This window comes from Oncorhynchus mykiss, chromosome 27 (genome assembly GCF_013265735.2).
Source record: "Oncorhynchus mykiss isolate Arlee chromosome 27, USDA_OmykA_1.1, whole genome shotgun sequence".
Classification (NCBI taxonomy): Eukaryota; Metazoa; Chordata; class Actinopteri; order Salmoniformes; family Salmonidae; genus Oncorhynchus; species Oncorhynchus mykiss.
The window spans coordinates 29,974,402-30,046,490 of NC_048591.1; the positions used below are offsets into that span (position 1 = coordinate 29,974,402).

Consider the following 72,089-nt stretch of genomic DNA (forward strand, 5'->3'; position numbering starts at 1 on the left):
ACATGTGTATTTGCATATTGAATGAAGCCCAAATTGAGCAAGTTCCCTTTTATAAGTACTTGGGGATTTGCATTGACAACAAGCCCTCTTTAAGAACACATTGAAAACCTGACAAAATAGCTGAGAATTAAGATCGGTTTCTTTCATAGAAATAAATCCTGCCTCACTTTGTGAAGGAAGATTATTCAAGCAACGCTTCTCCCAGTACTTGATTATGGTGATATAATCTACATGCATGCAGAAGCCTCTGTTTTAAAATCTTGAGATTCACTCAGCACTGGGTTTTATCACTGGGGACCATTTTCGTACACATCACTGCATTTTGTATAGTTCTGTTGGCTGGGAGTCTGACAATCAAAATCTCCCATCATTGTCTACTTTTTCTATATAAAGCAGATCTTCAGACACCCACCACCTCAGCTCACGGAATAATTGGAGATCCAGCACTTTCAGACCCACTCTCTGGACTGGCTGGTTCTGGAGGTTCTGGGGTCTCAACTAACCTGGGGGGGAAATGCTTTTACTTTTTATGCCCCCAACTCATGGAATATCCTTCAGGCCACCTTGAAATTAGACTCAATGGTCTCCATTGGACAGTTTAGATCAAGTTCAAGGGAGGTGATGTGTGAGAGTTGTGTTTGTTTTCATTCATCTTTTTTTGTTTATTGTATTGATATTATTATCTTACACAACTTACTACACAATGTGTGTTCGTGTTCACAGGCTCCCTTGGAAATGAGACCCTGGTCTTAATGGTGACCCACCCTGTATATAAATAGTGAAGAGAACAGGGCCCAAAATCGACCCCTGCGGCTCACCTTTCATAATATTGAGGAAACTAGATTGGTCGATAAGCACACAGTGTCCTGTCCGGTAGATAGTTCTTGAACCAATTGCAAGATACCTGATCTAGGCCTATTTCAGACAACCTTTGGATAAGTCATAAATGGTCAACCATATCAAACGCCTTCGACAGTTTGATAAATAAGGCAGCACAATGACTTTTATGATCTAAACTACATAGCACATCATCTAAGACAAGTGTAGCTGCTGTTACAGGGCTATGTCCAGGTCTCAAACCAGATGGGTGCTCATTAAATGTAGAGTGAGAAGTTTAAAAAGTTTTAAACTGGGAGTTAGCCAGGGATTCTAAAACTTTGGCAAGGCAAGATAGCTTGGAAATTGGACAGTAGTTATCCTGTTGAGAAGGATCTCACCTTTGTGTAAGGGGAGGACCTGTTTCGTTTTCCAGAAACAATTATCAAGTAAATCATGTAGGTTAATGATTCTGCAATAAGTCAGCCCAAGTGGATTTTTTTTTACATTGATCTTCAATAAGGAATTTAGTACATTAGACATCAAATGTTTGAAATGAAAGTGAGGAACGTGTATCAGTGAATATATCATGACTGCAACCTGGCTCAAGGTGAGTAAAGAACTCCCTCTGCTGGAAACAGAGTTTTCAGAAGCTATTTTATCAAATAGGTGGCCAACTGAGGCAAAGTGGTTATTAAAAGCACCACAAATGTCCATCTTATCTGTTATGGGACAAGAGGCTGTCATAACCTGCTGGGGTAATGAGGGGTGGAGTTTTGTTCCAGAGATTTGACTACCTTCCAGAAGGCAGCTGGATTACCACCATTCTCAGATACTCAGTTCAATAAGTATGTCTGTTTCTCTCCTGAAGTTTCTCTTATAGTTCATGTGTGAATCAAATCAAATCAAGTTTTATTGGTCACATGCACATGGTTAGCAGATGTTAATGTGAGTGTAGCGAAATGCTTGTGCTTCTAGTTCCGACAGTGCAGTAATATCTAACAAGTAATCTAACAATTCCCCAACAACTACCCAATACACACAAATCTAAAGGGGTGAATGAGAATATGTACATGTAAGTATATGGATGAGCGATGGCCGAGCGGCATAGGCTTGGTGCAATAGATGGTATAAAATACAGTGTATCCATGTGATATGAGTAATGTAAGATATGTAAACATTATTAAAGTTGCATTATTTATAGTGCATTGTATAAAGTGACTGGTGATCCATTTATTAAAGTGGCCAGCGATTGGGTCTCCATGTAGGCAGCAGCCTCTGAGTTAGTGATTGCTGTTTAGCAGTCTGATGGCCTTGAGATAGAAGCTGTTTTTCAGTCTCTCTGTCCCAGCTTTGATGCACCTGTACTGACTTCGCCTTCTGGATGGTAGCGGTGTGAATAGGCAGTGGCTCGGGTGGTTAATGTCCTTGATGGTTTTTTTTGGCTTTCCTGTGACATTGGGTGTTGTAGGTGTTATGGAGGGAATGTAGTTTGCCCCCAGTGATGGAGAGCCTTGTGGTTGAGGGCGGTGCAGTTGCCGTACCAGGCTGTGATACAGCCCAATAGTATGCTCTCGATTGTGCATTTGTAAAAGTTTGTCAGGGCTTTCGATTGCTCTCGACTGTGCATCTGTAAAAGTTTGTCTGTGTGGGTGGACCATTTCAGTTTGTCTGTGATGTGTACGCTGAGGAACTTAAAACTTTCCACCTTCTTCCTTCCATCTGGATATGGGGGTGCTCCCTCTGCCGTTTGCTGAAGTCCATGATCATCTCCTTTGTTTTGTTGACGTTGAGTGAGAGGTTGTTTTCCTGACACCACACTCCGAGCGCCCTCACCTCGTCCCTGTAGGCTGTCTCGTCGTTGTTGGCAATCAAGCCCACTACTGTTGTGTCGTCTGCAAACTTTATGATTGAGTTGAAGGAGTGCATGGCCACGCAGTCATGGGTGAACAGGGAGTACAGGAGGGGGCTGAGCAAGCACCCTTGTGGGGCCCCAGTGTTGAGGGTCAGTGAAGTGGAGATGTTGTTTCCTATCACCACCTGGGGGTGACCCGTCAAAGTCCTGGATCCAGTTGCACAGAGCCGGGTTGAGACCCAGAGTCTCCAGCTTGATGATGGGCTTGAAGGGTTCTATCGTGTTGAATGTAGAGTTGTAGTCAATGTACAGCATTCTTACATAGGTATTCCTGTTGTCCAGATGGGATAGGACAGTGTGCAGTGTGATGGCAATTGCGTCGTCTGCGGACCTGTTGGGGCAGTATGTAAAATGAAGTGGGTCTAGGGTGGCCGGTAAGGTGGAGGTGATATGATCCTTGACTTGTCTCTCAAAGCACTTCATGATGACAGAAGTGAGTGCTACGGGACAGTAGTTTAGTTCAGTTATCTTTGCCTTCTTGGGTACAGGAACAATGGTAGCCATCTTGAAGTATGTGGGGACAACAGACTGTGTATAGTGAGTGATGGAATATGTCCGTAAACACACTGGCCAGCTGGTCTGCGCATGCGCTGAAGACGCGGCTAGAGATGTTGTCTGGGCCTGCAGCCTTGCGAGGGTTAACACGTTTAAATGTTTTACTCACGTCAGCCATGGAAAAGGAGGGGGGGGGGTGCAGTCCTTGTTAGCGGGCCGCGACAGTGGCACTGTATTATCCTCAAAGCGGGCAAAGAAGGTGTTTAGTTCGTCTAGAAGCGTGACGTCGGTGTCCGTTACATGGCTGGATTTCTTTTTGTGGTCCGTGATTTCCTGTAGACCCTGTCACATACGTCTCATGTCTGAGCCATTGAATTGCGACTCCACCTTATCCCTCTACTGGCATTTTGTTTATTTGATTGCCTTGCGGAGGGAATAACTACACTGTTTATATTCAGACATATTCCCAGACCTCTTTCCATGGTTAAATGCAGTGGATCGCACTTTCAGTTTTGCGAATGCCGCCATCCATCCACGGTTTCCGGTTAGGGTAGGTTTTAATAGTCACAGTGGGTACGATCTCCAATGCACTTCTTTATAAACGCACTCACCGAGTCAGCGTATTGGCTTTGTCGTTGTCATTGTTTTGGGTCGACTACTGGAATTAGATCCATTGTCTTGGGTGGTGGTCCGAATAGAGGATCCGGTGCATGCTTATCGGCAATAGAGTTGAGCAAAGAAGTAAAACAATTTAGGGCCTGATCCGAGTCAGATATCTGACAATCTCCCATTCACACAATCCCAGATCAGACAAACATTGTTGCTCATTTAAATTCTTGTTATTTCTCTTTGTAATAATGCAACGGCGAGATTTAGGTAGCTTTGCATCTCTTATGCAGGCAACGGGACAGTGGTCACTTAACTCATTAGCAAAAATTACATTGGCTGTAAACTTATGATGGGCGTTAAAGAGTATAATTTTGGGGGCCTCCCGGGTGGCGCAGTGGTTAAGGGCGCTGTACTGCAGCGCCAGCTGTGCCATCAGAGTCCCTGGTTTCGCGCCCAGGCGACGCACAATTGGCCTAGCGTCGTCCGGGTTAGGGAGGGATTGGTCGGTAGGGATCTCCGGTAGGGATCGCGCACCAGCGACTCCTGTGGCGGGCTGGGCGCAGTGCGCGCTAGCCAAGGTTGCCAGGTGCACGGTGTTTCCTCCGACACATTGGTGCGGCTGGCTTCCGGGTTGGATGCGCGCTGTGTTAAGAAGCAGTACGGCTGGTTGGGTTGTGTATCGGAGGACGCATGACATTCAACCTTCGTCTCTCCCGAGCGGGAGTTGTAGCAATGAGACAAGATAGTAGCTACTACAACAATTGGATACCACGAAATTGGGGAGAAAAAGGGGTAAAAAATAAATAAAATAAAAAATAGTATAATTTTCAGGGTGTTTAAGGTTTGGGCGGGTCGGTTCAGTTATCAGCTGAGTTAGATTTGTTAAATGTCCATTGGGGTGGGGGCAGGGTAGAACAGATAGCTCACTAGTGGTGGCTATTCAGCAGACTTATTGTCTGGGGGTAGAAGCTATTTGCCAGTCTGTAAGTTTTAGCAATGCACCTGTACTGCCCGCATCTGAATGAAGGAAGAGCGAGAACAGGCCGAGGCTTGGGTGGCTGATGATCTTCTTGGCCTTCCTGCGACACCTGGTTTTTGAAAGTGTGCACCCAATGGTGCGTTCGACCCTCTGTAGTGCCTTGCGGTCAGCGGCGGTGGAGCTGCTGTACCAGGCAGTGATGCAGCCCGAAAGTATGCTCTTGATGGTCCTCCTGTAGAACACTGCGAGGGCCCTCGGGGACAGGCCAAATTTCGCTGTTGCTGTCATGCCATCTTCACCACGTGTCCGTGTGGTTTGACCATTTCAGCTCCTCTGAGATGTGTACGCAGAGGAACTTTATATTTTCAACCGTCTCCATGGTGACCCCGTTGATGAGAATGGGGGCATGCTCAGCCTGGTTCCTCCCGAAGTCCACAATCAGCTGCTTTGTTTTGCAGATGTTGAGGGAGAGGTTGTTTACCTGGTACCACACTGTCAGAGTGCCTACCTCCTCTGTGTAGGCCATCTTGTCATTGTTAGTAGTCAGGCCTAATACTGTTGTGTAGTCAGCGACCTTGATGATGGAGTTGGAACTGTGTGAGGCCACGCAGTCGTGGGTATACAGGGAGTACAGGAGGGGACTGAGGACACACCCTTGTGAGGCCCCCGTGTTGAGGATCAGTGTGGAGCATGTAATGTTGCCTACCTTCACCACCTGGTGGTGGCCCGTCAGGAAGTCCAGAACCCAGTTGCATAGGGAATAGTTCAGTCCCAGGGCTGTGATTTTTATGGTGGCATTTCTCTTGTCCAGGTGGGTAAGGATAGTGTGTAGCTCAATGGCAATTGTGTCCTCTGTGGATCATTTGAGCTGTAGGTGAATTGGAGGGGGTCAAGTGTGTTGGGGAGGGAGGAGGTGATGTGGTCTTTGACTAGCCTCTCGAAGCACTTCATGATGACGGAGGTGAGTGTTAGTAGTCATTCAGTTCAGTTACTTTCCCTTTCTTGGGCAGAGGGATGATAGTGGACATCTTGAAGCAGGTGGGGATAACGGCCTGAGCTAGAGAAAGCTTGAAAATGTCAGAAAACACAACAGCTAGCTGGTCTGCACTCTGAGGGCGTGGCTAGGGATGCCGCCTGGTATGGCAGCCTTGCGAGAGTTAACATGTTTGAATTACTTACATTTGTACTCCATGGACACCGTAAGCACGTAGCCCTCGTCATCAGGGGCTCTCCTCGGCAGCTCAGCGTTTTTTGCTTCAAGTGTGAGAAAAAGGTATGCAGTTCATCCGGTAAGGCGGTGTTGGTGTCCGTGAAGTGATTTGCAATTGTTAATTGTTAAAAGCCCCTGCCAACCCGCTGAATTGCTCCTCCACGTGGTCCCTATACTTGAGTCTTGCCATCTTGATCCATCTGCATAGGTCGTATTTGTACTGTTCGACCATAAAATTGTCCTTGGTCACCTTGCCATGTTTATAAGCAGCATCTCTCTCCTTCAGTTCCTGACAAGGCTCCCATTAATCCAGAGTTTTTGATTCTGATAAATTTTGAAAGACACCACCGGCATCACATCATCCATGCATTTTTTTATGAATTCGATGACTTTGTCGGCGTATTCATTGAAGTTATCCCCAGAGGCGACTCGGAACGTATTCCAGTCCACGTAATCAAAATCTTTGAACATGAATTCTGATTGGTCAGACCAGCTTTGTACAGACCTGACCACCGGAACTTCCGTCTTCAGTCTCAGACGGGTTGAGTCATTGTGGAGTTTTGGTGTCGGCTTGACTCCCAGGCAACTTACTGAAGAAGCAGGCCCATGTTGTTCTGCCATCACCGGGAATTCGGGAAGGTCGGGTGGAAGGTGAGTACCCAGCGATTCATATTCCAATAGTTATACTCGGGTGTATGAAGTGATGCACAAAACAAATAGGGTAAGAACTTTTTCAAAAGTAGAAACCTGCAATGTTTTGTAGGAGTTCGAGGCCATCTTAGCCTTCTAACGTCTCCTACGCGCCTGGTGAGAATTGTAGAGGGAAACAGAAAACACGTAGGCCTAAGTGTTCATGAGAGTCTTACCTTTCAGAAATGGTGTCATGGCTACTACGTGAGTGAAGAGCAAAATAATCTACTAGGCTCTACTGTAGCCTATATATGGTGCTCTGAAGATTTCCGAGTTGCGAGTTTCCAGTTGTTTTGAACCCGGCAATAACATGCTAGCAAAATGCTCTGACAGTCCTGCTAATAGATGAGCAAACTCGACTAATGACCCACTGGGCAAAAACTGGTTGAATCAAAAGCAAATTCCATGTCATTTCAACCAAAATTTCAACCAAAAATGTAAATGTGACTTTGAATCAACGTGAAAAACTTATTTAATTTGCAAATTTGCACCCAATTTATAACCTAAATCCAATGACAGGATGACACTTTTTGTTGATTTCACATTAGTTGACAATTCAACCAAATGTAAATCAAAACTTAACATTGAACTGTGCCCATTGGGGAGCACTCACCTTAACTTAGCTAGCATTTCCCAGCCTAATTGTAACCAAATATCCAAAGGGAGATTCAGTGGGGAAAAAATCGGATATTGATTGATTTACCAAGACATGTCCCCTGCTTGTCACAAAGCAAGTCACTGTCCCAATCAAAAGGGTGCTAAACTGATCACCTAGTTGACAACACGCAACAATTGCTTAACATATTTTTTTTATAACGGTTGGTTGACTTTGGGAGTTTCACATAGCCCTAACCACGTCTCTATGAACTAACTAGCGGTGTGTTCAGTTGAGTATAAATTTTTTTACACCATTGCAGCAGCACAAAAGATTTAGGGCTGACCCAAAATCATTCTGTGCTAAAGCCCCGAAGCATGGTCCTGGTGATGTCCTATCGTCAATGATGTGTTGAATCAAATAATGCATCAAAGAGATGTTAAAGGCCCAATGCAGCCATTTGTATATTAATATCAAATCATTTCTGGATATGAAGTACCTTACTGTAATAAATGTCCATTAAAGTGGGAGAGAATTGCTTTATAGCAAAACTATTTCTTAAGCAAGGATTTTGCTAGGACTGTCTGGGAGTGGTCCAAGTGGAAGGGAAACTGAAAACTTATTGGAGGTTTGGAACTCTTGTTATTGGTCTATTAACCAATTTACTACATGGTGATGTCACCATGGAAAGTCGAAACTCCAGCCTAAGCAAACCTGCTGATTAGAAGGTCCGGTGTAGAGTGTATTTTCAACCAGCAACTATCAGGAAATAACACATATTTTTTTTATCACACTTATACAGTGTTAGTTTAATCAGCTGTTGTACAATATGATACAAAACACAGGAAAAACAGAATTGTGACTGCACTGGGCCTTTAAAAGTGAAAGTAAAGAAAATATGTTATGAATAAATACATTACAAGAGGACAACTCGCAATCAGACAAAAATAGCTATGTATTTACACAAAATAAATAACATTTAGACTTTAAAACACAGTTATGCACATATCAGGCCTATAGCTTACATTCATTTATTCTCACATGTATAAATATATTAGCTTACTCAATCAATTCCCATTTTTGGGGAATTTAGTAATATCTTTGTGAGAGTAACCTATGACGTCTACACTTTCCACAGGAATCTGCATGGCCATGTCATGATCCACTGGGTCAAAGAGTGAAACCCCCTCCATGTTTCTAAATGTTCAATCTCTTACAATGCAATGCAATGCTGATCTGATCCCATTTCCAATCCCTAATTAATGCCATTAAACAAAATCTCACAACACATTGCCTTCGATCTTACAACCTGTATGTAGTATTAGTAGTAGTCTATTTATTATACAGGTTTATGTCAATGGCATAGCAGGGGTTCATTTTAGCAGCATCCTCTCTGTGCAGTAGCTCAGCTGGTGTGGTCTAAATTTAACCCTAATGTCATGTGACATGAATGTCTATTTTAGCATTGCTGCCTGCTACTCACAGGCAGAGAGAAAGAGAGATTGGGAGTAGAGAGAAACCAGACACTCCCCAAGACCACAGAGAGACTAGCACGCAAACATCACCCATGCAGTCCTACAAGTGTTCTCTTGCTGCACCAAACACAACCATTTGTGCCACGAGGTCCCATAAGGTTAGCAGGAGGAAAGAGCTGGTCATGAATAGAGCCTGATATCAAATGATTTTCAACCAACTGTACAATATTTCCCTGCACTATATGCCTATGCCAGAGTATGTGAGCGGAGCGTGCACAATTTGTCTGGAGCTCAGAGCAAGGTTCCGAAAGGCTGGCGCGTTGGCCTTCTCGCCTGCTCCAATAGCACTCCAAAGTAGCGCTCACTTCATGAGCTCAGGGCATGCCTGGCCCAGCATGTATTTGTAGTCTACTTGTGTGCTGCTATAGCCCCTTGCTTTAGCTACTGTCATGGAGGTCGCTAAATGATTTCATAAAGAAACTGATAAAACACACAGGTGCAAAATCATGGTGACTTACAAACAGGGATGGAGCCAGCGGAGTGTGATTGAGATGTCAATCAGCATCAAACTGCCAGTAGTGAATGGAATTTTGGGGTGGCACCCGGGGTGGCCAATCAGATGTCAGGGGTGTTCAGTGCCACCCCAAAATTCCATTCGCTACTGGCAGTTTGATGCTGATTGACATCTCATTTGCATCATCACCGGACCCCAGAGCAGTTCCCTACCTGAGGCTAGTCAGAGTCAGTGTGGTCAGACTTCAGAAAATATAAAAAACTATCGGCCTTTATCGAATCTTCCATTCCTCTCAACATTTTAAGAAAAGGCTGTTGCGCAGCAACTCACTGCCTTCCTGAAGACAAACTATGTATACAAAATGCTTCAGTCTGGTTTTAGACCCCATCATAGCACTGAGACTGCACTTGTGAGTGAAGGTGGTAAATTACCTTTTAATGGCATCAGACCGAGGCTCTGCATCTGTCCTCGTGCTCCTAGACCTTAGTGCTGCTCTTGATACCATCGATCACCACATTCTTTTGGAGAGATTGGAAACCTAAATTGGTCTACACGGACAAGTTCTGGCCTGGTTTAGATCTTATCTGTCGGAAAGATATCAATTTGTCTCTGTGAATGGTTTGTCCTCTGACAAATCAACTGTAAATTTCGGTGTTCCTCAAGGTTCCGTTTTAGGACCACTATTGTTTTCACTATATATTTTACCTCTTGGGGATGTCATTCGAAAACATAATGTTAACTTTCACTGCTATGCAGATCACACACAGCTGTACATTTCAATGAAACATGGTGAAGCCCCAAAATTGCCCTCGCTAGAAGCATGTGTTTCAGACATAAGGAAGTGGATGGCTTTCTACTTTTAAACTCGGACAAAACAGAGATGCTTGTTCTAGGTCCCAAGAAACAAAGAGATCTTCTGTTGAATCTGACAATTAATCTTAATGGTTGTACAGTCGTCTCAAATAAAACTGTGAAGGACCTCGGCCTTACTCTGGACCCTGATCTCTCTTTTGAAGAACATATCAAGACCATTTCAAGGACAGCTTTTTTCCATCTACGTAACTGCAAAAATCAGAAACTTTCTGTCCAAAAATGATGCAGAAAAATTAATCCATGCTTTTGTCACTTCTAGGTTAGACTACTGCAATGCTCTACTTTCCGGCTACCCGGATAAAGCACTAAATAAACTTCAGTTAGTGCTAAATACGGCTGCTAGAATCCTGACTAGAACCAAAAAAATTGATCATATTACTCCAGTGCTAGCCTCCCTACACTGGCTTCCTGTCAAGGCAAGGGCTGATTTCAAGGTTTTACTGCTAACCTACAAAGCATTACATGGGCTTGCTCCTACCTATCTTTCTGATTTGGTCCTGCCGTACATATCTACACGTACACTACGGTCACAAGACGCAGGCCTCCTAATTGTCCCTAGAATTTCTAAGCAAACAGCTGGAGGCAGGGCTTTCTCCTATAGAGCTCAATTTTTATGGAATGGTCTGCCTACCCATGTAAGAGACGCAAACTCGGTCTCAAACTTTAAGTCTTTACTGAAGACTCATCTCTTCAGTGGGTCATATGTTTGAGTGTAGTCTGGCCCAGGAGTGGGAAGGTGAACGGAAAGGCTCTGGAGCAACAAACCGCCCTTGCTGTCTCTGCCTGGCCGGTTCCCCTCTTTCCACTGGGATTCTCTGCCTCTAACCCTATTACAGGGCCTGAGTCACTGGCTTACTGGGGCTCTTTCATACCGTCCCTAGGAGGGGTGCGTCACTTGAGTGGGTTGAGTCACTGATGTGATCTTCCTGTCTGAGTTGGCGCCCCCCCCCCCCCCCCCTTGGGTTGTGCCGTGGCGGAGATCTTTGTGGGCTATACTCGGATCCATTGTGGATCCATTAATTATACATTCCATAGAGATATGACACATTATTTAACGTGTTTTTCAGACATTTCAAGATCCAGAGAAGAGGGTCCTGTACAGCCGTGTTTGAAAACATTTCCCAGAACTCAGCATGGTACTAGGAAAGGGGTTTTCAACAGCTCCTGGTATAAGGACAATTCATGGCTTGAATATTAAGTAAGTCAAGATTTGACTTAGTTTTACCTGTAGGCATTTTTATCTGCCCAATACACCTGAATCTGCCTTCACATCACAGTCAGGTTTTTGTAACTGGAAAAAGGCACCGGCTAAAGATTCTGGGTTTAAGCTCCATTCGAAGGCAGAGCATCATATCAATGCTATGTATGCTTGGAATCAGCATAAAAGGGCTATTGACAGCAAGTCATCAATGTTAGATGTCATAAATGAGGACCGGAAAAAGAAAGTGGAGGAAAACTACTTATATTAAAACAATTGCAGATGTGCTCCTATTAACTATCACTCAAAGTATAGCGCAGACAGGTCATCGAGAGTCTTATGACTCTCACAACAAGGGTCATTTTTTGACAATCTTAGAAGAAATAGCAAAGCATGACCCTCTCATAAAGAAAAGGATGAATGCATGTGGCAATGCTAAGTACACAAGCCACCAAATCCAGAACAAAGTTCTTGAGGGCTTAGCTGAGATGGTACTGTAACGCCTGTCGTCGGAAGTTGTGGACCAAAGCGCAGCGTGAAAAGTGTTCATGATTTTTTTATTATCAAAAAACACTCGAACAAATTAACAAAAAGAAAGCGAACAGTTCTGTCATGTAACAGAGACTAAACAGAAAATAACTACCCACAAACACAGGTGGGAAAAGGGCTGCCTAAGTAAGATTAGAATGCCCACCCCAAATCACACCCTGACCTAACCAAATAGTAATAGTAATAATAATCTTGTGGGGCAAAGCTATGACGGTGCATCTGTCATGAGTGGAAAGCATTCTGGTGTGTCTGCATGGATTAAAAACAGTGCAAGATTTGCATTTTATGTGCACTGGCATGCATTTTGTTTGAATTTGGTTCTAGTCGATGCTGTAAAATCAGTGCCTAAGGAAGTTAACTTTTTTGCTCTCCTGCAGAAGCTTTATAACTTTGTATCTGGCTCGTACGTTCATCTCAAGTGGCTTGCAGTTCAGAAAGAGCTGTACCCACAGCAGCAGTCCAGTGAACTTATGGATGTAAGGTGGGCATGCAGGTACATAGCATGCCATAAGGATTCCAGCAGTTCTGAGAGTGCTTCAGGATATCACACTTGAAAATAGTGGTGATAGATCAGTGGAGGCAAGGGGCCTTCTTTCTCAGATAGATTTACAATTCATAGGGGTTTTGGTTACCTTTTGTAAAGTGCTTGGTGATGCCAAATGTCTTTCTGACATGCTCCAAACAAGCTCTCTTGACCTAGCAAGGGCTGTGGATCTAGTAGGTGCTCTTACAGACACATTACAGGACTACAGAAGTGAGGGTTACATTGGAGAACTATGGAATGGTGAGAGCTTCCAAAGAGCTGTCTTTTATCAGGTGCTTGACAGTCTCACAGCTGAGCCGCAGATGCGTTTTCAAAGAACATTTGCGAGATAATGCAAAGGGGTCCAGTCTCTCAACCCAAGAGAGAAAAGAGGAAGGGACAGACCGTCTACTCTCCTTGACTTGGTTGTGTTTCTAGAACCTTATAAAGAGGTCTTCCATGACCTATTTCCACTTAGTCAGATTTCTGTTGTTACACCAGTCAGCAGTGCTTCTTGCGAGAGAATCTTCTCAGCTTTATAACTGATTAAAACCCACATTAGGACAACAATGGTTGATGACAGGTTAAGTTACTTCAGAATTATCAGTGTTGAGTCAAGGAGGGCACGCACCCTCAACATGGATGAGTTTGTGAAACACTTTGCCAGTTCTCACCAGAACTGCAGAAATATGCTGTTTTAAAATCTATCTAGGATCATTTGGCACTTAGGCGGTCCCTCTGGTCATGATATAAACCTGCACTGTGTACTAGCTAGTACACTGACATTCTAAAATTATAAATCCAAGGTTTCAAGGGTATCATGTCACACATATTTAATTTGGTCTTTATTAGGCCAATTCCAAAACTTTTCTTTGCTATTAGTTAACATAATATATATGAGCATTAATAGTAAGTTTGTAATATTGATGGGCACCAAAATTATTTTTGAAGTCCGTTTCTGCTTGATATCTGGTATGTCAAATTGCAGTGTTTTTTTGTAAATGTACTTTTTTGTAAATAAACTATGCAATTTATGTAACACACAAATGCTATCTTATCTCCTTGGTGCTTGAGCTTTATTTTTGGGAAAATATTTAGGATGTTCAACACTTATAGATCCAGATGATATATTCATGAAAACAGAGTGACCCAAGTCTCTCCAGTATGTGTGTGAGTGTGAGTGAGTGTGTGAGTGAGTGTGTGAGTGAGTGTGTGAGTGAGTGAGTGAGTGAGTGAGTGAGTGAGTGAGTGAGTGAGTGAGTGAGTGAGTGAGTGAGTGAGTGAGTGAGTGAGTGAAATTGAGCTGCAGTTCTGAGGTAGAGACCCTGACTATTCATAGTATTTTAAATAATTCTAGTGAAGTAACCCTTTTGGACCACACTATCTGCCACATTGAAGAACTCTGGGTTAAGTGAATTATCACTTCTACCTCTAATCAGCAATCATATGATTCATTCATGCTCCTTAGATGCCAGGTTAGGGTTACACACTCATTTACTGTCATGGTCTATGGACACCCTGAAGTAGCCTTGGACACCCCCTGGCCACCCTGAAGTAGCCTTGGACACCCCCTGGCCCCCCTGAAGTAGCCTTGGACACCCCCTGGACCCCCTGAAGTAGCCTTGGACACCCCCTGGCCACCCTGAAGTAGCCTTGGACACCCCCTGGCCCCCCTGAAGTAGCCTTGGACACCCCCTGGCTACCCTGAAGTAGCCTTGGACACCCCCTGGCCCCCCTGAAGTAGCCTTGGACACCCCCTGGCCACCCTGAAGTAGCCTTGGACACCCCCTGGGCACCCTGAAGTAGCCTTGGACACCCCCTGGCCACCCTGAAGTAGCCTTGGACACCCCCTGGCCACCCTGAAGTAGCCTTGGACACCCCCTGGCCACCCTGAAGTAGCCTTGGACACCCCCTGGACACCCTGAAGTAGCCTTGGACACCCCCTGGGCACCCTGAAGTAGCCTTGGACACCCCTGAAGTAGCCTTGGACACCCCCTGGCCACCCTGAAGTAGCCTTGGACACCCCCTGGCTACCCTGAAGTAGCCTTGGACACCCCCTGGACACCCTGAAGTAGCCTTGGACACCCCCTGGCTACCCTGAAGTAGCCTTGGACACCCCCTGGCCACCCTGAAGTAGCCTTGGACACCCCCTGGCCACCCTGAAGTAGCCTTGGACACCCCCTGGCCCCCCCATGTAGAAAACTCTAGTTACGCCACTGCTTGCAGAGATGAGGATCCAAGAGCAAGAGAAGGAGTGAGGTGAATCATAGTGGAATCTGAAAAGACACGTATCCCAAAAGCATGATGGTGTACTTATTACTACGTGCACATGCTAAACTAAAATCAATTAATGAGCTGGGTAGCTAATTAAGTGTGTCATTGTAGCAAAGTATTTATAAACTAAAAATCAGATCTCTTAAAAGTTTCTTTCATTTTTGTTATATTATCTATACAATAGGCAATAATTGATCTTGGCCCAATAGGTCTGGCATATTCCAACTTTCAAGGAGCTTTCTGTTTTTTCATTGGGTTATTTTGCCTAAAAACATTTAGGCCTTTCTATATATTTTTTTTAAAAATCTGCCTCCCTGCCAGCCTGGCATAAGTGGCCAAAAGGGTGTTTAGCATTCCCAGTGGCTCTGCAAGCATGGACAGGATATTCTCCGCTGCTGGCCTGCACCATCACATGAGCCTAAAGACATAGACTGGCCAAACTCCTTTCTAAAAATGAATTCAAAGCCACTGAGACTAATAAAGTAAATCAGCCTATATGCCCAATTTATAGACTATAATGATTTAATACAACAAAATGTTTTTTAAATGCTGAGCACTCCCTCCCAGCCTTGTGTGTTGCACTCGCAAATGCTTCACAATGTATTTCTTTGTACCCTATAGCCTTGAAATAATTGAAATAAAATAGCCTAAATAATACATTTTCGTTCCTTCTTAGACTCTTTGTCTGGCTCCTGACCTATTTAGAGTGTTTATATGTTGTTTAACATGACATGTAGCCTATTTGAAATGATTCTTATATTCACCTTTTCATTAAAATACTTTTCATTCAAGTCATGTGGCTTGGTTTCAATACTTCAAAACCAAATGGTAGGTCTAGGTAGTCACAAAAATAGATGGGTGTTGGTTAAATTGTGATTTTAATGAACGTGAAAGGGTTTTTAGAGAGCGGGTGGAAAGGAGATGGAGCACCAGAGCAGTGCGCAATGAGTGGGATTTCCAACGCTCAACTCAGCTGACCTACTCTGGGCCTATGGTGACTGTATAAGAGAGCAAAGGATGAGAGCGATGGCCGTTTGATTGTGTATATGGGTGTTCACTGTACATGTGTGCAAGCATGCACGTGTCCATTTCCCATATGTGCTTTTGTGTATGTTTGCACTATGTTTGTTTGAAAGTCTGTATCAGTGTGTATTGGTCAGGAGCTGGTTGAATGGTCCAATCCTACAGTGTAGTGCTATCTGACTTAATTTGGTCTGGTCAGGTGAAGATGAGGTGCTGGTGCTCTAGGATCCTGTACTCAGCCTTGTGCTGCTCAAACAGCTTAGCCAGCGCCTCCAGGTAACAGCCATGCAGCCTGTCTACCTCAGCTGATGAGGGGCTCACGTTCCTCTCCACCACTATGGGCTCTCCCACTGAGAAAGAGATGGATGGAGGGAGGAAGGGAAGGGAAGGAGGGAAAGATGGGCCAAGGGGAGGGAGGGAGAGAGAGAGAGAGAGAGAGAGAGAGGGAGGCAGTTGAGAAAGAGAGAGTAAAAATACAGATGGGGTTCAGTGAGAGCAGAAAATGAAAGGCAGAGGAATTACAGAATGTTCAAATGTAGTCACTCAGAGGAGGAACAGGAGAGAAAGGGAGGGGAGAGATAAAGGAAGTGGAACAAAGGGCAAGACTGAGGACACATGAGTTTACAGCTCTAAGGTGATTTGATTGGCTGTAGCCCAGTGACCCTTCACTGTGGACGGCTCTGTTCCAGCTGGTCACGATGTCTTGGCTGACCCCAGCTGCGGCCACGGTTACAGTTACCCTTAACACAGTTAGCTATGAACCAGTTTACCAGTTTCCCATATATGTCGGCTGTTCTCCCTCTCCCCCAGTGAGATTTTATTTTGCCATCTGGCTGATGACTAGCTAACTAGAAGATTTCCTTCAATCAGAGCACTGTGACTGCACATTGTTTCTGAATGTTGTTTGTAAATAGTTTAAGGACTATGTTTCCCCATAGACACAAATGGATCATATTTTAGTCTCTTATTCCTCGTCACCTCTCTCTTCCCATGACTTTCCACCCATATTGTCCCCCATCCCCCACTCACCAATGGTGTAGATGGGTTGTCTGAAGGGCATGAAGCCCAAGCTGTACTGGAAGACCCCCCGAGCGTGGAACAGAGGCAGGCTGAAGCCCAGGGTCTTCCTCATGCCCTCCTGGATGGTACGGACCAGGGAGCCCTTCGGGTTCTTCAGCTGATTAAACAGATCATTCTCCCCAAAGGAGAACACTGGCACCAGATGAGCCCTGCACACAGGACAAGGTGAGAGAACAAGTCAGAATTTTTTACCAGCGGCATAATTCCACTCTTGACCGCAACCTCATAATTTGATGTTTGTGGTTGTTTGCAAAATCAATGTGTTTCAATGTGATCTGATCCTTTCGGGGTTTTTTTTGCAAAAGAAATCTATGTTCCTGTCATTATTGCTCTCACAGCAATCTATCTAAAGTGGAATGTAGAGCGGCTACCATAATCCTTCTGACCTGAGTGTATCCTAATTCTGTTTTTAACAACTAAATGCCCAATCAAATTAGTGATTCTTTCAAATCTCTGAGCGGAGGACATAAATCAGTTAATCATGCAGGTGTGTGTGTACTGTAATATTACAGTGATTTTCCTTTCATCTCAACACATGGGTCATTAAAAGCCCTGGGGTTAAGATTCATAGTTCACTTTATGGCCTACAGTACATTCAGTAATGGCCCTTATGGGGAAGATTTCAGTCAACATGAACATTTATAATACTTTATTTAAAACGAGATGGTTATAGATGATGAGTAGATTGACAGGAAATAAGGCAGGAAGGATGCATTTTTAAGTGTACAAGCAGACCCCAACAGAGACTCACCCACACCTGAGAGCAATCTTTACAAAGCCCTTCCTGTTGAGGGCCTCCAGGATGAGGCTCCCAGGCCTGGCCTCCAGGGACTCTGCCGTCCCGCCAATCACTATGATTGACACGTTGCCCCCTCCCTTCTGGCTCAACACATGGGTAAGACTCTTCTTGGAACAAGAAACAACCCCTTAGGGGAGGTACAGCACAGTATACTTAGAACAAATGTGGCCAGGAAAAAACTTTCACAGGGCAGAGTTTATTTGAAAAAACTTACAATATCCACAATATGAAGAAAGAATTGTTGACAAACTAATACTGCACTACAGTGTGTTTGGACCACAATGTTTGGACCTCAAAATGCACTCCAGTATTTACCTAACCTTGAAAGCTCACTGATAGTGTTTAAATGAGAAAAACCAGAAGCATTGTGGTGGAATGCATCTGATGGCTATGGTTCATAAATAATTCACCTGAGGACATAAGGTACTCCCGGAAGAATGGGAAGCCGAACCAGATGCCGAGGGTATGCAGATAAGGAGTCATTCCTGGATAGAGCTCTTGGAAACCTGTGTATTCTGTACAGAAATTGCCAAACGCTCCGGCTACCAGGATTCCGTGAGGATGGAACCCCATCAGGTAGTTCCTTTCTGGGTCTAGGTCACATGTCTTAATCAGCTGACCACAGACACAGACAAGACATGAACAGTGAGAGGACAATGGATAAGACATAGGTTGAGTTCCTGCCTGACTAGATGCGCAGATGTTGCATTGCGTCAATCAATGGTCGTGTGCTACGTCATCGACTGTGCAGTCAGGCATCTGATGGTTATGTCATATGATGTGGTCAGCTGATATGTTAAATACCTATCCAGGCCTTGTAAGATCTGGCATACATCTGCAATGTAGTCGGGCAGGAACTCAACCTCAGAATGGGTGGATGTGACAGGGGCTGGGCCTTTAGCCTTGGGATCACCATGATGTATTGGCCAATGACCACTTTACAATGGCTTTGACCTATTTGAGCTATTAATACACCAAAGGGCAGTGGATAAAGAGTGGGTAGGCAGTCATGAGACTGTCATGTAGGCAGTCATGAGACGTTTGAGACAAACGTCCTCAATTACATTTATCATTCAGTTAATAGGTGTTCGCATACAAATTGTGATATTATTAATTCAACATGGAATTCAATCAGTAATTCTGAGTGTCATTATACACAGGCTGAAGTCTAAATTATGCAAAGAATGGTGCAATTACCTATTACTGTTGATAATAATGAGGCTTGATATTAGTTGGCCTCCATGCATCATTAAATGCATAAGCTACACAACCAGAACACGTCATAAGCCTACTTACGTGGATGGGGAAATAGTCTCCAAAGTGTTTCCACACGGTCCAGTGGCGTACCCAGTCAGACCTGCGGCCCCCAGCCTGAGGTGTGTCCCAGTCCAGGTAGAGCCACAGGGCATACAGAGCAGCCACGTGCCAGTATCCATTGAACACGATCACAACATACACACAAAAACAAAACTGCGCTAGACAGACAGGACAAGATGGAAGTGAAGAAAAATATGGGCATCACATGAGTAAGCACTGATTTTAATTGACCCCAACCCTGGGCCACCATGGTTATGATTTGCTGAAGATGAGGTGTGCAGAAGCCTACCAGTTACCTCCAAAGAGAAAGCAGAAGACCCATTGAAGAACTGCAGCTGTCTGTAAACGTCGGTTGAATGGGATATTCAACGGTGCAAGCTCTATCTTGACCATGTCTGCAGTTCCCACTCCCGGCTTCTAAAAGGTTCCGCAGTCTTGGGCACAGAGCAGGGGAAGGGTCACTATCTTATGCCCCTGTCCTTGTCAAAATCTTTTTATACTCAGCAGCTTTAACAAGGCGGTCATCCAAGTTCGTGGCATTTTGGCAAGACTTCATGCGCAGGACTATTCAATAAAAATACAAATGATAGGCTATACTCATTTTTGTGTGCCTGGTCTCTTACCATACACTTGACTTTATCAACTTCCAAAACACTGCTCTAAATGGGCTGCTATATGATTGCGATATCAGGCTTTCGCCTACTCTTGTTTCTTTGTTCTAGCACCATCTTGTGGAAAACGTAAATTTACAACCAAGGAGTTAAATTGAGTACACCCAAAGAAGAGGAGAAGAGAGATTTTTTACCTTACCCAAACTGTCCACAAAAATAAATCACGAAGTGAGGAATTTTTGTATGGCGGTCAATGAGAGAGTTGAATTTGGTCTACAAAAATGTCATTGCCCATTTGATACATGAGGCATATTTGATCAAATAGAAGTTTTGTAATGGTTAGGTTGTTACGAATGCACTGATATGCATGGCATTTCGGCAACTTACCCAAAATGACTTTACATTGGGGTTGTGCCGGTTGTCATATAGATAGTTGGAGGGCTCATCATGGATATTTTAGCATGGACATTGCCCTTAAGGGCTTCCACCATTTTAAAGTAGTCAATTGGGTGGGGATTCCTATGAGTTGAGCGCCATCAGCCAATGAAGAAGAAGAAAATGGCCTACTTTAAAATGGATATAGCATCAATAGTGCTGCCCATGATGTCACAGATGCTATAATGGCACAGATACAAAGATGAGGGACACATATGGGACATATTTACATTGCCAAAGCAAGTACAAGTACAAAAAGGAAAATAAATAAATATGTGTTGTATTTAAAATTGTGTTAGTACTTCAGTTGTTGCCCTTTTCTTGTGGCAACAGGTCACAAATCTTGCTGCTGTGATGACACACTGTGGTATTTCACCCAATAGATATGGCAGTTCACCAACATTGGATTTGTTTTCTAATTCTTTGTGGGTCTGTGTAATATGAGGGAATTATTTGTCTCTAATATGGTCATACATTTGGCTTGAGGTTAGGAAGTGTCTGAGCCCGGTGCCTCCCACCATTAGCTCTGACAAATTGAAAACCCTAGTCATTGACGACACCATTACCCGCAGTATTATACTTAAAAAGAATCAGCCAGTGATCATATATTGTATGATCCAGAGGGCAGGGCTACCGACATAAAGGTTCATCTGAAGATGGTGCTGGCTGTGGCTTAAACTGGCGAGTGTTGACTGTATCGGGATATTGTTATTCACATCGTCACTAACGATGTTTGGATTAAACCATCAGCAACCTAGCTTCAGCATGTAACTTCGCTAGAAAGATGTGTTGGCATCGAGTAATTGTCTCTGGCCCCCTCCCAGTTAAGGGGAGTGATGAGCTCTACAGCAGACTCAATCGCTGGTTTAAAAATGTTTTCTGAACCTCCCAAAAGATAGTGGAGGACTAAGCCTTGCCTGCTGAGGAGTGATGGATTCCATCCAAGCTTGAGGGGGGTTCTCATCTTATCTATCAACGTAGACATGGCTCTAACGCTCCTAGCTTCAGTGGTAATAAATTATCAATATGGACACTTACAACGCTGCGCATTGGTCCTCCTCTTCTTCCACCAACAACGGCCGTTACAGAATCACCCACCACCAAAGGACCAAGCAGCGTGGTAATGGGCAGCAGGAGCAGCGCTATAAGGAGGAATGGACATGGGGACACTCTGGATGGCAAGGGTTGCTACACATGGGAGGAGATCCTGGCTGGAAGGGATCGCCTCCCATGGGAACAGGTGGAGGCCGCCAGGAGAGCGGAGGCAGTAGGTAAAGGGAGCCAGCGCTTTGAGGGAACACGGCTGGCAAGGAAGCCCGAGAGGCAGCCCCAAAAACGGGGGTGCACACGGGAAGTGTGGCTAAGTCAGGTCGCCGCACTGGCCTGGCTACGGGGAGCATTCAGCCAGGTAAGGTTGGGCAGGCTCGGTGCTCGAGACCTCCAGTGCGCCTTCACGGTCCGGTCTATCCGGTGCCACCTTCATGCACCAGCCCTCCGGTGGCAGCCCCCCGCACCAGGCTGTCTCTCAGTCTCCTTCCTACAGGTGCTCCCGCCTGTCAGGCGCTGCCAGAGTCTCCCTCCAGTCCGGATCTGCCAGAGTCTCCCGTCAGTCCGGTGCTGTCAGAGTCTCCCGTCCGTCCGGTGCTGCCGGAGTGGCTTCTCCCGTCCATTCGGACCTGTGGCTAGGGTCCCCAGTTCGAGGTCGGCGGCGCTCTTAAGAGGCCACGGAGGCAGGCTAAGAGACGGACAAGGACTATGGTGGAGTGGGGTCCACGTCCCGTGCCAGAGCCACCACCGCGGACAGACTGTTTCGGCTGTGGCTATGGAACACCGATCTGTTCACAGGACATGCTACCCTGTCCCGGACCTGCTGTTTTTCAACCCTCTCTCTCCCTCCATCTCTGTCTCTACCGCACCTGCTGTCTCGACCTCTGAATACTCAGCTATGAAAAGCCAACTGACATTTACTCCTGAGGTACTGACCTGTTGCACCCTCTACAACCACTGAGATGATTATTTGTTATTTGACCCTACTGGTCATTTATTTGAACATCTTGAAGAACGATCTCGCCTTTAATTAACAATGAGCCAAGTGGATAAGAGTGTTGGTCCAGTAACTTAAAGGGTTCTGGTTTGACTCCCAGAGCCGGCATGGTGGAAAAATCTGCATTCTGCCCTTGAGCAAGGCAGTTAAGCCCCAACAACAACTGCTCTCCAGGCATAGACATTGATTACAGGAAAATTATTTTGGCATTTGTTCAATTAGTCAATTGTTGACATAGTCCCAAAATGTTCTACTTGTCAGCAATCACGTTTTCAAGATATGTAACTTTGAAAATACAGAAATCATCCCGGTATGATGCCATTTACATCATATGATGCATAACGCAGCAACACATGATGCAAAATGCTCATACAGGGAGCCTGGTTCCTCTCTAGGTTTCTTCCTAGGTTCCTGCCTTTCTAGGGAGTTTTTCCTAACCACAGTGCTTCTACATCTGCGTTGCTTGCTGTTTGGAATTTTAGGCTGGGTTTCTCTATCGCACTTTGCTAAATCTGCTGATGTTTAAAGGGATTTATAAATACATTTGAAAGTTACATTTCTTGAAAACTTGTTTGCTGACAAGCAAAAGATTTTGGGACTATGTCAACAATGGACAAATGAAACAAATACCAAAAAATGTATTTGGGGTGAAGTTTTCCTTTGAGGCAGCCCCCACACCTATCCGATTCAGAGGGGTTGGGTTGATTGACGGACTACCAGGACGTGTACTCTGAGCATACGCTGACCAACTGGCAAGTATCTTCACTGACATTTTCAACCTCTCCCTGTCTAAGTCTGTAATACCAACATGTTTCAAGCAGACCACTATAGTCCCTGTGCCCAAGAAGACTAAGGTAACCTGCCTAATTGACTACCGACACATGTACATGTACTCACGTACGTAGCCAAGTGTTTTGAAAGGCTGGTCATAGCTCAAATCAAGATCATTATCCCAGAAACCTTAGACCCACTCCAATTTGCAAACCTCCCCAACAGATCCAGAGATGATGCCATCTCTATTGCACGCAACACTGGCCTTTCCCACCTGGACATAAGGAACACCTATGTGAGAATGCTATTCATTGACTGCATCTCAGCGTTCAACACCATAGTGTCCTCAAAGCTCATCACTAAGCCAAGGACCCTGGGACTTAACACCTCCCTCTGCAACTGGATCATGGAGTTCCTGACGGGCCAACCCCCAGGTGGTAAGGGTAGGTAACAACACATCCGCCACGCTGATCATCAACATGGGGGCCCCTCAGGGGTGCGTGCTCAGTCCCCTCCTGTACTCCCTGTTCACTCATGACTGCATGGCCAGGCATGACTCCAACACCATCATTAAGTTTGCAGATGACACAACAGTGGTAGGCCTGATCACCGACAATGACGAGACAGCCTATAGGGAGGAGGTCAGAGATTGTGGACTACAGGAAAAGGAGGACCGAGCACACCCCGATTCTCGTTGACGGGGCTGTATTGAAGCAGGTTGAGAGCTTCAAGTTCCTTGGTGTCCACATCATCAACAAACTAACATGGTCCAAGCACACCAAGACAGTTGTGAAGAGGGCACGACAAAACCTATTCCCCCTCAGTAGACTGAAAAGATTTGGTATGGGTCCTCAGATCCTCAAAAGGTTCTACAGCTGCACCATCGAGACTATCCTGACTGGTTGCATCACAGCCCACTCCCCTCTTTTAAGCTGCTGCTACTCTGTTATTATCTATGCAAAGTCACTTTAATAACTCTACCTACATGTACATATTAGCCCAATTACCTCGACACTGGTGCCCCCGCATATTGACTCTGTACCGGTACCCCTGTATATAGCCTCGCTATTGTTATTTTACTGCTGCTCTTTAAAAATGTGTAACTTTTATTTGTTAGTCTTATACACTGCTCAAAAAAATAAAGGGACCACTTAAAGTAACTCCAAGTCAATCACACTTCTGTGAAATCAAACTGTCCACTTAGGAAGCTACACTGATTGACAATACATTTCACATGCTGTCGTGCAAATGGAATAGACAACAGGTGGAAATTATAGGCAATTAGCAAGACACCCCCAATAAAGGAGTGGTTCTGCAGGTGGTGACCACAGACCACTTCTCAGTTCCTATGCTTCCTGGCTGATGTTTTGGTCACTTTTGAATGCTGGCGGTGCTTTCACTCTAATGGTGGCATGAGACTGAGTCTACAACCCACACAAGTGGCTCAGGTAGTGCAGCTCATCCAGGATGGCACATCAATGCGAGCTGTGGCAAGAAGGTTTGCTGTGTCTGTCAGCGTAGTGTCCAGACAATGGAGGCGCTACCAGGAGACAGGCCAGTACATCAGGAGACGTGGAGGAGGCCATAGGAGGGCAACAACCCAGCAGCAGGACCGCTACCTTCGCCTTTGTGCAAGGAGGAGCAGGAGGAGCACTGCCAGAGCCCTGCAAAATGACCTCCAGCAAGCCACAAATGTGCATGTGTCTGCTCAAACGGTCAGAAAAAGACTCCATGAGGGTGGTATGAGGGCCCAACATCCACAGGTGGGGGTTGTGCTTACAGCCCAACACCGTGCAGGACGTTTGGCATTTGCCAGAGAACACCAAGATTGGCAAATTCGCCACTGGCGCCCTGTGCTCTTCACAGATGAAAGCAGGTTCACACTGAGCACGTGACAGACGTGACAGAGTCTGGTGGGTCAGTCATGGTGTGGGGTGACATTTCTTTGGGGGGCCGCACAGCCCTCCATGTGCTCGCCAGAGGTAGCCTGACTGCCATTAGGTACCGAGATGAGATCCTCAGACCCCTTGTGAGACCATATGCTGGTGCGGTTGGCCCTGGGTTCCTCCTAATGCAAGACAGTGCTAGACCTCATGTGGCTGGAGTGTGTCAGCAGTTCCTGCAAGAGGAAGGCATTGATGCAATGGACTGGTCCGCCCGTTCCCCAGACCTGAATCCAATTGAGCACATATGGGACATCATGTCTCGCTCCATCCACATACTGTCCAGGTCTGGGAGGAGATCCCTCAGGAGACCATCCGCCACCTCATCAGGAGCATGCCCAGGCGTTGTAGGGAGGTCATACAGGCACGTGGAGGCCACACACACTACTGAGCCTCATTTTGACTTGTTTTAAGGACATTACATCAAAGTTGGATCAGCCTGTAGTGTGGTTTTCCACTTTAATTTTGAGTGTGACTCCAAATCCAGACCTCCATGGGTTGATAAATTTGATTTCCATTGATAATTTGTGTGTGATTTTGTTGTCAGCACATTCAACTATGTAAAGAAAAAAGTTTCATTCATTCAGATCTAGGATGTGTTATTTTAGTGTTCCCTTTATTTTTTTGAGCAGTGTATATATATATTTTTTAATTGGGGGGGGTTATAAACTGTATTAATAAAAATGTGATTTGATTTGACTAGTTGGGATCTCAGAAATAAACAAGTGCAGACTGGGAAAAATGGTTTTGAACAGTCATCCAACTCTGAATTTCAATTTGGGAATTAGGGCCTCTTTCTTTAGCTCCAACTTTCCGACCTGAATGTCACTGACGTCATGATTTGACCTCTATTCCTCTGAGTTCTGAGTAAAAAAAAGTGTTCACTGTTGTCTTGAAAGCACCATAGGTATCGTCTTTCCCTTCCCACCTGGGACTGGTAGACCAATTATTGTGCGTTCACAATACAACAGTTCTACCCCGTTACACTTGGTATTTGATAGTCCAGTGTGACTGTGAATAAACTATTTGAAATGGCTGTTTATGTTATTCGATACAAAATGCCACTTTTGGTAAGAGTAGTGCTTTACCAATAATTCAGACTGGCATTATCCCGGACAGCTTACAGCCGGTTTCGAGGGGTCCTTCAGTCTTGGAGGAAGGATTTGCAGCTAGCGGTTAGCCGTGTTCAACATGCCGACTGTCAGTGTCAAAAGGGATCTTGTGTTCCATGCCTTGGGCAGAACATTCAGTAAGAAATGTTACTTACCATATCAAGTAATAGATATTCAGTAAACTTGACAATTAAACTAGTATGTTTCTGTGTTGTGTTTTCAGACCGAAGGAACGTTGCTATAGCTATCTAGTTAGCGGCTGCATGTTTGAATGGATGGGATAATTAGCTAGCTTCAGCTAACAGTAACTGATGCCGTGGCAATAACAGCGTTTCGCTCATTTTGTGTGTTGTTTATCAACATATCACATTTCATACACAACAACGGCATTTACTCAGTTTCTACTGAATCGTGATTGACAACAGGATTTGATAGTGTTGACAGAACTTTTTTAATCAAAATACAGATCAACTATTTACATTCTTACATCAACATTATATCAAAACAGAACGCAGGTATTAATGAGAAAATACTGGAACAAACAAAATATTTAAAAAATAAACAATTCTAGTGCAATTGTAATCACTCTGAAAAAATCTTATTGTAAAGCTTTAAGAAAATATTATTCTTGCTATTGTTCACTAGGGTTAATGTTTTAATAAAATAGTTAAATTAAATAAATGTGTAATTTTGGTGTAGAACTTTTGAATTTTTGTTTGTGAATGAAGTATTTGGCAACTAAAATAAAAAAATACAATAATTTCAGTGGTTTTGTTATTGCAATAGTAACATATTATATCTTTCATGTCAAAAACATAGGTGGTGTTCATAATGGTAAATGAGTATTTTGCAAGGTTTTCCCAAAATTCGGACACAAATTTACATTCAAAGAACAAGTGAGACAGAATCTCACCTTATTTTTTACAGAAAACGCATATCAATAGCCACATATTTGGATATCATAGATGGATATATCTATTGTAAAATTTTGAAGTGCACTTCCTTAACTTTGTTTGGTATACAATATTTGTAAGGCCTTAACCATGCATTTTTCCAGACAATGTCAGGAATAAGCATGTTCCAGAAACACTTTCCTCTCAGTGTAAGTTGTTTTTGTGAATTAAGAATTTGTCTATTTATTACAACAAGATCTCTCAAGTAAGCCCACGCCTTCCAATCTGAGTTCTGGATAAACGTTGTGATCATTACCAAAACTAAGATGAGTTTTCATTAGTGTAGTTAGACCACTGGGAACGGCTTTGATCACAGAAATAAACTCTCTGAAAGGTATTGGAAATTCTTTCAATATTATAAATTGTTCATACGTGAGAATATTACCCTTGTTGTCAAAAACATCAAGAACAAAGTCAATATTCCTCTCATGCCAGCTGGGGTAGAGCAATGACTTATTCCTTACAGTTATGTCTGAATTATTCCACAAAAGAGCTTTATGAGGAGAAAAACTGCAGGAAACATTTTCCAGGCCATTAAAGCTTGTTGGTGAAACCTAGCCAATTTAGCAGGTAATCTTTCAGGAATATAATTACATTTCAGTAAAAATTGAAGACCTCCCAACTTATTAAACGCATGATTTGGAATTAAATACCATATTGATTCATTATTGATCAAGCATCTTTTCAACCAGTTTATCTTGAAAGTGTTATTTATATCAACAAAATCCAACACTTCTAGACCGCCTTCAGCTTTTTTGTTAGAAAGGACTGACTTTTTTTAGTTTGTGAGACTTATCTGGAAAAATAAGTCAAGAAAGCTCTTATTGATCTCTTTACAGGATTTAGAGATCAGGATTTACATATAACGATAATGAGGGGTACACAAAATGAGACAGTCCCTCTGCCTTGGACAGAAGTACTCTCCCAATTATAGAAAGATGTCTTTGTAGCCAATTATTAAATATATTTTTGGTTCTCTTAATTTTAGGAGAGAAATTAAAATGTTGTCTAAGTGTTTTTTTGACAGATGTATTACTAAATATTTAACAGTCCTTTACAGGAATATTTTCTATTTCTTTATCATCAGAGTCAAATAAACATAAGATTTCACATTTAGAAACATTCAGTTTTAATCCTTATGCGATAGAAAATGCAGTTATAGTATTAAGAGCATGGGCGACCTGGTCTTTGTCTCTTAAGAAAAGAGTAGCATCATCAGCCAGTTTGGAAATTTTGATTTCTTTGTTAAAAATGATTAAGCCATACAAATTTGCATTATTCAGAATATCTAGAGATAGAAGTTCCACAACCAAAATGAATAAAAATGGCAAAATTGGGCATCCCTGACGTACACTTCTGTTGATACTGAATCTTTTGGAAGTATTAAGGTTTAGTAACACAGAACTATTTATATATTTGTAAAACATGCAAATTACTTCGATAAAAGTTTCACCAAATCCAAAATGTTTAAGAGACCTAAAGAGAAATTAATGTTCAATTGTGTCAAAGGCTTTACAGAAGTCCAAAAATAGAACAACCGCATCGGAGTCAATTGTATCTGAATAATCTTCAAGGTCCAAGACTAAACGAATGTTAGAGCTTATGTGACGGCCCTTCATAAATCCTGTTTGAGTCTCATTTATAATGGTATCTATTCCTTTCTTTAATCTTTTGGGATAAACCAGAGCAATCAATTTGTAATCAATATTTAATAAAGTAATTGGTCTCCAATCAGTCGTGAGAGAAGGGTCTTTATCAGGCTTCGGAATCAATGAAATAAGGCCCTGTTTCATAGTGGAGACTATTTCCCCACTTTTAACTTCTTATGGATGCAGGGGCACTATTGAGTAGCTTGGATGAAAGGTGCCCAGAGTCAACGGCCTGCTCCTCAGTCCCAGATGCTAATATATGCATATTATTAATAGTATTGGATAGAAAACCCTCTGAAGTTTCTAAAACTGTTTGAGTATAACATAACTCATATGGCAGGCAAAAACCTGAGAATAAATCCAAACAGGAAGTGGAAAATCTGAGGTTGGTCGATTTTCAACCCAGCCCCTATTGAACACACAGTGGGATATGGATAAAGTTGCACTTCCTAGGGCTTCCACTAGATGTCAACCGTCTTTAGAAACTTGAATGAGGCTTCTACTGTGTTGTGGAGCCGGATGTGAGCTCTTTGAGTCAGTGGTCTGGCAGAGAGCCAGGTCCTGGTCACGCGCGTTTCATTGCTTCTCTACAGACAAAGGAATTCTCCGGTTGGAACTTTATTGAAGATTTATGATAACAACAACCTAAAGATTGATTCTATACTTAGTTTGACAAGTTTCTTCTACCTGTAATATAACTTTTTGATTTTTTTGTCCGACGTTCGGATGGACCTGCACGAGCAGGTACTAAACGCGCTAACAAAAGTAGCTACTTGGACATAAATAATGGACATTATCGAATTAATCAAGCATTTATTGTGGAACTAGGATTCCTGGGAATGCATTCTGATGAAGATCGTCAAAGGTAAGGGAATATTTATCATGTTATTTCTGATTTCTGTTGACTCCAACATGGAGGATAATTGTATTTATTTTCTGAGCGTCTCAGATTATTGCATGGTTTGCTTTTTCCGTAAAGTTGTTTTGAAATCTGACACAGCGGTTGCATTAAGGAGAGGAAAATCTATATTTCCATGTCTAACAATTATATTTATTGACAGCCCTAAGAAGTTTTAATGCAATCTTCTTCTAGTAACTCCCAAAACTGCCTATAGAATTCAACTGACAAGCCATCAAGACCAGGTGATTTCCCTTTTTTCATTGAATTCAGAGCCTCTCTAATTCCTTCAATTGACACAGGTGAATCACAAACTGAGTGGAAATCATCCTCAATTACAGGGACACAATTCTGAATATGGCAAACATTGTTTTCACAACCATCTTCCTGAAAGTGAGAGCTGTAAAGGTTTTCATAAAAATAATTGACAAATGATATTGTAATGGGATCTTTGCATAAAACATTGTTAATGTTGAGTGCAGTTACAGATTTTATTTTGTACTTTCTCTTTTCAAGTGCAAAAAAGTAACTAACTAGTGTTTCTTACCCTCTCTTCAATCCATTTTGCTCTTGACCTTACAAAGGCACCCTTTGCCAGATCCGTGTAAAGCTGTTCTAATTCTAGTTGTAAAGAAAGTGTTGACAGAACTGATGCTTGTTATTTCACGACGATTGCATCATTTCCCAGTCCAGACCTGCTACTGACTGACCACCACATAGCTACGTCCATTTAACTAGTAAAATATAACTACATTGAGAATGGAGGTGTGACCAAAATACATGCATTGTTCCAACAGATATTAAAATGTTATTCTCCTCTCCTTTCTTTCAGCTGATGAAGAATTTGATGAGTTGTGTTTTGAGTTTGGGCTGGAGCTGGAGCTTGATGAGATCGTGAGTAGAAGACTGAGGATGAACCTCAACCATATGCACTTGTTTGTGTGATAACCAATTTTGTATTTTCGGGCTAACCATCCTCCTTCTAACCCTGTCCTTCAGACCTCAGAGATGGACATCATCTGTCGTGAGCAGGGGAACACTAAGGCAGAGGGGGCATCTGATGTGATTCTGTATAAGATTGATGTCCCAGCTAACCGCTATGATCTGCTGTGTCTGGAAGGACTGGTCAGGGGCCTGCAGGTCTTCAAGCAAAAGTATGTAAACACATCTATATGGAAAATTGTGTGCTTAAACATGACTCTTGCATTGCCAAAGTACTTCAGCTTGTGCTGCTTTATCGTGTGTGTTGTCTTCAGCCGTGTATTGACTTCTCCATGTGTGTTTGCGCTCCAGGATGGAAGCACCTCGCTATAGGCGTGTGAGTCCAGCCAACGGAGAGCCTCAGAGGCTAGTCATCACAGAGGAGGTGGGTGGATAACACGGACAGGTTCTCTGTTTAATGATAGGCAGAGTGTTTGGTGTTCAGAGGAGGTGTGTGGAAATCACGGACCACACCCTCAGTTTAATGGCCTGGGTTCTGGGCAGAGTGTTAGGGTTGTTTAGTTTGGTCATCACAGAGGAGGGTGGGGGTGGAAAACATGGACTTTTAGTTTAATGGCCTGGGTTCTGGGCAGAGTGTTAGGGTTGGTTCATACAGTGCCTTGCGAAAGTATTCGCCCCCCTTGAACTTTGCGACCTTTTGCCACATTTCAGGCTTCAAACATAAAGATATAAAACTGTATTTTTTTGTGAAGAATCAACAACAAGTGGGACACAATCATGAAGTGGAACAACAATTATTGGATATTTCAAACTTTTTTAACAAATCAAAAACTGAAAAATTGGGCGTGCAAAATTATTCAGCCCCCTTAAGTTAATACTTTGTAGCGCCACCTTTTGCTGCGATTACAGCTGTAAGTCGCTTGGGGTATGTCTCTATCAGTTTTGCACATCGAGAGACTGAAATTTTTTCCCATTCCTCCTTGAAAAACAGCTCGAGCTCAGTGAGGTTGGATGGAGAGCATTTGTGAACAGCAGTTTTCAGTTCTTTCCACAGATTCTCGATTGGATTCAGGTCTGGACTTTGACTTGGCCATTCTAACACCTGGATATGTTTATTTTTGAACCATTCCATTGTAGATTTTGCTTTATGTTTTGGATCATTGTCTTGTTGGAAGACAAATCTCCGTCCCAGTCTCAGGTCTTTTGCAGACTCCATCAGGTTTTCTTCCAGAATGGTCCTGTATTTGGCTCCATCCATCTTCCTATCAATTTTAACCATCTTCCCTGTCCCTGCTGAAGAAAAGCAGGCCCAAACCATGATGCTGCCACCACCATGTTTGACAGTGGGGATGGTGTGTTCAGCTGTGTTGCTTTTATGCCAAACATAACGTTTTGCATTGTTGCTAAAAAGTTCAATTTTGGTTTCATCTGACCAGAGCACCTTCTTCCACATGTTTGGTGTGTCTCCCAGGTGGCTTGTGGCAAACTTTAAACAACACTTTTTACGGATATCTTTAAGAAATGGCTTTCGTCTTGCCACTCTTCCATAAAGGCCAGATTTGTGCAATATACGACTGATTGTTGTCCTATGGACAGAGTCTCCCAGCTCAGCTGTAGATCTCTGCAGTTCATCCAGAGTGATCATGGGCCTCTTGGCTGCATCTCTGATCAGTCTTCTCCTTGTATGAGCTGAAAGTTTAGAGGGACGGCCAGGTCTTGGTAGATTTGCAGTGGTCTGATACTCCTTCCATTTCAATATTATCGCTTGCACAGTGCTCCTTGGGATGTTTAAAGCTTGGGAAATCTTTTTGTATCCAAATCCGGCTTTAAACTTCTTCACAACAGTATCTCGGACCTGCCTGGTGTGTTCCTTGTTCTTCATGATGCTCTCTGCCCTTTTAACGGACCTCTGAGACTATCACAGTGCAGGTGCATTTATACGGAGACTTGATTACACACAGGTGGATTGTATTTATCATCATTAGTCATTTAGTTCAACATTGGATCATTCAGAGATCCTCACTGAACTTCTGGAGAGAGTTTGCTGCACTGAACGTAAAGGGGCTGAATAATTTTGCACGCCCAATTTTTCAGTTTTTGATTTGTTAAAAAAGTTTGAAATATCCAATAAATGTCGTTCCACTTCATGATTGTGTCCCACTTGTTGTTGATTCTTCACAAAAAAATACAGTTTTATATCTTTGTTTGAAGCCTGAAATGTGGCAAAAGGTCGCAAAGTTCAAGGGGGCCGAATACTTTCGCAAGGCACTGTACATCTTATAATGAATGAACCACCACTGTAGTCCTTTTGTGACAAGATTAATTAAGGTATTGAACTGTTGATGAATGCCTCTACATTTTGTAGAGGCTGTGCAAAGGAGGCTTTGGGCCAAGTGTTGGAAGTAAGGGAGTGGAATTTTAGAGATGAATGAGAGAATCCTGACTCAGAGTGTGGGTGTGCCTGACGCAGACGGCTGCTGTGCGACCCCACGCTGTGGCTGCAGTCTTGAGGAACATCACCTTCACACTGGAACGCTACGACAGCTTTATTGAACTACAGGAGAAACTCCATCAGAAAGTCTGTAGGTTAGTCAGACACCTAACACATCTCTACCTTCACAGAAAAAAATAGATATAATTCCCACACATCAGTTTGACCAACTCATTGGCCTTGAGGTTAGTGTCCGCCCTGAGATTGGAAAGTTGGTGGTTCTGTCCTCTGTCAAATCTTACCATAGGCTTTGATGCCTCTATACTTGGCATTCAGCATTAAGGAGATGTCCAGCAGGTGTACATGTATATAAAATTGCCGTATGCTACAGAAATAGGAGATCGGCTCATAGGGCCAGGAGCCTTTCTGGCTGGACAAGGCTTACTTACGCACACCATTTTACCTTTGCATATTTATTGTCAACGTTTTGGTCAGATAACTTTTTTCAATACCATGTCTCATACTTCAGTGATGGCTTTCAGTGTGTTCTCTGAGATGTGTTGTTGTCTCAGGGGAAGTTGTGACTAGTCTGTGCTCTGTAGGAAAAGGACTCTGATTGCCATCGGCACCCATGATCTGGACACCATTTCAGGCCCCTTCACCTACACAGCCAAACCACCTGGTGACATCCGCTTCAAACCTCTCAACCAGGCAAAGGAGTACACCGCACAGGAACTCATGAGCCTCTACAAGGTGAGCAGGGATTGGCAACAAAGATTATGAGCCTCTGTAAAATGAGTTGTGATTGGCTATGGCTAGAGATCTTTTACTTCTGTCATCCAATTTTTTTAGGGGACCATTCCAAAATCTCCTTGAATACAAAGAATGTTTTTATCGAGTGCACAGCCACTGATCTTACCAAGGCAAAAATCGTGTTGGACATGATGGTGACAATGTTCTGCGAGTATTGTGAGGAGCCTTTCACGTGAGTCCAGGCAACAGCTGTTTAGATTTCTATCACTGAAATGAAATAACTAATAGCTGAACCTAATGTATTTTTGTGTGTAAAATAAGACCATGAATTAGTGGAAATGATAGTGATAAGAATTTCCTTTGCCCGGCCCCACTTTAAAATACTCCTCTTGAACTATGTTCTGTTCTCTCTCAGGGTAGAGGTGGTTGAGGTGGTGTACCCAGTGGGTTAACTGCCTGTTCAGGGGCAGAACGACAGATTTGTACGGCCTGAATGAACAATTCTATGATTGGATGGACAACATGTCAGTTCATACTGCAAAAGCTTTCATTGGTTGGAAGACGTCCTCCGGAAGTGGTCATAATTACCATGTATGTCTATGAAAGCGGGTGAGTCCTACACGCCCCCTAGGTTTTGTATTGAAGTCAATGTAGCCAGAGGAGGACGGAAGCTAACTGTCCTCCGGCTACACCATGGTGCTAGCCCAGACAGTGCTGTTGAAGTTACTGTAAACCTTGTAAACCAATTATTTGGTGACATATGAATATATTTAGGGTAGTTTTATCTAAAAAAGGATAGCCTTTTTAATGTTTCACTATTTTTATTTTTTACATTTCACTGAGGAGGATGGTCCTCCTCTTACATTGTACATATTTAGCAGACACTCTTATCCAGAGCGACTTGCATGAGAATTATGGTTAAGTGCCTTGCTCAATTACATTTTTTTTACCTAGTCTGTTCAGGGATTCGAACCAGCAACCTTTCAGTTACTGACCCAATGCTCTTAGCCGCTAGGATACCTGCCGCTGTTTGTTTGTAATGGTTTGTTTGTCTCCAGTGAGTCGACTGAGCACATCGCCTAGCTGTTAACCAAGATGTGCTTGCGCTCAGAGGTCACAAGCGACGGCGAACAGATCGAGGTGGAGATCCCGCCCACGCGCTCTGACGTCATCCACGCCTGTGACATCATGGAGGACGCCGCCATGGCGTACGGTTTCAACAATATTACCCGCACCACGCCGCGCACCTATACCGTAGCCAGTCAGGTGAGGGTATTCTTCAGCAGGTTATTCAGGAGTGAAGTTGATTGGTTGTTGACTGGAGCTGCTGGTTAGGTGGTATTGTTTTCTATCTCATGACTGTTGTGTTTTTAGCTCCCACTGAGTAAGCTGTCAGAGCTGCTGAGACAGGACCTGGCTGCTGCTGGATTCACAGAGGCCCTCACCTTCGCCCTGGTAATGACACCTCACTCTCTCTACCTTTTGTGGACTCCAGGAAGAGTAGCGTCTGAAAAAGCTAATGGGGATCCAAATAATAAACATGCACACACATTTTCATGTGTTGTATCTGTCTTCTTGTGCAGTGTTCTCAGGAGGACATAGCTGACAAGCTGTTGAAGAACATCTCAGAGACCAGAGCATGTCACATCTCCAACCCCAAGACAGCTGAGTTCCAGGTGGACCACCATTACTGTGGATTAATCATGTCTCTATGATAACATTATAAACTGCCCCCCTTTAGTCTCTGAATGATTTCTTATGATTGGTATAAATGACAGAAATGATCAAGTAAAACAGTTGAATGGATTCTATCACCCCCTGTTGATGTGAGTGTTTACTATAAAAGAGAGTGCTGTGTGACTGGGTGGGTTGGTCAGCGGCTGGTGGTGGTGGTAACAGCAGTGCTCGTCTTCTCCACCAGGTGGCGCGCACCACCCTGCTGTCAGGCCTGCTGAAGACTGTGGCTGCAAACAGGAAGATGCCTCTGCCTCTGAGGCTGTTTGAGATTTCAGACGTGGTGCTCAAGGATGAAACCAAATGTGTGTTTGTGTGTGGGTGTGACCCAAGTATTCATCATGTAGTGTATTCACGGATATGTGTAGAAATAATGTCATTGTATGCCTGCCTTTCTAATTTCTTTAGTAGGACAAACATGAATGTACATACTGATTCCCTCATACTCAAGAAGACACTGTCATTATCAGTTTTTAAAGACATCCCAATGGCCAAGTTGTCCTCTGCTCTCCCAATCAGACGTGGGGGCCAGGAACAACCGTTGTCTGTGTGCTGTCTACTACAACAAGAGTCCTGGGTTTGAGGTGATCCACGGCCTGATGGACAGGGTCATGCAGCTGCTGGAGTCCAACCAGGCCAGGGCAATGGCTACCACATCCAGGCTGCCGACGGTAAGACAACCAGGGAGCCATCTCACTAGTTTAAACTGGACTCTCTCTGACTCACTCATTCGTGTCTCCTGCCACAATCAGACATGGGGGAAATCGATGGCCTCAAGTACCACAGAGAGAGAGAGGGATGAGGAGGTTGCAAAGAAGGAGAGCAGGGGCGCGGAGGACAGAGAGAGACTTGGAACTCAGGGGATAGAGAGGGAGCGTAAGAGCATGTAGTTTCAGCAGGGGGAGTCAGACTGCACGTGAGTCACGTCTGCTGCTGCAGTACCCCTGTCTGAGTTTACAGGGAGATAGACTGGCACATCCATGGGTATTTAGACTGCCTGAAACAAACACACTTACACAGCTACAAAAAAACACTTCAACTGTTACATTTACACGACTAGCAAACTATTATGCAGACCAGACACACAACGCGCATGCAAAAAAAGATGTGCTCCTCATGTCCGTGTGACCTTAACCCCATTACAGGGTCATGATCTTCTGCAGGACCTCCCGCAATGTTACCCTATGGGGGGAGGGAGGGACTCTTAAGGAGCAGATGCCCATGTTTCACTTAACTGTCAAATTCAGCCCTTCCCGTTCACTGTTAAAGGCATGCTTGACTGTCTGGTTAGTGTTGACCTTGGCTCAGAGAGAATGAATCTGAGAGGGTTTTCAGGGTTGGTGGAATAGGTTGTCCCTTGTCAGGCTGGCTGGCTTGAACTTAGCTATTAGTGTACCATTTTTAAAGACTGGTTGTCATGGTGCTGCCCTGCTTTCGAAGAGACACACAATGTAGAGCGCTTTCTGTTGCTAGTTAGGAGTTAGCATCTGAACGGTGAGCTAAAGAGTACATTAGCTTTTAGGAGCAAAGCAACGTGGGAAGAAGTGAAGCACCATGGAGAAGAGAATAGAACAGCATAGGAACGGAACATGTCTGTGGAAGTGGAGTCATAGCAACCCTGAGCCTAGATGGGCTCCTTGAACAGGCTCTAAACAGTCATTGTTTTAGAAAACCTTGTCAGTGAGCTGTCTCTCACATCAAATCAAATGTTATGTCACATGTGCCAAATACAGCCTTCTAGTGAAATGCTTACTTACAAGCCCTTAACCAACAATGCAGTTAAGAAAATACATTTTAAAAAAGTAAGAGAAGAAAAACAAATGATTAAAGAGCAGCAGTAAATAACAATAGTGGGGCTATATACAGGGGGTACTGGTACAGAGTCAATGTGGAGGCTATATACAGGGGGTACTGGTACAGAGTCAATGTGGAGGCTATATACAGGGGGTACCGGTACAGAGTCAATGTGGAGGCTATATACAGGGTGTACTGGTACAGAGTCAATGTGTCAATGTGGAGGCTATATACAGGGGGTACTGGTACAGAGTCAATGTGGAGGCTATATACAGGGGGTACTGGTACAGAGTCAATGTGGAGGCTATATACAGGGTGTACTGGTACAGAGTCAATGTGGAGGCTATATACAGGGGGTACTGGTACAGAGTCAATGTGGAGGCTATATACAGGGTGTACTGGTACAGTGTCAATGTGGAGGCTATATACAGGGGGTACTGGTACAGAGTCAATGTGGAGGCTATATACAGGGTGTACTGGTACAGAGTCAATGTGGAGGCTATATACAGGGTGTACCGGTACAGAGTCAATGTGGAGGCTATATACAGGGGGTACCAGTACAGAGTCAATGTGGAGGCTATATACAGGGGGTACTGGTACAGAGTCAATGTGGAGGCTATATACAGGGGGTACCGGTACAGAGTCAATGTGGAGGCTATATACAGGGGGTACCGGTACAGAGTCAATGTGGAGGCTATATACAGGAGGTACTGGTACAGAGTCAATGTGGAGGCTATATACAGTGGGTACTGGTACAGAGTGAATGTGGAGGCTATATACAGGAGGTACTGGTACAGAGTCAATGTGGAGGCTATATACAGGGTGTACTGGTACAGAGTCAATGTGGAGGCTATATACAGGGTGTACTGGTACAGAGTGAATGTGGAGGCTATATACAGGGTGTACTGGTACAGTGTCAATATGGAGGCTATATACAGGGGGTACCAGTACAGAGTCAATGTGGAGGCTATATACAGGGTGTACTGGTACAGAGTCAATGTGGAGGCTATATACAGGGTGTACTGGTACAGAGTCAATGTGGAGGCTATATACAGGGGGTACCAGTACAGTGTCAATGTGGAGGCTATATACAGGGTGTACTGGTACAGAGTGAATGTGGAGGCTATATACAGGGTGTACTGGTACAGTGTCAATATGGAGGCTATATACAGGGGGTACCAGTACAGAGTCAATGTGGAGGCTATATACAGGGTGTACTGGTACAGAGTCAATGTGGAGGCTATATACAGGGTGTACTGGTACAGAGTCAATGTGGAGGCTATATACAGGGTGTACTGGTACAGAGTCAATGTGGAGGCTATATACAGGGTGTACTGGTACAGAGTCAATGTGGAGGCTATATACAGGGTGTACTGGTACAGAGTCAATGTGGAGGCTATATACAGGAGGTACTGGTACAGTGTCAATGTGGAGGCTATATACAGGGTGTACTGGTACAGTGTCAATGTGGAGGCTATATACAGGGGGTACCGGTACAGAGTCAATGTGGAGGCTATATACAGGGTGTACTGGTACAGAGTGAATGTGGAGGCTATATACAGGGTGTACTGGTACAGTGTCAATGTGGAGGCTATATACAGGGTGTACTGGTACAGAGTCAATGTGTCAATGTGGAGGCTATATACAGGGTGTACTGGTACAGAGTCAATGTGGAGGCTATATACAGGGTGTACTGGTACAGTGTCAATGTGGAGGCTATATACAGGGGGTACCGGCACAGAGTCAATGTGGAGGCTATATACAGGGTGTACTGGTACAGAGTCAATGTGGAGGCTATATACAGGGTGTACTGGTACAGAGTCAATGTGGAGGCTATATACAGGAGGTACTGGTACAGTGTCAATATGGAGGCTATATACAGGGGGTACCAGTACAGAGTCAATGTGGAGGCTATATACAGGGTGTACTGGTACAGAGTCAATGTGGAGGCTATATACAGGGTGTACTGGTACAGAGTCAATGTGGAGGCTATATACAGGGTGTACTGGTACAGAGTCAATGTGGAGGCTATATACAGGGTGTACTGGTACAGAGTCAATGTGGAGGCTATATACAGGGTGTACTGGTACAGAGTCAATGTGGAGGCTATATACAGGGTGTACTGGTACAGAGTCAATGTGTCAATGTGGAGGCTATATACAGGGTGTACTGGTACAGAGTCAATGTGGAGGCTATATACAGGGTGTACTGGTACAGTGTCAATGTGGAGGCTATATACAGGGGGTACCGGCACAGAGTCAATGTGGAGGCTATATACAGGGTGTACTGGTACAGAGTCAATGTGGAGGCTATATACAGGGTGTACTGGTACAGAGTCAATGTGGAGGCTATATACAGGGTGTACTGGTACAGAGTCAATGTGGAGGCTATATACAGGGTGTACTGGTACAGAGTCAATGTGGAGGCTATATACAGGGTGTACTGGTACAGTGTCAATGTGGAGGCTATATACAGGGTGTACTGGTACAGAGTCAATGTGTCAATGTGGAGGCTATATACAGGGTGTACTGGTACAGAGTCAATGTGGAGGCTATATACAGGGTGTACTGGTACAGTGTCAATGTGGAGGCTATATACAGGGGGTACCGGCACAGAGTCAATGTGGAGGCTATATACAGGGTGTACTGGTACAGAGTCAATGTGGAGGCTATATACAGGGTGTACTGGTACAGAGTCAATGTGGAGGCTATATACAGGAGGTACTGGTACAGTGTCAATATGGAGGCTATATACAGGGGGTACCAGTACAGAGTCAATGTGGAGGCTATATACAGGGTGTACTGGTACAGAGTCAATGTGGAGGCTATATACAGGGTGTACTGGTACAGAGTCAATGTGGAGGCTATATACAGGGTGTACTGGTACAGAGTCAATGTGGAGGCTATATACAGGGTGTACTGGTACAGAGTCAATGTGGAGGCTATATACAGGAGGTACTGGTACAGAGTCAATGTGGAGGCTATATACAGGGTGTACTGGTACAGAGTCAATGTGGAGGCTATATACAGGGTGTACTGGTACAGAGTCAATGTGGAGGCTATATACAGGGTGTACTGGTACAGAGTCAATGTGGAGGCTATATACAGGAGGTACTGGTACAGTGTCAATGTGGAGGCTATATACAGGGGGTACCGGCACAGAGTCAATGTGGAGGCTATATACAGTGTGTACTGGTACAGAGTCAATGTGGAGGCTATATACAGGGGGTACCGGCACAGAGTCAATGTGGAGGCTAAATACAGGGTGTACTGGTACAGAGTCAATGTGGAGGCTATATACAGGGTGTACTGGTACAGAGTCAATGTGGAGGCTATATACAGGGGGTACCAGTACAGAGTCAATGTACGGGGGGCACCGGTGTCGAGGTAATATGTACAAGTAGGTAGAGTTATTAAAGTGACTAACTATTCCACATATCTGAGAATAGTTATGTCTTATCTCGAGTCTCTCGTCTGTGTGGAAACATTTATTCAGAGACTACACTTTTGAAGTTTATTTTCACTGGACCACTGAGAAGCCTCATCACCTGTCCTTCCTTCCCAACCCCCTCTTCGGTTTCCCCACTTTCAGATTCCACCTTCTTCCCTGGTCACTGTGCTGAGATCTTTGCATGCGGGAAGAGCATAGGACGCCTCGGGGTCCTTCACCCTAGTGTCATCAACCACTTCGAGCTCACCATGCCATGCTCCGCCCTGGACATCGAGCCCTTCCTGTAATGTCACACCCAGACACACACCGAACTTGTAACACCACCAAACTCATCAACCAACACAGGTTAATTTACTCATGCTCAGTCCATCCCAACACAGGTGTTCCCAGCTCCAGCAGAGTACGGCCCAACCCTCTCCAGCGGAACTCACGTTTTCACGCAAATCTCCCATTGACATCACACTGAAAGCTTGAGATATGAGTGCAAAAGTTAGGATTCGGACCCAAATGAATTGTTCAGTTGATATCACGCATGGTATTTATGTTGGACAAATGTACATCAGTGTATGAAGTAACCATATAAACTTTTGGCTGGTACAGTGCATTTGGAAAGTATTGACCCCTTGACCTTGTCCACATTTTGTTACGTTACAGCCGTTTTTTTAAATGGATTCCATTGTTTTTTTTTAAAGGAAATATGTAAATGTGATAAGTATTCAGACCCTTTACTCAGTACTTTGTTGAAGCACTTTTGTCAGCGATTACAGCCTCAAGTCTTCTTGTGCCATGCTACAAGCTTGGCACACCTGTATTTGGGGAGTTTTTCTAATTATTCTCTGCAGATCCTCTCAAGCTCTGTCAGGTTGGCTGGGGAGCGTCGCTGCACAGCTATTTTCAGGTCTCTCCAGAGATGTTCGATTGGGTTTCAGTCCGGGCTCTGGCTGGGACACTCAAGGACATTCAAAGACTTGTCCTGAAGCCACTCCTGCGTTGTCTTGGCTGTGTGCTTAGGAATGTTCGCCCCTGTCTGAGGTCCTGAGCGCTCTGGAGCAGGTTACCATCAAGGATCTCTTATAACTTTGCTCTGTTCATCTTTCCCTCGAAAGACTAGTCTTCCAGTCCCTGCTGCTGAAAAACATCCCCACAGCATGATGCTGCCACCACCATGCTTCACCGTAGGGATGGTGCCAGGTTTCCTTCAGACGTGATGCTTGGCATGCAGGCCAAAGAGTTCAATCAGCCCAGAGAATCTGAGGAGTGGCTTCCGTCTGGCCACTCTACCATAAAGGCCTGATTGGTGGAGTGCTGCAGAGATGGTTGTCCTTCTGGAAGGTTCTCCCATCTCCCCAGAGGAGCTTTGTCAGATTGACCATTGGGTTCTTGGTTACCTCCTTGACCAAGGCCCTTCATTCCCGATTGCTCAATTTAGCAAGGTGGCCAGATTTAGGAAGAGTCTTGGTGGTTCCAAACGTCTTCTATTTTAGAATGATGTAGGCCACTGTGTTCTTGGACCTTCAATGCTGCAGAATTTTTTTCCCCAGATCTGTGCCTCGACACAATCCTGACTCGGAGCTCTACGGACAATTCCTTCGACCTCATGGCTTGGTTTTTGCTCTGACATGCACTGTCAAATGTGGGATTTTATATAGACAGGTTTGTGCCTTTCCAAATCATGTCCAATCAATTGGATTTACCAAAGGTGGACACCAATCAAGTTGTAGAAACATCTCAAGAATGATCAATCGAAACAGGATGCACCTGAGCTCAATTTCGAGTCTCGTAGCAAAAGGTCTGAAGTTATTTCAGTTTTTTTTAGTATACATTTTCTAAAAACCTGTTTTCGCTTTGTCATTATGGGGTATTGTGTGTAGATTGAGGGGATAAACAAACAAAAAACATTTTAGAATAAGGCTGTAATGTAACAATGTGGGAAAAGGAAAGAGGTCTGAATATTTTCAGAAGGCACTGTACATAGTGTGGCTGTATTTTTATCTCCATGGTAATTAAAATGTACATGAGACATCAGCCTGTGAATTCACTGCAGTGCTGTATTTCTGAATTCACTGCAGTCCTGTTTCACATGAGCTTTTAACCCATATACTACTGTACCATTAAGACATTGCTCTGAGCAATCATTTCAATTCCTGTCATTTACATTAAAGGTTTGTCTTATACAGCATATAAGCCTATTGCACTGTGAGTGTAAATAACAGGAAGCCACAGCTGTGGTTCAACAGGTTTCATTGTTTATTTTTGACTTACATGGTCTTGTTAGGTGGGCGAATGCTCTTGGGCGGAGGTTCATCTACTTAATGAAAGATACAACAGGACAAACTCTGACATGCAGTACTGTAATTATGCAGGTATTGCTTAGGTATGGTTGTGGTAGTGAGAGGGAGGTATCAATAACTTACAAAAGTGAAAGGATAAAACGGGCAAATAACATGTTGCAAATAAAATTGGTGTAATTCAGAATTTTAAAATTTGTCTTGTCTTTCAAAGTTACACAATGTGTGAAATACAGAATCGATGTATAAAATGTACAAATGTCACAAATATACAAGGCACATTTACTTGTTAGGATCCTGTCATCATTCATGTTCTATAGTAACAGCATTGGGTCATAGCGGTCCCAGTACTATGAACAGTCTATTGACCAGAATAGAGTGGACCAGGCCTATGAATGTACAGTGGTGCAAAAAAGTATTTAGTCAGCCACCAATTGTGCAAGTTCTCCCACTTAAAAAGATGAGGCCTGTCATGTTCATCATAGGTACACTTCAACTATGACAGACAAAATTAGGGAAAAAAATCCAGAAAATCACATTGTAGGATTTTTTATGAATTTATTTGCAAATTATGGTGGAAAATAAGTATTTGGTCACCTACAAACAAGCAATATTTCTGGCTCTCACAGATGTAACTTCTTCTTTAAGAGGCTCCTCTGTCCTCCACTCGTTACCTGTATTAATGGCACCTGTTTGAACTTGTTATCAGTATAAAAGACACCTGTCCACAACCTCAAATAGTCACACTCCAAACTCCACTATGGCCAAGACCAAAGAGCTGTCAAAGGACACCAGAAACAAAATTGTAGACCTGCACCAGGCTGGGAAGACTGAATCTGCAATAGGTAAGCAGCTCGGTTTGAAGAAATCAACTGTGGGAGCAATTATTAGGAAATGGAGGACATACAAGACCACTGATAATCTCCCTCGATCTGGGGCTCCACGCAAGATCTCACCCCGTGGGGTCAAAATGATCACAAGAACAGTGAGCAAAAATCCCAGAACCACATGGGGGGACCTAGTGAATGACCTGCAGAGAGCTGGGACCAAAGTAACAAAGCCTACCATCAGTAACACACTATGCCGCCAGGGACTCAAATCCTGCAGTGCAAGACATGTCCCCCTGCTTAAACCAGTACATGTCCAGGCCCGTCTGAAGTTTGCTAGAGAGCATTTGGATGATCCAGAAGAAGATTGGGAGAATGTCATATGGTCAGATGAAACCAAAATCGAACTTTTTGGTAAAATCTCAACTCGTCGTGTTTGGAGGACAAAGAATGCTGAGTTGCATCCAAAGAACACCATACCTCCTGTGAAGCATGGAGGTGGAAACATCATGCTTTGGGGCTGTTTTTCTGCAAAGGGACCAGGACGATTGATTCGTGTAAAGGAAAGAATGAATGGGGCCATGTATCGTGAGATTTTGCGTGAAAACCTCCTTCCATCAGCAAGGGTATTGAAGATGAAACGTGGCTGCGTCTTTCAGCATGACAATGATCCCAAACACACCGCCCGGGCAACGAAGGAGTGGCTTCGTAAGAAGCATCTCAAGGTCCTGGAGTGGCCTAGCCAGTCTCCAGATCTCAACCCCATAGAAAATCTTTGGAGGGAGTTGAAAGTCTGTGTTGCCCAGCAACAGCCCCAAAGCATCACTGCTCTAGAGGAGATCTGCATGGAGGAATGGGCCAAAATACCAGCAACAGTGTGTGAAAACCTTGTGAAGACTTACAGAAAATGTTTGACCTCTGTCATTGCCAACAAAGGGTATATAACAAAGTATTGAGATGAACTTTTGTTATTGACCAAATACTTATTTTCCACCATCATCTACAAATAAATTCATTAAAAATCCTACAATGTGATTTTCTGGATTTTTTTTCTCATTTTGTCTGTCATAGTTGAAGTGTACCTATGATGAAAATTACAGGCCTCTCACATCTTTTTAAGTGGGAGAAGTTGCACAATTGGTGGCTGACTAAATACTTTTTTGCCCCACTGTATAGGTGGTGAATTTATACGGCACCTCAATCCCCTTCCTTCTCCTGGCGTCTGTCTTTGACTGACAGTCCATAGCAGGAGCACAGCACCCACAGACTGGCTGTCTTCACCATCTGTCGAGTCGCCACCAACGCCACAACACCCACCACAAAGCGGCGCTGCCCAGGGCTAAGCCACCCAGTGTCAGTGCTGGCAGGGGTACGGGTAGCACCCCCTGGGGCTCAAACGTCACCCCCAGCCTCTCATTCACCCAGTAGCTCACAGAACAGCCTGCACTCACCCCCAGGATGGTGGTGTAATGGTCCAGCTCGGGTTAGGTGTAGCTCAGGAAGAAGGCCAGTACCAATGCCCTGAGTGGGGAGGTGAGCTGGAGCCGGTCAAATGTTTCCCAGTATGGATAGGTGACCACTATCAATGTGGCTGAGATTAAAGCACCACAGATCACATCCTGAAACCAGCAGGGAGGGGAAGTGTATATTTTGTACATGTATTTGATACATTTTTGTAACTGCTTAGACAGACATTCATAGTAGTTTGAAGGGTGATGTGGTCTTTATGGTGATGAAGTGCTAGTCTGAGTCAGAGGAGGCTGGTGTGAGGAGCTATAGGAGACAGGTTCATTGTAATGGCTGGAATGGAATTAATGGAACAGAGTCATACATTTGGTTTCCAAATGTTTGATACCGTTCCATTTATTTCATTCCAGCCATTACAATGAGCCTGTCCTCCTATAGCCCCTCCCACCAGCCTCCTCTGGTCTGAGTGTTGCTCTGGAACCTCTATCTCAATTTTACAGGTCATAATGAACTACTTATTCTTATGTAATGGCATGATGAATGTCAAAGTGAAAGGCAGGTCCCCCTAACTAACAGTGCCAGCCAGACATACAGTATGAATAATAAATACTGCATTGGGTCTGAATGTTTTATACAGTACTTTATATAGTACTGTCGGGGCAGAGCAGAGGAAGAGACTCACCAGATCAGAATACATGCCTGTGTACAGATGCCTCAGACACACCTACACAGACGACACCACCGCCACAAGCAGACCCACTTCAAACTGGAACTGTGGACAGAATATATAGGTACACACACAAATCACACTCAGACGTGGCTACACACACTACTACAAAATACACAACTATCTGATGAGACGTTCTCTGATACTTTGATAAATAAGGGAAACAATCTGAAAACCTGCGTTTGGGACTGTCAGACTGACAGCGTAACCAAGAAATTCTCAACATTCTTCCGTACAGAGTCGGAACGTGCTTAATCCAGCTAGCCAATAGGAGGGAAATGAAAATATTGTTTATACACCTATCCAATTCCTCCAGATCTACACGGCTCTAGGGGTGGGGCTTGTTTCTGGGCAGGGCCATGCTCTTATCTTCCACTTTGTGCTCACCTTTTCTCTTTTCCTCTCCGTCTATCCTTTTCCTCTTGTTGATATTTGTCCTCCATTAGTCAGTCCCCCATTAGTCAGTCCCCCATTAGTCAGTCCTCCATTAGTCAGTCCTCCATTAGTCAGTCCTCCATTAGTCAGTCCTCCATTAGTCAGTCCCCCATTAGTCAGTCCTCCATTAGTCAGTCCTCCATTAGTCAGTCCCCCATTAGTCAGTCCTCCATTAGTCAGTCCTCCATTAGTCAGTCCCCCATTAGTCAGTCCTCCATTAGTCAGTCCCCCATTAGTCAGTCCCCCATTAGTCAGTCCTCCATTAGTCAGTCCCCCATTAGTCAGTCCTCCATTAGTCAGTCCCCCATTAGTCAGTCCTCCATTAGTCAGTCCCCCATTAGTCAGTCCTCCATTAGTCAGTCCTCCATTAGTCAGTCCTCCATTAGTCAGTCCTCCATTAGTCAGTCCTCCATTAGTCAGTCCCCCATTAGTCAGTCCTCCATTAGTCAGTCCCCCATTAGTCAGTCCCCCATTAGTCAGTCCCCCATTAGTCAGTCCCCCATTAGTCAGTCCCCCTAAGACAATCTGTCATCCATCTATTCTGCCACTTTGACATATGGACTGTCTTAAAGTCATCTTTTTACTCATGTCTGTCCATCTCCCTCCTTTATAATTTACCTATGTCTTTTTGTTTCGCTCCATTTCAATGACAGTGAAGCAAGCCCATGTCATGTAAATTCATTGACCTCCTTTTCCCTCCCTCCCTCCTCCTCCTCTCTTTCCTGTGTCTGTTCCTTCCCCTTGTAGCTAGGGGGGCCTTTCAAAAGAAGTTAATGAAGAGAGGACTCTGAATGGACACAAAGGATGCTGGGATGGAGGGGCCACTGTGATTGACTGTCCTGACCTTTCACCCCTCGACCTAAGAGATTGCCTCAGGCCATTCAGACCACTGCACATCTATAGCTATGTGCCCTCTCAGAGACATTAACTAAGTCGCCGCTGCACCAGACCACTATAGCTACGTGCTTTCTTTGATTCTCAGAAACAATGTCACCACATGCATAGATATGCATGCTCTCTCAGAAACAATGTCACCACTGAAGCACACTACCACTGTATCTGAGGCTGGTGCACACAACCACTATCTGAGGCTGGTGTTTGAGTAGCTGATTGATTGTGTGTGTGAGAGGGAGAGAGATTGACAGTCATTTACTCTATAGTCAATCAGAGGAACAAACAGCAGCTGTGTGGGTGTGTCTGAAGGTGACTGATGGTGACTGGCCATCACAGAAATGTTCCATATGCACAAAAAGCTTATTTCTCTCAAATTTTGTCCACAAATGTGTTTACCTCCCTTTTAGTGAGCATGTCTCCTTTGCCAAGATAATCCATCCACCTGTCAGGTGCGGCATATCAAGAAGCTGATTATACAGCATGATCCTTACACAGGTGCACCTTGAAGACGGGACAATAAAAAGGTCACTTTTAAAATGTGCAGTTCTGTCACACAACACAATGCTAAAGATGTCTCAAGTTTTGAGGGTGAGTGCAATTGGCATGCTGACTGCAAGAATGTCAATCAGAGCTGTTACCAGAGAATTGAATGTACATTTCTCTAACATAAGCCACCTCCAAAGTCCTTTTACAGAATTTGGCATTACGTCCAACCGGCCTCACAACCGCAGACCACATGTAACCACGCCAGCTCAGGACCGCCACATCCAGCTTCTTCACCTGCAGGATCATCTGAGGAGGGGTGTGGGGGTACTGAGGGCTATTTCTGTCTGTAATAAAGCCCTTTTGTGGGGAAAAACTCCTTCTGATTGGCCACTTTGACATATGGACTGTCTTAAAGTCATATTTTTACTGACCTCCCTGCTGGGTCCCCAGCACCCCTGCCCAGTCATGTGAAATCCATAGATTAGGGCCTAATAAACTGATTTCCTTACATGAACTGTAACTAACTGTAACTATCTTTGAAATTGTTGCATGTTGCATTTATATTTTTGTTCAGTATATATAACCATGTGGCACGAAACTCCATGTTTACTTCTATGGTTCTGTACAGGCCTTGTCCCAGGGAAGGGTGCAAGCGATGAGTCTCCCCCAAGACTGAGTAGCAGAAGCTTGGCAGGGGACCCAAGGGGCTCAAGACGCAGCATGGGCCTCACCTGAACCCTGTAAGCCACACTGAGGAGGAGGGTGAAGATGGTGGTGGCGGCCATGGCGTGGGTGGTGGGAAGGCCATACACAATGTCCACACGCTTCTCCAGCTAAACCACCGGGGGCGGCCTTCTGCGCCTGGCTGATGTACATAACCATCTGGAGAAGATAAGGAAAAGAGGAGAGAAGAGTAAGTCTTTCATAAAGGGCTTTACTAATACATTTGATTGGTTGGAACTCGGTACACTTTTACTGTGCAAAGAATCAATGAAAAACATTCTAATGTATGAAGCTAACCGGATTGTTCCATGCTCCATTAAGAATGGCCACACAGTATGCTATAAATAAGTAATCATTCAGTCTGTAGTAACCAGTTTGCAAGAAGATGCAAGGCACACTTCTATAAAAGGAGCACAGTCTGCAGTTGCTCAGTAACGCAATCTACTGTAAGAATCAAATACATCCATGAGCTGCTGACACAGTGTCTTCAGTTGATGCTGACTGTGTACCCCTACAGTAACACAGACACGCTCCACAGAACTCAGGTTCTGACACAATGGTTGTGAAACAACTGATATTTTAGTGATACAGCAGAGAGTTTGTGCAGAAAAACAATGTATCACAAATGCATTGTACATCAGTAGCAAAACCTTAGTGTGTATGTGGCCAGAGAGAGTGTGCAGTGTGCAGGCAATGCCAGGCCAGGGATGTGCGCCAATCAGTACACGCTGACTGTCTACTACACATCCTTAGGAGACGGCGCTAGTGCGACACGGGGGCTGACCCTCCACCCAGGCTAGAGTTGTATTTAGCTCTGCCTGTTATATTTAGAGAGAGAGATGGGGGAGGAAAGAGTGTGCAAGCTACAGAAAGAAAGATAGAGGTGGTAACCATGATTCTTCCTACTGACAAGATGGGGAGACTATAGTCATTGAGTGTTTGAGTAACCATGGTCCATGAGAGAGAGAACTGCCTATAGGCTTCTTATCCTCATGGTTAGCATAGCAACCAGAGTTTATAGACTGAAAGTGAAAAGAGGAGAGAGGTAGGAAAGACAGTCACTATCTCTAGCAATCAGCCACTTGTTCCCTGGAGGCTACTGCCTCCAAGACACGGGCACCATTTACTCTGCCTCCACCCCAATGAACATGTATTTATTCATCACTGCTATAGTTATGGTGTATATAGTGCTATTTATATTGTTGTTTTTTATGACCATTTGTATTTTTATTTCACTTAGTCCTTGTTGGAGCTCAGAGCCTAAGATTTTCACTGTACCCTGCAATCACAACTGCAACCCTGTACATGTGACTATTAAACACTTTGAATCTGACATAGCGTACCCTGCTCGTTACCAGCCAACCAATCATATCAATCCCACTGGTACTGTCCTCAGATCAACCTATACAGTGGGCCGTCACATTAGGCTCTTTGTGTGGGCCACATCAAAGGACTGACCAGGCTCCATCACATGAAGACATGAGTTAAAGATGGTGCAGGTCATAAACAGATAGTAGCAGCACAGAGTTAGCTGAATGAATGAGAGTATTGATCAGGCCGAGTGTCGCTCCGGACTTTGATCTGTCAACATGGGAGTGTGCTGGGTTGGGGAGGAATGGACTGTTCCTGCAACAAGATCTCATATTTTCCCATCGAAATGTGATATATTATGGACGCATTCATTCTGCATGGTTACAGTAGCAATTCCGTGTGGTTACAGGGTTAAAACAGAAACAACTCAAAGGTTAAGACTTTAGGCATTCATTAAGAGTGGTTAAGGTTAGGGCTACGGTTTGGTGAAGGCTTAAAACAAAATAATAAACAACATTGTTGGTTTGTTTTCTGATTAAGTAATAAATGCTGGTTTAAGTCCTGTCAATACAGCATGCTTTAGGAAGAGGACCAGAGTGGAGAGGCTCAGTCTCTAATTCCGTGACATTTGTTATGATCATTAAGAAAAGCCATGTGTTACCATGGCAACCGATGTTACCCTGTAATTAAGGTGCGTGTTGTGCTAAATGAGAGGAGTGTGTGTGCATGTGTGAGGGGACAGCGTGAACCCTAGAAAACACCAGCTTCACAATAAGAGAGGGCTTTACAACCACAGAGCTGTTTGCCCTAAGGGCAGTCAGACCAAATGGTTCCCATAGAGAGAGAACCTCAAAGCAATGACCAGGTCAATAAAACAGGCTGACCAGACTAGAGATCAACTTAGGTTGCAATGTCTAACTACACTCTAGAGAGTAACTCTGTGTGTGACTGTGTGTGCGCGTGCGAGGTGTCTAGGTGTTCAGAGTTCACTGCCCAAACCGTTCCTTCCCTGGGGCAGAACATGGGCAGGTTATTCAAAGAGCACACACCTTGTGCTGGAGGAGAGGAAACAAACTTACTGTCACTCACTGTCAGAGAGTGTGTGTGTGTTTGAGCTTCATGGACAAAGCAGAACTAGATGCAGGAACGTGTATGATCTGAGTATAAACTATTAATTATTAGATTGTTTATAACTCAGTAATAAATAGTTGATACAATGGTTGAAATTGTGTGATTGTTAATAGGTGCTTGCCAAATAGTGAGTAATTTAGAGACCCTCTTGTTCTGTCCTTTTACCCTGTAGCACCAGTCAACCTGGCCCCATGTGGTCCTTGTGGCCTGGGGACATTGTGATGTCAGGACCAGGTCAGAAAGGGGTAAGGGGGGGGTCAGAGAGGGGTAAGGGGTCAGAGGTGGTGAAGGAGAAGAAGAGCATTATTGTTGCACGCTCTCTCTCTCTCTCTTTCACATACGATAAAACATACTATTGTATGGGATGTTCAATCTGGTCTTCATACCATCATGGCCAGCCAATCATCCCCAGCTTACAATTGGCTCATTCATCCCTCCTCCACTCCCCTTAACTATTCCCCAGGTCGTTGCTGTAAATGAGAATGTGTTCTCAGTCAACTTACCTGGTAAAATATGGGTTAAATAACAATTCCAGCAAAGCATCAGTCTGTGACCACCAAGGCACACGCTGATCTGGCATACCATATCTGACTTATGGTGTGGGTATTTCTTATGGTGTGGGTATTTCTTATGGTGTGGATATTTCTTATGGTGTGGGTATTTCTTATGGTGTGGGTATTTCTTATGGTGTGGGTATTTCTTATGGTGTGGGTATTTCCAACAGTTTAACATGTCTTTCCTGTAATGAAACCACAGGTATGAATTGAATAGGTAGCAGGGGAAGAGAGAGAAAAGATGGATGGGTTGAAGAGCAGAGAAGAATCTCTTTTTGCAACCACAGGTGAGTTACGGTCCAGATGTTGACGAGACGTCTGCAGTGGAAGGGGTCCAGGTTCCAGTGTAAGCAAGGCGGGAAGGTGAAGACCTCGTGACCCAGCCCAGCTGACACCAGGAACAGGAAGTATAGCAGCCGATTCCTCCTCTCATACGGCGGCCTAGCAGACAGCTGTGGGGGGTACAGAGTTAGGACCTTGCATATTCGAAGAGGAGTAGTCTCTAGACCAGGGATCATCAACTAGATTGAGCCGCAAGCCAATTTTTTCTTGAGCGGATGGTCAGAGGTCTGGAACATAATAAGACTGCAAATTGACCGCAAGAAGCCTAAACAGATATAATATTTGACTAAAACAATCATTTCAAACCTTGATTACATGTGGGGACAGTGTCTTGACTCTTCGTGGTCATTCAAAATCCCACTTATTGTAAGAGTAGGGGTGTTCACCCCGGTGTCATGGCTAAATTCCCAACCTGGCCACATTCCATCCCTGCCACCTAATCATCCTCTTCCTTCCTAATTGCCATATATCACTCCTCACCTCTCCACCTGATAGCTGATGTGTGGTGAGCGTTCTGGCACAAAAATGGTCGCCGTGCATTACCCAGGTGGGTGCTACACATTGATGGTGGATGAGTTGAGTTTCCCCCTTACTATGTAAAGCGCTTGAGTACCTCAGTTGGTAGAAAAACGCTGTATAAATCCAATCAATTATTATTATTTCTATACGATCACGTATCTCTCTATATTATGTGTGGGGATACTTGGGAACACATTCAAATTACTTGGAGCTGATTTCCTGGTGTTTTTACACTATTTTATGTCCAAGAATTAAATATTAGAATTGTTGATTTTTTTTTTGCTCAGAAACCCCCCCGAGGACCAAACTGCTGACTGCTAGTTGGAAAACCCTGCTCTACACAGACAGGTTGCCTCCCACAATATAAGATCTGCGATATCTGATACTAGAAGATGAGGGAAACGTTACTGATTACAGTAAACTTTTTGCCACTCATTCACAGTGTAAAAGCACAGTAGCCTACAGCATAATAACAAAAAGGAGGCTCATTGCAGGTCATTGTCATTCCTATAGTTTTCACTCTTCTGTAACCATATCCTGACCAAGATAACTACTTGTAGCCTCAAATGAACATTTAGTGAGATCAACTACAGTATTTGTATATGGTATTTTCTACTCGTGTAGAAAATAATAGACCAGAGAGTATTGTTCTCAGTTCCAGCCTTTCAACAGCGTTGTCAGTTGCAAAGTCTTTTATCTCATGATTCACATGGATATGAAACGCAATTACTTCTGATTTTAATTTAGAAAAAATATTTTGTCTTTTGGAAAATAATTTGACCAAACATGTTTTAAGCACTGCCATTTCTGGTAGTCCCCATCAGGACATCCAATGTGTGATGGTAGGAAAAGAGAAACAGAACCATGTGCAGCAGATCCAGTTGTGACAAGTGTTGTAAAGTACTTAAGTAAAAACACTTTAAAGTACAACTTCAGTATTTTTGGGCGGTATCTGTACTTTACTATTTATATTTTGGACAACTTTTACTCCACTACATTCCTAAAGAAAGTTTCCCATACAGTTTCCCTGACACCCAAAAGTACTCATTACATTTTGAATGCTTAGCAGGACAGGAAAATGGTGTAATTCACACACTTAAAAGAGAGATCCCTGGTCATCCCTACTGCATCTGATCTGGCGGACTCACTAAACACAAATGCTTTGTTTGTAAATTATGTCTGAGTGTTGGAGTGTGCCCCTGGCTATCTGTAAAAAAAAAAAAATGTTTTTAAAGAAAGAACTTTGTGCGGTCTGGTTTGCTTAATATAAGGAATTTGAAATGATTCATACTTTTAGCTTTACTTTTCATACTTAAGTATATTTAAAACCAAATACTTTTACTCAAGTAGGACTTTACTGGGTGACTTTCACTTGAGTCATTTTTTATTAACGTATCTTTACTTATACTCAAGTATGAAAATTGGGTACTTTTTCCACCACTGGTTGTGACATGATCCTCGTCTGCGCCAGCCAAAAAACCATCAACAGTCCTCATCAGGCTGGAACGGCTGTTGATACTGAATGTCTGTTGTATCTAAGTTTAAAGTAGCCTAAACTAAACAATAGGCTAACTGCTCAAGTCAGGTTATAGGCTATGTAATGTTCCATTTGAATACCCTAACAAACACGGATGTTGGGTTGTTTATTTAGGCTAGCGCATGAGTTTCAAGTTTGGGGAAGCTTACAATTTATCCTTCCATTTCTACAAATCTGCATACCAGTTAGGATTTTCATGTGCACATTTTCATGGAACAGTTTCATTTAAATAATAACATTTTATTTTCTCAAAATCATTGTGACTTGTTAATCATACAAATCTGAATGAATCAAAAAGTTACAATTCAACAAATGCGAAAGCACACTGTGATTCATTGGCAGCTAAAGAAATGAGTGCATGCATGAAACTCAGCGATGGCCTGCCTATAGGCCAATGCAGCAGTAGGCCTATCATTTCCATTGTCCACTAAGTAAAAATACATAAGTGTAGAAAATATCCTGATGAAAATGACAGTTCTTTCAATCACATTCATCTCTCGACTCCACCCATCAGCCTCCCTTTCTTTCTGTCTTGACATTAACTATTGCTAGTGAAGTGCAACATTGTATCAAATCAATCAATGATTGGGTCCAGCCTGAAGCTGTCACTCTAGCATACTTACAACATTGTATCAAATTGCCTATTCCGGGCTGGAGTTTCCCCATCCAAGTGAGCTCAGGACAGACAGCTGTTTTGGGGAAAAGTGTTCAGGTATTTCATGATGTTTCCACTGGATATATCAGATCATGATATTTGCTATTTCACACTGAGGCTTGATGAGTATCCATCCATGTGTTGGAAAGGTTTTTCAAATACTGTTAAATAAACAGACTTTGTTGACTTGTGAGGTGAAGAAAACATTTCTGGGAAGGTCAGCTTATTAGTGGTGGACCTGTTGAGTTAAGACAATCAGAAATCAGACATCCCAAAATGGGCACTTTCCAATTTTGCTCACAGCAGGCAAGGGATACTCTTAGAAAAAAAAAATGGTACTATCTGGACCCTAAAAGGGTTATTTGGCTGTCCCCATAGGAGAACCCTTTTTTGTTCCATGTAGAACCCTATTGGGAACCATTTTCACAGAGGGTTCTACATGGTACCCAAAATAGATCTCCCTGCAACCAAAAAGGATTCTACCTGGACCCAAAAATGATTCTACTTGGACCCAAAAAGTGTTCTCCTATGGGGACACCCAAATAACCCTTTTTTTTGTGTAGGTCTTCTTCTATGCGTGATTAGGCCCGCACGCTCCCTCAACATTAACAGGACAGAGAAACCAGACATGCTCATTGCTCACATGGAGCACTCCAAACAGAAGACAATTAAATAATTGTCAAAACTCATACATTATGGTTATGAAATAAACCAAAAATGTGTTTCTCACAAGTGTAGCAGGTTTTGAAATCTGTAAAAACAGTTTCCACTCTGAGAATGGTAAATGACTGTAATTAATACATGCAAGAAATTAATGTAACCAAATTATGGGGATTAATGGTACATTTACTACTGGTGACAAAGAGTACCAGTCAAAGGTTTGGACACACCTACTCATTCAAGGGTTTTTCTTTATTAGTACTATTTTCTACATTGTAGAATAAAAATGAAGACATCAAAACTATAAAATAACACATATGGAATCATGTTGTAACCAGTGTTAAACAAATCAAAATTGATTTTATATATTGGAGATTCTATGGCATTCTGCATTAGCATCGAACAGCCCCCGTGATATGCAACTTTTCAGGGAAGTTAGAAACCAATATACACAGGCAGTTAGAAAAGCCAAGGCTAGCTTTTTCAAGCAGAAATTTGCTTCCTGCAACACAAACTCAAAAAAGTTCTGGGACACTGTAAAGTCCATGGAGAATAAAAACACCTCCTCCCAGCTGCCCCCTGCACCCCCCACAGCAACTCGCCCAAGCCTTCCCCATTTCTCCTTCTCACAAATCCAGTCAGCTGATGTTATGAAAGAGCTACAAAATCTGGACCCCTGCCAATCAGCCAGGCTAGACAATCTGGACCCTTTCTTTCTAAAATTATCTGCCGAAATTGTTGCCACCGCTATTACTAGCCTGTTCAACCTCTCTTTCGTGTCGTCTGAGATTCCCAAAGTTTGGAAAGCAGCTGCGGTCATCCCCCTCTTCAAAGGGGGGGACAATCTTGACCCAAACTGCTACAGACCTATATCTATCCTACCCTGCCTTTCTAAGGTATTCGAAAGCCAAGTCAACAAACAGATTTCCGACCATTTCCAATCCCATCATACCTTCTCCGATATGCAATTTGGTTTCAGAGCTGGTCATGGGTGCACCTCAGCCACGCTCAAGGTCCTAAACGATATCTTAACCACCATTGATAAGAAACAATACTGTGCAGCCGTATTCATTGACCTGGCCAAGGCTTGCGACTCTTGTCAATCACCACATCCTCATCGGCAGAATCGACAGCCTTGGTTTCTCAAATGATTGCCTGGCCTGGTTCACCAACTACTTCTCTGATAGAGTTCAGTGTGTCAAATCGGAGGGTCTGTTGTCCGGGCCTCTTGCAGTCTCTATGGGGGTGCCACAGGGTTCAATTCTTGGACCAACTCTTCTTTGTATACATCAATGATGTCTCTCTTGCTGCTGGGGAGTCTCTGATCCACCTCTACGCAGACGACACCATTCTGTATACTTCTGGCCCTTCTTTGGACACTGTGTTAACAACCCTCCAGGCGAGCTTCAATGCCATACAACTCTCCTTCCGTGGCCTCCAACTACTCTTAAATACAAGTAAAACTAAATACACGCTCTTCAACCGATTGCTGCCTGCACCTGCCCGCCTGTCCAACATCACTACTCTGGACGGCTCTGACTTAGAATATGTGGACAACTACAAATACCTAGGTGTCTGATTAGACTGTAAACTCTCCTTCCAGACTCACATTAAGCATCTCCAATCCAAAATTAAATCGGCTTCCTGTTTCGCAACAAAGCATCCTTCACTCTTGCTGCCAAACATACCCTTGTAAAACTGACCATCCTACCAATCCTCGACTTTGGCGATGTCATTTACAAAATAGCCTCCAATACCCTACTCAATAAATTGGATGCAGTCTATCACAGTGCCATCCGTTTTGTCACCAAAGCCCCATATACTACCCACCACTGCGACCTGTACGCTCTCGTTAGCTGGCCCTCGCTTCATACTCGTCACCAAACCCACTGGCTCCAGGTCATCTACAAGACCCTGCTAGGTAAAGTCCACCCTTATCTCAGCTCGCTGGTCACCATAGCAGCACCCACCTGTAGCACACGCCCCAGCAGGTATATCTCTCTGGTCACCCCCAAAACCAATTCTTCCTTTGGCCGCCTCTCCTTCCAGTTCTCTGCTGCCAATGACTGGAACGAACTACAAAAATCTCTGAAACTGGAAACACTTCTCACTCACTAGCTTTAAGCACCAGATGTCAGAGCAGCTCACAGATTACTGCACCTGTACATAGCCCATCTATAATTTAGCCCAAACAACTACCTCTTTCCCTACCTTATTTATTTTGCTCCTTTGCACCCCATTATTTCTATCTCTACTTTGCACATTCTTCCACTGCAAATCAACCATTCCAGTGTTTTACTTGCTATATTGTATTTACTTTGCCAACATGGCCTTCTTTTGCCTTTACCTCCCTTATCTCACCTCACTTGCTCACATTGTACATAGACTTATTTTTTTACTGTATTATTGACTGTATGTTTGTTTTTACTCCATGTGTAACTCTGTGTTGTTGTATGTGTCTAATTGCTTTACTTTATCTTGGCCAGGTCGCAAATGTAAATGAGAACCTGTTCTCAACTTGCCTACCTGGTTAAATAAACGTGAAATAAAATAAATAAAAATTCTTCAAAGTAGCCACCCTTTGCCTTGATGACAGCTTTACATACTCTTGTCATTCTCTCAACCAGCTTCATGAGGTTGTCAACTGGAATGCATCTCAATTAACAGGTGTGCCTTGTTAAAAGTACATTTTTGGAATTTCTTTCCTTCTTAATGCGTGTGAGCCAATCAGTTGTGTTGTGACAAGGTAGGGGTGAAATACAGAAGATAGCCCGATTTTGTAAAATACATATTATGCCAAGAACAGCTTAAATAAACAAAGATAAATTACAGTATATCATTACTTTAAGACATGGTCAGTCAATCCAGAAAATTTCAGGAACTTTGAAAGTTTATTCAAGCGCTATGATGAAACTGGCTCTCATGAGGACCGCCACAGGAAAGAAAGACACAGAGTTACCTCTGCTGCAGAGGATAAGTTCATTAGAGTTACCAGCCTCAGAAATCGGCAATTAACTGCACCTCAGATTGCAGCCCAAATAAATGCTTCACAGATTTCAAGTAACATACACATCTCAACATCAACTGTTCAGAAGAGACTGCGTGAATCAGGCCTTCATGGTTGAATTTCTGCAGAGACACCACTACTAAAGGACACCAATAAGAAGAAGAAACTTGCTTGGGCCAAGAAACACGAGCAATGGACATTGGACAGGTGGAAATTTGTCCTTTGGTATGATGAGTCCAAATTTGAGATTTTTGTATCCAACCCCTGTGTCTTTTGAGACACAGAGTAGGGGAACGGATGATCTCTGCATGTGTGGTTCCCACCATGAAACATGGAGGAAGAGATGTGATGGTGCGGGGATGCTTTGCTAGTGACACTGTCAGTGATTTATTTAGAATTCATGGCACACTTAACCAGCATGACTGCCACACAATTCTGCAGCAATATGCCATCCCATCTAGTTTGCGCTTAGTGTGACTACCATTTGTTTTTCAAGAGGACAATGACATAAAACACACCCCCAGGCTGTGTAAGGGCTATTTGACCAAGGAGAGTGATAGAGTGCTGCATCATCTGACCTCAACCCAGTTGAGATGGTTTGGAATGAGTTGGACCGCAGAGTGAAGGAACAGCAGCCAACAAGTGCACAGCATATGTGGAACTCCTTCAAGACTGTTGGAAATGCATTCCTTATGAAGCTGGTTGAGAGAATGCCAAGAGTGTGCAAAGCTGTCATCAAGGCAAAGGGTGACTACTTTGAAGAATCTCAAATATAAAAAAACATTTTTATTTGTTTAACACTTTGGTTACAACATGATTCCATGTGTTATTTCATAGTTTTGATGTCTTCACTATTTTTCTACAATGTAGAAAATAGTACAAATAAAGAAAAACCCTTGAATGAGTAGGTGTGTCCAAACGTTTGACTGGTACTGTATGTAAATGAGGAATTTATAACAAAATAAACAATCCAAGTGCAAACAATTCATGCAATGAAACAATGAATGCACAAGAATTGGTGGTAGACAGGTAAGGCATTTCAGAGAGACACGCCTATATCTTCACCACGCACCCCTCCCCTTCTACTTGTCTCAACATTTTAAGTTATACTCAAGGCACATTATCTTCACACGTATTTTTTATGCTTTTCACTGACAGCCGCAACTTGATAATCAGCCAGGCCTACTGCCACGCGCCCTGCCCAAATTGGAATAGCCTATGCATTTTTGATTTATAACAATCCACAGCTATTTTTTTTAAAGAAGCTGATGATCCTCTGTAGCTAAGTCATGCTCTCTGGTGAAGTATTTTGAATGATTTAATTAATTTCTCTATAGACAGGTGTAAATATATAATGTTGTATTTCAATTTACTTTAAACCTAAACCTATTTAAACCTTATTCAAAAAGTAGGCTACCTTTGCACGTTCGGCCAAAATATTTCCAGCATCTGAACAGTACACTGTGTACCTGCCAACTTTCCTTCAATTCCCATGGCTGAAATTATCTCACTGGAGAAAGCATCCAAGAGAGTGAAACAGCACCCATCTGTCTTACATGATGTAGCCCCAGCCAGGTCACCCGTGATTACAAGTCAGTATTGGACGTCCATCCATGTCAGGAGATGACGTGGAAACCGGCCACTAAGGGCAACAGTGAGCCATATTACCTTCAAGTAGGTTTCAGGCAGATGGGCGTAAGCATCTGCCAAAGGTTGCATGTCCAATGTTTTTGAAATTTTGGTGTAAAGCCTATCCCAAACCTTACCCCTTCGGAGTTAATGCTTACCCTTAAGATTTTGGAGATAATGACTAAACTTAACCTTAAACACTTTGGAACAAGTTAGAAATTTGAGAAACATGGATGAACGTCTAATTCTGTCGTAGTCCATGTATCTGATGTGTTTTGGCCGTAAAGAGTATGAGATGCCATACTTTTTTTGATCAGACAGCATCAGATACATGGGCTACACATACTGAGACAGAAGGGAGATGTTTTGCTCACTCGGATGCTTTATCTGAGATTGATATGTCTTTCTGTCGGTGAACATCTCAGCCAAATAAATGACCAATATTTAAATATTTGATTTGGTTGGGAAAGGAGGGCTGCCCAGGCACCCTAATGCCTGCCATGGGAAGGTAGCCTATAGCCCACTGGGCACAGACATCAATTCACATTTGGTTGAGTTGTCATAGGCTATGTAATGTCCCATTTGAATACATAATTTGCCTTACATTGATGACTTTATGCCAATCCACTTTTTTCCAAGTTGATTCAACATCATCACATTGACTGTTTTGGTTGAAATTACTTGGAAACAACGTCGATTCAACCAGTTTTAACCCAGTGGGAGCTTACTTTCTTCTGTTTCTCCAATTCAAAAACTCATTCAAATCTCATGGAAAAGTTTACACTTACGACAACATTGTATTGAGTTTCCTTGTGTTTGTAATTTGAGTTGCTGTCCTGTTCATTGGTAATAGTGTGCCCATTACTGCACCGGAGTCAAGCAAGTGTCAGGTGCGTCCGCATCCCAGAGCAGGGTCTCCCACAGTGGGTGCGCCCAGTTTCCGTTCTGATTGGCAGGGGCGATGGGGAACAGACCCCATGCCCTCTGGAACTTGGCCACAAGCTCCAGACCAGATATTTAAGCAGTTTGTTTGTGCCTACCAGTCTATTCTCATACAGTAGCCTATGAGGTGTATGAGAATAGACTGGCAGGTACAGACTCCGACAGAGTATGTTAGCGACCCTGAGCATCCCACAGAGGTGTGCAGGTGCGGGATAAGCCAGGAGCACCGAGCTGTCAAAGCCAGACGTGTTCATGTATTTATTTACCCCTTTTCTCCCCAATTTCGTGGTATCCAATTGGGAGTTACAGTCTTGTCTTATCGCTGAAACTCCCTTACGGACTCGGAAAAGGCGAAGTTCAAGAGCCGTGCGTCCTCCGAAACACAACTTAAACAAGCCATACTGCTTCTTGACACAATGCCCACTTAACCCGGAAGCCAGCCGCACCAATGTGTTGGAGGAAACACAGTACACCTGGCGATTGTGTCAGCGTGCACTGCACCCGGCCCGCCACAGGAGTCGCTAGTCCGCGATGGGACAAGGACATCCCTGCTGGCCAAACCCTCCCTTAGACCCGGATGACACTGGGCCAGTGGTGCGCCGCCCCATGGGTCTCCTGACCTTTAGACTAGGTGATACGATCAGCCACTGTTTTTAAAACCCTTGTTACAACCTGGCTCAAGATTATAACAAACAATGGGAAACCACACACTGAGTAAAGGAATAACAACATGAAATAATTCCATAAATAAAGTAAACACTCAACAATAATCAGATGAGGCATGGAGGTGAGTAAATTAGGTCTCAACTGCCAAAGACACAACGAAACAACCAAAGGTATGCATGGAGAGAGGAATCTCTTGCTGAACGGGGAAACAGTGCCTTTATGCCACTGCAGAGCTTTCACAGGTGTGCCCAATCAGCACTGACGACCTTCCCAGCTGTGCCCACCAGTCGTACTCCGCCCACTAATCTCCTGCAGGAAGTAAGCGCAGCAAAACCCAGTAGACAGAGTAGGGAGGGGCCATCACACCCTTATATTTACTTTTTAAAAGATTGGTAACGTATTCTAATAGGTTTATGCTAATCGGCCTATAACTGAGATGACAATGTAGTCTATGTTTATATGCAGGGTGGGTGTGAATCTTAACTTGTTTTAGTCTTTTTTTTTTTTTTTTTTAAACATATAGCCTAATGAGGCCAAATGGGGTTAAGGCTATGCTTACATGCCTTTATTCAATAAATGATATTGAACATGAAGACTTAATGGGTCTAATAAAATATATAGCTTAAGTCGGAAGTTTACATACACTTAGGTTGGAGTCATTAAAACTCGTTTTTCAACCACTCCACAAATGTATTGTTAACAAACTATAGTTTAGGCAAGTCGGTTAGGACATCTACTTTGTGCATGACACAAGTAATTTTTCCAGCAATTGTTTACAGACAGATTATTTCACTTATAATTCACTGTATCACAATTCCAGAGGGTCAAAAGTTTACATACACTAAATTGACTGTGCCTTTAAACAGCTTGGAACATTCCAGAAAATGATGTCATGGCTTTGGAAGCTTCTAATAGGCTAATTGACATCATTTGAATCAATTGGAGGTGTACCTGTGGATGTATTTCAAGGCCTCCCTTCAAACTCAGTGCCTCTTTGATTGACATCATGGAAAAATCAAAAGAAATCAGCCAAGACCTCAGAAAAGGAATTGTAGACCTCCACAAGTTCTGGTTCATCCTTGGGAACAAATATCAAAATGCCTGAAGGTACCACGTTCATCTGTACAAACAATAGTACACAAGTATAAACACCATGGGACCACGCAGCCGTCATACTGCTCAGGAAGGAGACGCGTTCTGTCTCCTAGAGATGAACGCACTTTGGTGCGAGAAGTGCAAATCAATCCCAGAACAACAGCAAAGGACCTTGTGAAGATGCTGGAGGAAACAGGCACAAAAATATCTATATCCACAGTAAAACGAGTCCTATATCAACATAACCAGAAAGGCCACTCAGCAAGGAAGAAGCCACTGCTCCAAAACTACCATAAAAAAAGTCAGACTATGGTTTGCAACTGCAAATGGGGACAAAGATCGTACTTTTTGGAGAAATGTCGTCTGGTCTGATGAAACAAAAATAGAACTGTTTGGCCATAATGACCATCGTTATGTTTGAAGGAAAAGGGGGAGGCTTGCAAGCCAAAGAACACCATCCCAACCGTGAAGCATGGGGGTGGCAGCATCATGTTGTGGGGGTGCTTTGCTGCAGGAGGGACTGGTGCACTTAACAAAATACAGTGCCTTGCGAAAGTATTCGGCCCCCTTGACCTTTGCGACCTTTTGCCACATTTCAGGCTTCAAACATAAAGATATAAAACTGTATTTTTTTGTGAAGAATCAACAACAAGTGGGACACAATCATGAAGTGGAACGACATTTATTGGATATTTCAAACTTTTTTAACAAATCAAAAACTGAAAAATTGGGCATGCAAAATTATTCAGCCCCTTTACTTTCAGTGCAGCAAACTCTCTCCAGAAGTTCAGTGAGGATCTCTGAATGATCCAATGTTGACCTAAATGACTAATGATGATAAATACAATCCACCTGTGTGTAATCAAGTCTCCGTATAAATGCACCTGCACTGTGATAGTCTCAGAGGTCCGTCAAAAGCGCAGAGAGCATCATGAAGAACAAGGAACACACCAGGCAGGTCCGGGATGCTGTTGTGAAGAAGTTAAAGCCGGATTTGGATACAAAAAGATTTCCCAAGCTTTAAACATCCCAAGGAGCACTGTGCAAGCGATAATATTGAAATTGAAGGAGTATCAGACCACTGCAAATCTACCAAGACCTGGCCGTCCCTCTAAACTTTCAGCTCATACAAGGAGAAGACTGATCAGAGATGCAGCCAAGAGGCCCATGATCACTCTGGATGAACTGCAGAGATCTACAGCTGAGGTGGGAGACTCTGTCCATAGGACAACAATCAGTTGTATATTGCACAAATCTGGCCTTTATGGAAGAGTGGCAAGAAGAAAGCCATTTCTTAAAGATATCCATAAAAAGTGTTGTTTAAAGTTTGCCACAAGCCACCTGGGAGACACACCAAACATGTGGAAGAAGGTGCTCTGGTCAGATGAAACCAAAATTGAACTTTTTGGCAACAATGCAAAACGTTATGTTTGGCGTAAAAGCAACACAGCTCATCACCCTGAACACACCATCCCCACTGTCAAACATGGTGGTGGCAGCATCATGGTTTGGGCCTGCTTTTCTTCAGCAGGGACAGGGAAGATGGTTAAAATTGATGGGAAGATGGATGGAGCCAAATACAGGACCATTCTGGAAGAAAACCTGATGGAGTCTGCAAAAGACCTGAGACTGGGACGGAGATTTGTCTTCCAACAAGACAATGATCCAAAACATAAAGCAAAATCTACAATGGAATGGTTCAAAAATAAACATATCCAGGTGTTAGCATGGCCAAGTCAAAGTCCAGACCTGAATCCAATCGAGAATCTGTGGAAAGAACTGAAAACTGCTGTTCACAAATGCTCTCCATCCAACCTAACTGAGCTCGAGCTGTTTTGCAAGGAGGAATGGGAAAAAATGTCAGTCTCTCGATGTGCAAAACTGATAGAGACATACCCCAAGCGACTTACAGCTGTAATCGCAGCAAAAGGTGGCGCTACAAAGTATTAACTTAAGGGGGCTGAATAATTTTGCACGCCCAATTTTTCAGTTTTTGATTTGTTAAAAAAGTTTGAAATATCCAATAAATGTCGTTCCACTTCATGATTGTGTCCCACTTGTTGTTGATTCTTCACAAAAAAATACAGTTTTATATCTTTATGTTTGAAGCCTGAAATGTGGCAAAAGGTCGCAAAGTTCAAGGGGGCCGAATACTTTCGCAAGGCACTGTAGATGGCATCATGAGGATGGAAAATTATGTTGATATATTGAAGCAACATCTCAAGACATCAGTCAGGATGTTAAAGCTTGACCCCAAGCATGCTTCCAAAGTTGTGGCAAAATGGCTTAAGGACAACAAAGTCAAGGTATTGGAGTGGCCATCACATAGCCCTGACCTCAATCCCATAGAACATTTGTGGGCAGAACTGAAAAAGCGTGTGTGAGCAAGGAGGCCTACAAACCTGACTCAGTTACACCAGCTCTGTCAGGAGGAATGGTCTAAAATTCACCCAACTTATTGTGGGAAGCTTGTGGAAGGCTACCTGAAACGTTTGACCCAAGTTAAACAATTTAAAGGCAACGCTACCAAATACGAATTGAGTGTATGTAAACTTCTGACCCACTGGGAATGTGCTGAAATAAATAAAAGCTGAAATAAATCATTCTCTCTACTATTATTCTGACATTTCACATTCTTAAAATAAAGTAGTGATCCTAACTGACCTAAGACAGGGAATTTTTACTCTGATTGAATGTCAGGAATTGTGACAAACTGAGTTTAAATGTATTTGGCTAAGGTGTAAGTAAACTCCTGACTTCAACTGTATCTACTTTAGACATACAAAATAATAAGACAATTAGGCTTAGTCTACAATATTCCCAAAACTGGATATGCTGCAAGGTGCAAATTGCCTTTGTCCGTTTAGGTTATAGGCCAACCGAATATTATAATATCCCTTTGAGACCCGAAAAAAAAGTATTGGATTCGTTATTTATTTTTTACATAAGTGTTTGGGGTGAGAGAAAAAAACATGTTACCAATAAACAAAAATACATCGTTTTTTCTATTTTATTTTAAGTGCAAAATTGTCCCCTTTAGTTTTCATTAGGACACTAAATATTTTTACATCAGTTTCTATAACCCAGAGGCGCAACATCGCGAGACTTCAGGGAACGCTGGTGAAATACGACCAAACAGACTTGGCCAGGGTTTGAGAATCAATGAGAGAAGCAAACAATTCTTCCTTAGTTGTTCATTTTCTAAAAATGTAAAGGCACAACCTAGATTCGAGCCAATGTTTTAAGTAGTTTAACTTTAACGTCGTTAAAGTGACACGTTTTCATTTTCATAAAAAACAACTTTATATTAGAATACCTTTGATTTGACGACCTAAACATGCGCAGTTTGGCGCGAGACGACCGTTAGAACTGATGAAGGCTGCCTTTCAAACTCATGAAAGACATTTGTCCACTCACCCTCGCTTGATGCCCTTGGGGAAATCTCCGCGGCCATATTTGTCGTCGGTCCAAATGATTAGCCAAGCTGCAACGTAGGCCCCTCAGCCCTAGTTTTTAATGGAGTTTGCGAGTGTACAACTATGTTCACTTCAGGGCCTGAAACGCCCCATAATTCAATTCGCGATGATTGTACGTCTGCAAAGAAAAGTCCGCCAAAACTTTAATGTCAATATTGAGTCAACATACAAGTGTAAATAAAAACGAATGTAAATAAATTAGAAATTGTGCTACGAATGCACAAACACTTCTCGTAAAAGTAATGATGTTTTTGTTTGGTTAGCTTTTGGAAATTGTAGAAATCAAATATTTTCCTTCAGAAGTAGCTAGACAGGCTAGCGTTAGTTAGGTAATTAATTTGCTAGCTATCATACAGTACGCGTATATTAATAATTATATAGTTAATATAAGTACTTAACATAATTGACGGTAGTGCATATAAAGCACCCACAAGCTACTGGTGTATGCCGGTGGATGAAAACACAATTGTCGCGGGATGAACGAATGACAATTTTCCGGGCAAGGGCTGTCCATTTAAAATTAATTCCTTCCTCCCTCGACCCTTGTCCTGCAAGTGTAAACAGACGTCATGAGACGTCATCAGAAGTGTCCACTTAATTTGAGGGCTGAGTGGAGAGTGTTTGGAATGCAACCGAATTGTTTCTACGCAAGAGCTTTGCTAGCCAACGTTGTCACGACATTGCCTACAAGTGTGATCAGTTTATCTTCATACTGTACTGCCTTTGATTACAGTCAATGGGTAGCCTACAGTAGGTGAAAAACGTAGTTGCGGCATCCGGGTGTCCACTACAGAGGATATTTCTTGATAAACTCATATTTAGCTCATATTTAATGTGAAAATGTTTTACACAGTCCTGACAACTCACTAAACTATTCCTGTATATTTACTTAGGCCTACTAGAAACAGTTTGAATATAAAACTCATAAAAATTATAAATAATAATTGGGCTACACACACTTATTTTCAAATGTGCTAATTTTGATGGAAGACATTTTTGTTTAGAACCAGGAAGATAAAGTTGTCAAGGTCACACACCCACACCTGATATCACTGAAAAGCAGGACTGAATACAGTGTCTTGTATGGCCTCAGAGATACGGACCAAGAACTGATGTACACTAGAGAGGACAACAATTAATTGCTGGGTCTCAGGAGGATATCAAACAAAACAGTATGAACACAGTTCATGTCACAGAGGGACCAATATGAAACTTTGACTTTTTGACAGAGTCTATCGTGTAAACTCGAAATGTTTTGATTTAATTATGGCACATTTCTTCTGTCTGGCATGATGGCAACGGACCTTGTTATCTCTACATCTCCTCTCGGTCTAACTCCCAGAGAGGACTGAAAACGGTGTCTATTGGCCTCTCCTTTCAACCCGAGCGGTTTCCACCAACCGATAGGAAAGATAACAACCATGAACTGTGTGTCAATAGCCGCCTCGCTGTCTCCTCTCAATGCGGGTTGAGCACAGATCACTCCGGCGGATTAACCAACCCTCGCATCGAAGAGTCGTCACGAGCATTACATCACCGATTCCACACCCGAAGCGTAAAATGAGACCCATGTATTTTTAACCAGCGGATATGAACACTGATGATGAGGGGATACAACTGGATTTTCATTTTTTGACGTCGTGGGGGATTATACAAATATATCAACAATTTCAACGTCGGCTATACAATTCATCAGAGAGATGATGGCGTTTTTATGAACGGGGGATAGACGAACACCGTCATCAGCATCTCTGCCTCTCGGCTCCTTTGTGTTCGTAGAGAATGTGATCGGCGAAAGATGACATGGCAGAGGTAGATTCAGCATCCAGTGGAGCAGAACAACCGAGCAGCCTGGAGACAGCATTCCCGTACGAGGAGTATGAATGCAAAATATGTTACAATTATTTCGACCTTGACCGTCGCGCGCCCAAGATTTTAGAATGCTTGCACACATTTTGCGAGGAGTGCCTGAACACTCTCCATCTCCGCGAGGAGCGTCCATGGCGCATCAGCTGCCCTATATGTCGCCACAGGACACCCGTACCGGACTATCGGATACAAAACCTACCCAATAATACCAAGGTAACGGAGGATTTCCCATTGTACATTGACTCTGATCCTCTGCCTCAGGATGCTTTGCCCCTCTACCCTCCCCGGTTGCACCCCGCACTCGTCGCCCTCAGGCGCGAGGAGGCATCGGGGGCGTCCACGAGCCAAGCTACCCCCTCCACTACCTTGTCCACTGCCACTACCCTTTCCCAGGACTCGGTGCGCTATGGAAGCTGTCAGAGCTGCAAGCGAGTTGCCCTTACTACGGGCTGTGTGTGCGTGATCTTCTCCTTTCTGTCCATGCTGGTTCTGCTCTTCATGGGCCTGATCTTCGTGCACAGTCACAGCAGCCCGCCCTCGCCCGCGGGACCCATCTGCCTGTCGGTGGCCAGCATCCTGGCCATGTTCTCGGTGGTAGTCACGTGGCTGATCTGCTGGTTAAAATATAGACCCGATCATGAGACAGGACGCTCATCTGGAACGAATAGGCGGAACGCCTGATGATGAAGATGAAGATGATCATGTTGATAATGGGATGTGTGTGATTTATGTATATACTGCTGTATATATAATGTCTGTATAATGTCCCTCCCTTCCTTTACTTTTTTAGAAATATACATTGTCCAGAATGGCCTTTTAACAGTAGGATATAGCAAACACCATATAAAGGCCTTCACCTGCTCACTGAGCAGTAAGCCTACAGTAAGTAGCCTACCATTTGATAAATGCATAAATGCACTTGTATGCCTACCTATGGTAGGCTCATATGATGATAGGTAACCTTGCCTGAGACCTAGATTAACTGCCTGTTGCTCCCAGACTAGACTGGTTGAATGCACTGAGTTGAGGACCAGGGTTTGATACCAGTTTCCTGAAAAGTATACACTACCCACTATGCCTCTCACTATCAAAACCTGTCCTTGAGTAGTCACAAATATACACTACATGATAAAAAAAATGGACACCTGCCCGTCAAACATCTCATTTCAAAACCATGGGCATTAATATGGAGTTGGTCCCCCTTTACTGCCTCCACTCTACTGGGAAGGCATTCTCGATGTTGGAACATTGCTGCGGGGACTTGCTTCCATTCAGCCACAAGAGCATTACTGAGGTTGGAACTGATGTTGGGTGATTAGGCCTGGCTCACAGTCGGCGTTCCAAGTCATCCCAAAGCTGTTCGATGGGGTTGAGGTCAGGGCTCTGTGCAGGCCAGTCAAGTTTTTCCACACCAATCTCGACAAACCATTTCTCTATGGACCTCATTTTGTGCACAGGGGCAATGGTGGCGGGTTTTACACCACTCCAGCCAACGCTTGGCATTGCTCATTGTGATCTTAGACTTGTGTGCGGCTGCCCGGCCATGGAAACCCATTTCATGAAGCTCCCGACAAACAGTTATTGTGCTGACTTTGCTTCCAGAGGCCGTTAGGAACTTGGTTGTGAGTGTTGCAACCAAGGACAGATGATTTTTACACGCTAAGCGCTTCAGCACTCGCTGGTCCCGTTCTGTGAGCTTGTGTGTCCTACCACTTCGCGGATGAGCCGCTGTTGTTTCTAGACGCTTCTACGACACAATAACAGCACTTACAGTTGACCGGGGCAGTTCTAGCAGGGTAGAAATTTGACGAACTGACTTGTTGGAAAGGTGGCATCCTATGACAGTGCCACGTTAAAAGTCACTGAGCTGTTCAGTAAGGCCATTCTACTGCCAATGTATGTCTATGGAGATTGCATGGCTGTGTGCTCGATTTTTATACACCTGTCAGCAATGGGTGTGGCTGAAATAGCCAAATCCACTCATTTGTCCACGTACTTTTGTATACATAGTGTATGTAATTGAGAAATCACTAACGTAAGATATGTCAATAGTACAGTATCTGCTATACAGTGATTTGACGGTGATGTGAAAATAGGGAGAGGTGTTATTACCGGTATTTAAACTGACATGGTGTTTAGGTTACCAATAGTAGGTCTAGAGAACAGGTACCTGCTCAATTCCTATTTCAAAAGTTCACCGGTTGTAGGCCTACTGTACACTTGTGTACATTTCTCTGGCCTTTCTGCTGCCTGTGTCGTCGGATCATTATCATCTGCCTGTCAACTGATCATCACCAACATTTTGACAGACAGGAAAGGTGAAAGTAAGGTTCTTTTCCACCATATTTCTTTCAGTCTTGTTATCAATCACTTCAGATCATTGATGAGCTTCTTGAAGAAGGGAGGAGGCATTTCCTCAGTTTTCTAATGATACATTGAAATTCGTAACATATTACACAAATTGGATTTGTAACATATCACATGAATTGCAAAATTTGTATGATATCATTCAAATTGCAAAATTCATAACATAATCACACAAAATAGATGAGGTAGTACACAGTTGGATGACGTAGTAGAATGCACAAAAAAATGGGGAACCGTTTTGGCTACTGAGCACCACCTTCAACACTACTGGCTGAAAATATAGTAAAGCTCTGGACTGCGTCTTGAATTGCCATGTGCTTGAAAGGCTTCCAAAGCAAATGGATTTCTCTAGTCTGTTGCCTGTATGGTCGGTGATCATCAGGGGGCAGATGGAGAGAGTTGCCGTGAGGATGGCACAGTTTTTGCGTTGCCTATGGAACTAAGAGACTAAAATGAGAAGGATTGGATTTGTCAATATTAGTCAGTAAACCAGGGGTATTGAAATCAGGGCCTTGGAAGTCTACCGTGCTGCACTGGTTCCGCTATAACCAGGGACTGACTGATTCAGACCAGCACATCATGATGAGTGGACTCTCTGTCCAATCAATGATATAAATCAATCACTTAACTACCATAGACAGATAAATAATCCCAACAGCACTACTTAAAACCACAAGGCTTAGATTTATACAGCCCTGAAGCTATTTCATTTTGTATTTACTTTATACTGTATGTGCTCTGTGTGGAACAGACTCTGTTGTCTCCTGTCTCTTGGGTCCTCATCTTACAGACACGCCTTTAAGGATTCACATAAAAATATGTACATTTGAGAAGGCTGGGATATACAGAGAGTTATATATATAAGCACTTACTGCCCTAACACATTTACTTTAACATTGCCTCACAATCAAATATGATTATGGACCTGGCCTCTAAAGATGGCCATGCCTGCTTCAATCAACCTGTCACTCCCGTGTCACTCCTCTGTCACTCCCCTGTCAGACTGTCAGTATAACCGTTAGAAGAAGAAGCACTTTCACCCTCTTATTTGACACAAGTAATATATATATGTACTGTATTTGGACTATTATTGTATTCATTAATGATTAATAAAAAGGTGATGTTTTTGAGTTTGTTCATTGTTGTTAAGGTACTAAAATGTATTTGCACAGATAAATGTTACGTATGTGCTGTTTAACACAGTTCAGTAATAAAGAAAACATTACAATGTTTATGTGCAATGATTCTTTCTCTTAAAACTTTGAAATGAGATATATTGATGATTGGATGGTAGGTAGACAGATGAGAAAGGCCTTTCCACATAAGCAAGTCAGGTATTGGGTTGCTTTGGTTCTGAGGCTGAGCCCCATTCTATGACCCCTTGTTCCCCCAAGGAAGGAAGGAAGGAAGGAAGGAAGGAAGGAAGGAAGGAAGGAAGGAAGGAAGGGAGGGAGGGAGGGAGGGAGAGAGAGAGAGTGTTTGGGTGCACTGCTGGGAGATTCACATGTCAGTAGACAATACTTAAAGGGATACTTTGGGATTTTTAAAAATGGTATCCACATGTTCATCTCTCTGGGGAAGTAGATAACAGGCCTCATTGCCAAAATCCCGAACTATCCCTTTAAGAACTGCCAGTTAATTGTTGACGTTTGAATTATCATGGATGCAACAAGCCATAGAATAGTCCTTGGAAGAAGAGAGCAGTAACTCACTGCCCACAGACGCCTAGTCTCGGAAATCCCAGACCTAGGGCAACAGCATGCTGGAACATTGGTTACATTGTCGGAGGCAACCCGTCTGTCTGGACTAACAGACACCCTCTGGTGATAGATACAACGTAGACTACTAGACTAGAAAAAAGGTTCCAAAAGGGTTTTTCGGATGGACTCATAGGAGAACCTTCCATTTAGAACCATATTGGGTTGCAGTCATTGGTTTCATGTAGAACCCTCTTTGGAAATGGTTCTACATGGAACCCAAAAGGGTTCTTTAAAGGATTATCCTATGGGGACAGCCGAATAAATCTTG

General features: G+C 43.5%; 2 protein-coding genes and 1 pseudogene across 3 annotated transcripts; 2 read left to right on the plus strand and 1 right to left on the minus strand.

Moving 5' to 3' along the window:
- Positions 1–15,758: 15,758 nt before the first annotated feature.
- Positions 15,759–19,772, minus strand: LOC110507931 (2-acylglycerol O-acyltransferase 1). 2 transcript variants are annotated; one of them, XM_021588352.2, is made up of 6 exons: positions 19,231–19,772; positions 18,914–19,092; positions 18,028–18,232; positions 17,576–17,744; positions 16,768–16,967; positions 15,759–16,088 (listed from the first exon to the last, which is right to left on the minus strand). In XM_021588352.2, exons 1-6 carry the CDS (start codon positions 19,325–19,327, stop codon positions 15,934–15,936), a joined length of 1,005 nt encoding a protein of 334 aa, XP_021444027.2. In that variant the 5' UTR covers positions 19,328–19,772; the 3' UTR covers positions 15,759–15,933. The 2 variants fall into 2 exon arrangements, with proteins under 2 accessions (XP_021444027.2, XP_021444026.2); XM_021588351.2 differs by having other exon boundaries at positions 17,570–17,744; positions 19,231–19,769.
- A 5,631-nt stretch (positions 19,773–25,403) lies between these two features.
- Positions 25,404–40,741, plus strand: LOC110507934 (annotated as a pseudogene).
- Positions 40,742–66,893: 26,152 nt separating this feature from the next.
- LOC118944764 (E3 ubiquitin-protein ligase RNF186-like) lies at positions 66,894–69,047 on the plus strand. The gene has a single exon (XM_036965550.1). It carries the CDS (start codon positions 67,629–67,631, stop codon positions 68,373–68,375), a length of 747 nt encoding a protein of 248 aa, XP_036821445.1. The 5' UTR covers positions 66,894–67,628; the 3' UTR covers positions 68,376–69,047.
- The last annotated feature ends 3,042 nt before the right edge of the window (positions 69,048–72,089 follow it).

What these genes read in the sequence shown, in the direction of transcription:
- LOC110507931 (XM_021588351.2), bottom strand. Translation starts at nt 19,327, where the DNA reads ATGGTCAAGATAGAGCTTGCACCGTTGAATATCCCATTCAACCGACGT. An exon ending in GGAGTACCTTATGTCCTCAG is followed by an intron (nt 17,745 to 18,027) that starts GTGAATTATTTA and finishes ACCTCCCCTAAG; the next exon opens with GGGTTGTTTCTTGTTCCAAG. An exon ending in ACAACCCATCTACACCATTG is followed by an intron (nt 16,089 to 16,767) that starts GTGAGTGGGGGA and finishes TCTCTTTCTCAG; the next exon opens with TGGGAGAGCCCATAGTGGTG.
- LOC118944764 (XM_036965550.1), top strand. Translation starts at nt 67,629, where the DNA reads ATGGCAGAGGTAGATTCAGCATCCAGTGGAGCAGAACAACCGAGCAGC.